Raw genomic sequence first — 70202 nt, 5'->3', positions numbered from 1 at the left:
TGAGGCCAAGAATTTTTAAGTTCTTAAATATTGTTAGAAACGGGTAAAAAGAGACGAGGAGAGATTGTGTTGTATGCGGCATCTAGTCGGTTAATCTAGTTGTAAAAATAGTACGGTCAAGCTGTCACAGAGGGTAGCCTATGCGGCGATGCAGCGGCGTCGCTGTATTCATAAAATCGCGCGCGAAAGCGGCGCGTGTGGCGTAGCGCACCAGCAACGGATCGCGTGGCGACGGTAGGATAGCGGGACTGCGCATGTGCAGGCGTACGTGTTCGTGCGTGCAGCTCACCGAGACGAACATTCGAGAACGATTAGTCGTCCTGTACGCGTCTTTAGGAAACTCGAGCCTTCCGCTATTACGAGATTGAAGAAGCGAGACGTATTTTAGTTGCGTTTCATTGTACATGGAGAAGTCTGCCTTGTCTTCCTTACGGAGAGCAACCTGTTGCAATCAGCCCGTCTACAAGGACGTTATGAGAAGACGCCAGGAGAGCAACCTACTGCAATCGACCCATCTGCAAGGACGTTGTGAGAAGACGCTACGGATAATTGCATGGCTCAATCGCCATTATCGCCGAGAAGGACGACATAGCCACTTGGTTACAATCGAAATGCCCGATTAATGGGCTTAGTCCTCACGACTATCATTAGAAAGACCATCGGTCGGAAAAATGGAAAGCCTCAACAACAAGGTAATTTCCTATGCACTCTGCCATTCATTGATCGTAGATACAATAGCTAACGTACGGTTTAGCATCGGATGGTGAACTAATGTTCCTCGTCTGACGATCTTTGATTGCAGAATTGTCGAACGGACAAAGTGAGGAATACTTCCTTCACGTGTGCACGAACGGATTGTTAATACAAGCCGTTTTGATATTGAACTGAGCTCAGTATAATTAGATTCTCTTGAGTAATGATATCGTGGTTGCAACCATCGTACCGTGAGTTAACGATTTACTTCGCATAACTTTAAAACGTTGCCATTAATAATGTCGAGCAAGGTCAGTACGATTTACATTAACGTGGTCTTAATTTACATATTACAGATGACCAGTAAATTCTATTCGATTTAATGACAAATACCTTGCGTGTATTATTCAATTACTTGCGTGTATTATTCAATCACTTGCGTGTATTATTCAATACCTTGCGTGTATTATTTAATTACTTACGTGTATTATTCAATCACTTGCGTGTATTATTCAATCACTTGCGTGTATTATTCAATTACTTGCGTGTATTATTCAATTACTTACGTGTATTATTCAATACCTTGCGTGTATTATTCAATTACTTACGTGTATTATTCAATCACTTGCGTGTATTATTCAATCACTTGCGTGTATTATTCAATTACTTACGTGTATTATTCAATCACTTGCGTGTATTATTCAATTACTTGCGTGTATTATTCAATCACTTGCGTGTATTATTCAATACCTTGCGTGTATTATTCAATTACTTGCGTGTATTATTCAATTACTTGCGTGTATTATTCAATACCTTGCGTGTATTATTCAATTACTTGCGTGTATTATTCAATCACTTGCGTGTATTATTCAATTACTTGCGTGTATTATTCCATTACTTGCGTGTATTATTCAATTACTTGAGTGCATTATTTAATTACTTGCGTGTATTATTCAATTACTTGTGTGTTACTTTAAATTACCTTGCGTTCTCTATTTACTTACACTGCGATTTATACTTAATTATATTGCGTATTATTCCAGCATATTGATGGAATGCATGAGTCAATAGGATATTCTAGATGACCTGCCGGTCACTGGGATCCGAAACCAGCGACAGTGGAGTCTCATTATCCTTGTTCATAGCCATTTGTTATGGTTTTTTATCGGGGTGACCTTCCCCTAGGACAGCATAATTGATATGCGTTGTCCAGGCGCATAACAATGGACAGCTCTAGACGGAATACGCACCGCCCAATTGCGCATCCTATAGCTTGGTGTACAGCTATACCGTAGATAGACTTGCGCAGAAGATGAGCAATACGCAAGAAAATCAGAATTGCTCACAAGAGCCCATACATAAAGAATTACTTCTATCAAGTTATACAAATATATCCAAATCATACTCTTTCGGTATACAAATATCCCTGAGAAAAATAACTAATTTGTTCTTAGCTTATTTACAACATTGTATACAAAATAAATCATTATTCAATCTCATGAAGTTATACTCGAAAAATAAGTCATACTTTGTTTAACAAAGAACTGTCGCAAAAATCCACAATTTGGACAAGCTATAGCATAAAATATAAATAATTTCGCAAAGTTTTTGCAGAAAATTAGAAAGATCCACATTGTCCATAAAATATCTCTAATTAGTTCAAGTATATTTACACCATTTATTTTGCGCAAGCACAATTTCCCATTTAAATTCAAAATGGAAGAATAAAACTTTGTATATCTTGAGTCTAAATTGTTGAAATAAAATAAAATAAAATGATAATAAATCCCTAGATCACAAGAAGTTTACCATCTGTGTCAAGTGAGTTGGCATAGACTCAAGAATACTTATACACGCGATCTTTCTAACCTTACGCATACAGTTTAGCAATAATAATATTAAGTGATAAATAGTCACCTACCGTAATAATTGTTTATAAATGTGAGAAAGGAAAAATAGGTATATATGTGTTGTGCAAGTGAATCATCAGGACATAAAACATAGAACATAGAAACATTTAACATTTAACGGCAAGATCCAGAGTATTGTTCATAACAATAAATAATAAATAAATCGATCATCAGTTTTAATAAATGTGTTGTATATTATATTTATTTCTTCTTTTATTCATATCCAATCCTGCAACAGAGTAATTATATTCAACAATACCATTCAGCACCAACGCATGACAATATAAAAACTCATAAATAAATAAATAAATAAGTAATGATAATGGTAATAGTAATAATAAGGCTGTTCACGTATAGTTAATGCTGCAAAGTATTTGAGATCTCGCCGTGCCTAGAACGAAGCACAACATTAATACAATGTTCACTGCAAAGTATAACATAACCTCTTCAACTCAGTATAATCTGTCTAACAGCAAGCTCCAGACTTCCAAAATTAACAATATAAAATATATAGTGACATCAGACGTCGGCGCATCATAAGTGATATGCAATGTTTAGGATGTTAACATTAGTTTGTAATCTGTGTTCTATATAACAGATTTCAATTAAGCTATTTATTATATTCAATATTAATTTTATTGTTAACTATGTTATATATAATTCAAAAAGCTATTGACTATTGATAATGAGTTAAAATGTCAAAAAAGATGACTTTAAGCACATTTAATGCTTAAAGATTTGTTTAATAATGTTGTTAATATCTTCCATACGAATTTGTTAATTAATTTGTATTATCCAGAAACATCAGATAGCACATATATCACCCACCTCCAATATCAGTGCATCACCAACAAGATGCAGTATTTAGGATATTAATATTAAGTTAAGTTATAGTCCTTGTTCCAAATATAACTGTATTAATTAAGCTAGTAGTTTTATTCAAAATTAGTTTATATTGTTGAAAATGTTTATGTATAGCTCAAAAACTGTTAATAAAAGCAAAGATAAATTAAGATATCAGAAATGACATTTAACATATAACTTATTTTCTATGTTTATAAGTAACGACAAATGTTTATTAAGGACTTTTGATACTAGAAAAATTTGTTTACATTTTAGAAGTCTTCCATGTAAAATTCATAAATAATTTGAGTTATCAGATTTGACAAGCAATAAAGAAGCACACAGCAGAGGATAAACTAACCTCAAGGATTCTTGAGAGCATACACTCACCTTCAGACCAAAAAAAAAATTAAATCTCGATACATTATAATAAGAGGTTGTCAGGAAATTGTTTAATATATTTCTTTATTCAATACTAGCAATAAACATTAAACAGTATACACACCACCAAGACATAAACATCTCACAGAACATAGTAACTATTCACTTGACAATACAAGACTGAGAATTTATATTCGCAGGCCCATTTGTTAAGGACATCCTTATCGCTATAAAATTATAAGATAAAGATCATACAATTCTAAAATAATAATATAGCTATCGACATGTGACTCTATCCTTACTCATCAAAATGTTGTGATATGTATACTATCCAAGCGATATAAGTATATAAAATCAATAGGTAGATACAATTTTCATTAAAAATATACAGTCAGACATTATAATAAACGCTATGAAATACGCAAAGTTTGTCCAGCCGAAGAACGTACGAGGAAGAATATGTTCCGTACGAGGAGCACTCCCGGAATAATACGCCCGGGTGAACAGTATCTCGGATACTGGCTTGAAAATATTCAAGCCAGCGACCCGGTAATATAATAAATTCTTGAATTCTTGACATTATCCATACACTCCCGATCCCGTGGGGCAAGACACGACGAAAACAGCCCATGACAATACGTCCAAGACATCGGCCCGACGGCACCGATCTCCACGCACGTCCAATCCAGGCAATAAGTCCGGAAAAACATCGGCCCGGCGGTGCCGAGCCCGACATTGTGTTAACACGAGAACGATCGGGGCACTCAGAGCACGAAGGTCGGCCATTTTAACGGGCAAATTCAATAAGGCACATGGCCACATATGTCTCAACGGGCATCCCGGCCGCGATCATCCCGAAAGACGGCCATTACGATGAATTTCATTCTCACATGCCACGATCCCTCCAAAATGGCCGTTCAACGGCACGTATAAGGGACATTAAAATTGAACGTATATTTCCACATAAAAAACACTCAGGACTCACCACATAGCCCTAAAAAATTATATGACCATCCTTCTTACACATCATAAGGGCTTTTAGATTTATGTATGGTCCTTCGTCTGGCCAAAATTACTTCAGAAAATTTGACGAATTTCGTGCATAGTAACACGTGGCATATGCAGATACTCCACATATATCAATAATTTCAGCACCATAGACAGCAAAAAATAGGATAATATATGTCTTTTATAAGTCACAGACACCTCAGAAGGTGATATATAACAAAAGTTAATGATATATCATACGGATCGCTGGAATATCCGTCTATCTCTAAGCCACGTATAACGATTTCGCGCATGGGCATGTCCACGTAAAATATTAAATTGTCAAAAATAATCGCAATCCTTAAAATATCCGTATAAATTTATACATTTATCGACACAGAAACACGGCACGAATCACCACATACTAAAATTTATCCAAAAATATAAAGTTTAAATAACACTTATAGTATCTTATACGGAGCGGCCGAGAGACACGTCCGTCTCGCTCGGCGCCCAGGCCAGACCCCCCACCCTTCTCTATCTGCTCTCTCCCCATCCCTTCTTCAGATATCCCGGAATACCCTCTCCTTTTATTACCTTGTACCACCTATTATATTCCGATTTCTCGATCTTCTCCCATTTCTCTTTCCTTTGCGTCTCCTTATCTCCTCCAAATAGCTTGTGGTGCCATTCGTCTCCGTCTTCTCTCAGCCTTTCCAGCTCTTTTAACCCCACTCCTCTGTCTTCGAAGAACCTTCCTCTCTCTCGTTCCCAGCTTGATCCTGCTCTCCCTTCCTTCTCCCTTCCCTTCAACTCTTCCCAACATAGCCTCGCCAGCTCACTTCCTTTTCCCTCCTCTAGCTTCTTCTCGAATCTCCATGCGCTCATCCCCGCCCTCCCTCTTAGCTTCTCCCTTTGCAGCTCCTCCCTAACTAGGTACCACGGCGTTCTTCTATCTACTCCGAAAACCCATCTGATATACCTTTCCTCCAATCTTTCCATTCCTTCCCTTTCTCTCTATCCCCATATTTCTGCTCCATATCCCATAACCGTCCACACCAGTCTATCAAACAGCCACAATCTTTTTCCCCAGTCTTTCCCAAATCTTCTCTTCCCTATCCCCCAGATTTTCCCCATCACCGCGGCCGCCTTCTTGATCCTTTCCCTTACCTGTGCTTTCTGTCCTCCGTTCCTTTGAAACACATAACCTAAATACCGAAATTCCTTTACCTCTCCTATTTCTTTTCCTTTCCATCTCCATCTTCTCTTACAGTCCCTCCCTCTGCCTTTCTTAAACCTCATTATTTTTGTTTCCTCCACATTCAGCTCCAATCTCTTCCTACCTAGGTAACTTTCCAATCTTTCTAGCATGCTCCTCATTTGATCCTCGTCCTCTGCAATTAGCACTACGTCATCGGCATACGCCAACGTATATACCCTCTTACCTCCTAGCATTATCCCTCCCCATTTAACTCTGCCCATTTCCTCCTCCATATTCGCTAACATCACGTTGAACAGTAACGGGCTCAACGGGCACCCCTGCCTTACCCCCCTCCCCGTCCAGAACACTTCCCCTATTTCGTTTCCCACCCTTACCCTACTTCTCGTCTCCCTCAGAATCTCCTCCGTCCTTCTCACCAGCCCTTCCCTTATTCCTCTTTCTCTCATTACTTTTATTAATACCCCTCTATCTACCGAGTCGAACGCCGCCTTAAGGTCCACAAAACATGCTATCAGTTTTCCCCCTTTCTTCTCCAACCTTCTATTCACCAAGTAATTCAACACATAAATGTTATCTATAGTTCCCATTCCCCTTCTGAATTTTGTCTGGTTTTGCGGTACTATTCTCTTCCCCTCTAGCTCCTCTCTTAGCCTCTCTGCCAGAATTGCCGTGTACACCTTATATAGCGACGGCATTATTGTCACCCCTCTATACTCCTCCGCCCTTTTTCCTTCCCCTTTTTTTTACGATTGGCGCGATTATTCCTTCCTTCCATTTTTCCGGCCATCCTCTTCCCTTCCAAATCCTGTTGATAAACCTCCATGCCCAATTCTCCAACTCCTTCCCTTCGCGCTCCCATGCCTCACTTGGTATCCCATCCCGTCCCATTGCCTTCCCGTCCTTTAACTTCCTTATTACCCTCCTCATTTCTTCTAAGGTTATCTCATCTTCCTCCTCTCCTTCCTTTTCCTCCCTCCCACCTTCCTTCCCAATCTTCACTCTCCCCTCTACTCCTAACAACTTCATAAAGTGCTCTTTCCATTCTTCCTCTTCTATCCCTTCCTCAATTCTCCTCCTTTTTCTCCTCTCCCTATTTACTATCTCACATACCTCCGATTCCCTCCTTGCTTTCTCCGCTTTTCTCTCCCATCTCAAATTTTCTTCTTCCTTCTTCCTCTTACATAGCTCCTTAAACTCCTTCCTTTTTTTCTTGTATGCACTGCCCTCTCCTCTTTCCTTCCGACATTCCCTCAATTTTCTTCTCGCCTCTTTCTTCGCTTCTCCACAATCCTTATCCCACCACCCCACCTTCTCCTTCTTGCTTCCCTTCAACTTCTCTTCTACCCCTTTTATCGCCTCTACTATTCTTGTTTCCATTTCTTCCCATTCCTTATTTAACTCTTCCACCCTTTCCTCAACTTCCTCTATTTTTTTTATGAACATCTTTACTCCTTCCTCGTTCCAAACCCCCCCTGTTTCTTTTCTTCCACCCTCTTCCTCTGCCTTCCTCCTCGCTCCCTCTTCTTAATACCACTTTCAAAGGATGGTGGTCCGAGTCCACTCTATCCCCCACCGTCATGCTCTCGATCTTCTCTCTTACTTCTCCTTCCCCTATTACATAGTCAATCACCGTATCCCCTCTTCCTCCTGTGAAAGTGAATTCCCCCTCCTCGTCTCCTCTCACATTCCCATTGAATATTTCCCATCCTCTTTCCTCTAAGCTATTTATCAGCAACCTCCCCTCTCTATTCATCTTCTTATCCTTCGATTTTCTTCCCCCCTCCATCTGCCCTCCCCCATCCTCTTCTTCTATACTCCCATCTTCTTTTCCTGTCCTCGCATTAAAATCTCCCCCAATTATCGTAAATCTTCCTTCCTCTTTTCTTTCCATTATTTGTCCCAACTCCTGTATGGTCTCCTCCATTCCCTCCTTCTTTGCATATACCCCTACAATACTCAAGTTCTCACCACCTATCCTAACCTTTCCCGCTATCAACCCCTCCCTATCAATTTCTATTTCCGTTCCCTTCTCCTTTATCCCTTTTCTCATTCCCATTACCATCCCTCCTATCGCTCTCCCTTTTTTATTCTTCCTCTTCGCCCATTGCACTCCCCATTCGTACCCTTTTGGCAGTCTTCCCCTTATTCTTTCCCAACCCTTTTCTCCTATCCATGTCTCTACCAAGACTATCACATCTTCCTTCTTCAGCCCCTCCCAAAATTCCTTATCTTTATTTTCCAATCCTGCTACATTCCAGAACACTATCCTCCAATTCGTCCTACTCCCCCTATCCTCGTCTCTTCTGACTTCCGTCTTGCTACTCTCTATCTCCTCCCCTATATCCTCTTCCCCTCTTATTCCCCTCCCTCCAACATCACCCTTCCCCTCTTCCTTCTTTCCCCCACTCTCCCTTCTTCTATTTCCCTTTTCATCCTTTAATACTCCCTCTTCCACATTCCATCTCCACCATATGTTTTCTAATCTTATTCTCCCTGTTTTAATCCACGCCCTCCTTCCCTCTCTTTCCTCCCTTCTCGCTATCTCTCTCAGTTTCCAATTCACCCTTCTTTCCTCCCATGTCAAATCCTCCGTAATTCTCTCCTTTCTACCCTTCAAACTCTTCTTTTTCTCCATCACCTCCCACTTTTGTTCCTCGTTCTCCAATTTCAGCAACACCATTTCCCTTCCTTTTTCTGCATCCCCCCCTATTCTCTTCAACTCTATTGCCTTCACTTTAACCCCTATTCCTTCCAATAACTTTTCTGCCTCTTCCCTCCTCCCACCTTCTCTTACCTCCAACCCCCTTATCACTATATTTCTTCTTCTTTCCTTCTTCTCCTTCCTTTCCAACTTTCTCTCCACCTCTCTCATTCTCTCCTCCACCTCCTCTCTTCTGTTTCTTACCTCCCCCTTTTTCTCCTCCTTTTTCCCTTCTATTTTCTCCTCCAATCTTTTTAACCTTTCCTCCACTTTCTCCTTCTCCTTTTTTGTCTCTTCCCTCTCCTCTCTCCATCTCTTCTCCTGATCCCTGAATTCTCTTCTCAGTTCCTCTATCTCATCTCTCATCCTTCTTCCCTGCTCTTTGAAGCCCTCCCTTAGCTCTTCCCTCATGTTCCTGAAGTCCTCTCTCATTTCGCTAATTATCTCCCTCAGCTCCCTCTCACCTATCTCCGATTCCGATTTAGGAGACCTTGCCGTCTTCTTGCTTCTCCTGAATATTTCTTCCCCCGCGCTCTTATCTAACTTCTCTCTCTTCCTTTTCCATAAATCATCTAAACTTTCACTTCTACCTCTTTCCTTTACTCTATTTACAATTCCTTTCTTTCCCTCCATCCCGCTTTCTTTCACTTTTGCTCACTTGTGTCTTTCGGAGACATTGTTAGTTCTACGTACTTGTTGGAAAACAGAGAAGGAATCGGGCTTAAAACCATTTATCCATGTCTGTTTATAATAATGAAAAAATGACTGCAAATACGTGCAATCGTTGAAGATAATTTTAGATATCAATTCGAAGCCTTCTTCTATTAATGTGTGTGGTAAAAAAGCCAAAGATATTAGTAATTTCGTTGCACCCCAACCCAATTCATTATCGTTACCTTTTAGTATGCCATATTTGTCAGCATTATGTACTAACGCCTGTAATGAGAAATTAACACGATTAAAATTGACGTGCATTTCATGCTAATTAAGTGTATTGTTATTTTTTATTACCTGACTGTAATGGAAGAAGCAGCCAAGAATTGCAGCGCTGGGAAAAACTGTGTGTAAAGTTTTTCGTTCGGCTTTTTCAAAGTCAGATATTACTGTGTCAGGTATTATTTTCAGAACATTCGTGACTTTCCTTAACACATCTACGTAATTTTGTGCAGTGCGTCCTTCCATTATGGCATACACAATTGAAAATGTCTGAAAAATTTAAAAGCAATTATATTTAATGATATATTTACATACAATACAGAGTGCCTATTGCGATTAAAGGAACTAATTACTTAAAGGCTAAACTAATGAACTAATTGTTTTGCTTACTCTATTATCGTGTCTAATGACAATTGTCCACAATTGACAATTAGTATTTTTTAGTTGGGGCACAGTGGCAAACGTCCCATCAACAAAAACGGTTAATTTTTTATTAATAACATTTGTAATTGAATCTGACAAAGTTTTGTCAATAAAAATAACTGCTTTTGTTGCATTACTTTTAATGACAAACTGTACAAGGAATGAATCTTGTCTGAAGCGAGTTAGTTAGTTCGAACGGCGCGCGCGATTTAGTCCCTAGATCCGGGTCGGTGCGGTGGCGCAATAGAGTAAGGGTGCAGTCCCATTACGCACGGATCGGAATGACGGATCGGATTTTTCACTAGAATTGAGCGGTCCGTTCCTGTTCCGTTGCGTAATAATTTCCTCTACCAGTCCCCTGTAGCAAAAACGGATCGGAATTTCGCTTCGGTCGCAGGTAAATGTGCTTGATTCTTCGATATTTCGTTATTTTGATGCGACTGAAGCAATAACATACATAATTTGTGCTATTATCTTGCCGATAACCTTATTGCGAGTACTCTGAAATACTGAATTGTAAGAGTAAAATATATTTTGTAACCAGATTCCGTTCCGTTTTTGCTACATGGGACTGGTAGAGAAACTTTTTACGGAACGGAACGGACATGCGTGATTGAGTTGAGAGAGAAAATGTCAAAGAAATGTAAACAATACTTTGTAATATTAGACAGTTTTAACTTACGTTGGAGTGCACACATGCTCTCTGGACCCGAGTTTGTTATTTTAACTACGTTTTTTTGGCGAAGTCGTATTGTTTGGACAATCTTTTCATTTCTACATCTATTATATATCTAGACATCGTTCCATATCTGGATTTTGGCTTGCTGGAGGCACTACTCATTGAAAAGGCCCACAGCTAGATTGAAAAAGAAGAACTTTATAACGTGGCTGTGTGTGAAAATAACATCTTGAAACACATAACCACAGTATATAATTTATACTGTGACATAACGATGGATGAAAAAACAGTCTTATTAGTTATGTTAAAAATACTGCGAACGGCGAACAATTTACCAACTTGGCATGCTGTACCGGTGTTTAATAGAGTGCGAAAGCTATATTTAGGTTACATCGTTTTATTGCAAAAGCTGGAAAATATGAGAAAGAAACGGAAATTCTGGGTACGACCAATGTTTACGCACGAAATGAGGCATTTACAAGGTGCAAGTGACAATTTAGTCGTTGAAATGCAAATAACCGATCGTGAAAAGTTCTTCAATTACTTCAGAATGACTCCGGAAGTATTTGAAGAACTGCTAACGTTAGTTGGACCACGGATTTAGAAAGAAAAAGTTTGCCGAATCCCAATTTCAGCTCGTACAAGATTGCAGCTGATTTTGCGCTGGTTAGCATCCGGTGACAGTTTAGCATCTCATTCGTATGCATTTCGTATTGCATGCAATACAGCATCCAAAATCGTAAGGGAGACTTGCACTGCATTGTCGGAGGTTTTGAAGGATAAAAAGGATAAAGTTTTTCTGCAACCCACCGCTGACAATTGGCAACAGGTTGCTGACGAATTTCAGGAAATCTGTCAATTTCCAAACTGCATTGGATCTATAGATGGGAAGCACATTATCATTCAGGTATGTATCTGATACAACCATTTTGCGTACATTTTTTAATAAATCTGACATTATTGTATTCTTGTTAATTGTAGGCACCACCGAATAGTGGCTCGTCCTGCTATAATTACAAAGGTAACCACAGCATCAACCTACTTGCTGTGAGTGATGCAAATTTTTGCTTCAGCATTGTGGACATCGGAGCGGAAGGAAGGCGTAGCGATGCGGGTGTGTTTGCTAGCAGTGACCTTGCTCGCCTATTGGATACGAAATCACTTCAACTGCCTCCGGACAGGCATTTGGATAATAGCAGATTCAAATTTCCATACGTCCTAGTAGGAGACGAAGCATTTCCGCTAACATCTTATATGATGCGGCCATACTCTCGAAGTAGGAACTTAACTGTTACGAAGAAAATCTTTAATTATAGATTAAGTTGGGCGCGAAGAACTGTAGAATGTTCATTTGGGATACTAGCGGCAAGGTGGCGAATTTTTCGTCGGCCAATTATCGCTCATGTTTCAACGGCCAAATTAGCCGTTCAAGCTGTGTGCAACGGCTGTACATAATTTTTTAATAAAACACGAACTTCAATTAGAGCCAACGGAAAGAACTTATTCTGTTTTAAGTGGCAATGATCGAAATGTAACGTCAACCGGAATTGAAAATGAACGTAATTGCAGTGCGCGAAGGAACGTTGATGCTATACGAATTAGAGACTCTTTTGCTACGTATTTTGAAACTTCGAACCCACATGATTGGCAATGGAGAAAAGCTCTAAACAATGAGTATTAAATTTCTATCATGTATTATGTAAAAAGTGATCCTTAATGGAAAAACGCCCGTTGATCGTCGCGAAAATGCGTCGGATTAGTTACTGCGAAATTTTGCGATTAATTCCTAATTATTATAAGACAGAAACCCTACTTTTTTTCTAAGAATTATAAATAAATATAAAATCGTACATCTCAATGTTTTGAACTTTACATACACATGTATGTAATGTAACAACAAAGCATTCATTTCTTTTAGACCCAAATATTAACTACTTATCAGGTTTTATTAAAATATAAATAAATGTTTTATTTATTTATTATGTAATGTATAATGTATTGGTAGAAAGATAAAGGTAACGATAATAGTACAAAATATAATAGAATAATAATACAAAAAATTTATCGCCTTTGAAGTTCCGCCTCCGCTAATTCTTCGTCTTCTGCCCCGTGAACGAGACGCAGCAGCTCTACTTGCATTTGCCTTCTTCGAAGATAGCTCAACCTACGCAGGATATCTCCCATCTGCTCCAGGAAATTGTCCACTGCATCCTTCTTTGGCGCATTTTCGCGAAGTAACTGCTGCAATATGTTGTTATGCAATGCCTGCACATCGGGGTCGTACTGTCTTCCTGTAACACAAAAATTCCATTTAATGCATTCAAAGTAATGAATTTTCCTACATTTTCATACATTGTTAAACAAAGCTGATTGTCCATGAAAAAAGTAACACAATTATAATAAAAACATAAATAAAATATTTAAAAAGAGTATAAAATATATAAGAAAATGCACAATAAAAAGATCAATTTCAGACTATTACAATACTGCAACAAATTTCTATGAGAAATCAGCACAATATAACAATTTATTAAGAGTTATGAAAAGTATGAAGATGTATCAATTAATTATGAAAATCTATGAGACGTGTATCGATTATCAATTATTCAAAATTAGCTCACTTTTTTTTCTCGTGGTCTACAATCAGCTGAACTTCCTGCTCTTTCAGGATTGTCTGGCGTGCTACAAGTTCTTGGAGAAGACACATTACATTCCTCGAATTGCGAATCGTTCAGGATCCGTGCACTATCTTCGTCACGACATATGTTCTGTGGTAGAGAGCTTGTTGTACTAAAATTGAACAGCAAAGATATGTAAAAAATGTACATTTTTATATGTATATTAAAGCCTATATATGGAGGGGTAAAAACCATAGTGCAAGTGGTGTAAATCAAAATTTTAAAATATTGACTTGTGTGCATAGATGCAATCTGTACAATATATAAATTGCATCTATGCACACAAAGTCAATATTTTAAAAATTTTAATTTACACCACTATAGCTTTTACCCCTCCATATAAGACAAGTTATTATACGTACGGGGTTTCTTGTGCAGCCTCGTCTAGAAATTGCATCCTTGAATAGAAGCGGAATGTACTTTTCTGCGGATGTCCCGCTTCCGCACCCGATCCGCTGCGTACGTAACCTTTCATTTTTTTACGAGCTTTTGAATAGCAGTCCCTCAGGTGCTTCCATCGAGATTTCATCCACGCTACATCCTTAAAACCTGAAAATCCCTAGTTCAAATGATGAATTCAGAGGTGGGATTCTGTTTTCGATATCATTGCCGCAGTTTTTTATCATATACATATAATACCTGCGCATATATAATACTAAAACTGTCTGAGTTATAGAATCCCGCTACAGCTCGCTTACACGAATACAAACATACATTAGCCCATTTGCGAGTGCAGATTAAATATACATTCATGAGTACATAAAACAAAGTAAAATGATTATATATTACCAAGATTATTAAAGACTTCATCCCACAATTCTCTTCGTACACAGGAGCTTCGCTTTTGAACTGGCAACTTTTGATTCCATAGACCTGGTCTCTGCTCTACGGCATCGATGAGCATCTCATCCATGATGTCTGCCGAGTATGGAGTAGACTCATTGCTACTCTCTGAAGGTGGTGCGTCTCTCTGCGTACTTTCTCCTACTTCCTTCAATCCTGTTTATACATAAATGATATACTTATTGAATATATTTAATATTTGCAAACAAATGTTGAAAGATATTTGCTTGCAAATAAAATTACTCATTGTAGCACGCCCCTTCTCGTCGACAACGAGGACATGGATACATTCATCATAGCTTTTGAAGCAGTTATGGGCTTCAATCTCCGCACAGGATCCGTACATTATCCGCCCACAGTAACCGCATTTTACAGCCTGCAAATATGAACACATGTAACATGAATCGCATAATATTTGATATGTTGTTTGTATTGAAAAAATCTATGTGCTGAAAATCATGCGGTGAAAACCATATGGAAATGTGGTTTCACCACATCGTGAAAAAAAACCACATATATGCGTTCAAATAATGTTCAATAATATAAAAAAAGTATTGCTACCATGTGCTTTGTCGACGTTTCCACATAGATTTTGTCAATAGATGAGGTGTCAATTTCAGGTTTTCTTTGGTAAACAAACAAAATTATAATCATATAACCTATATTTAAAATTATTATTACCGGCCCTTTTCCATGATTGTTGGTACTCATCTTGTAGAATTTTAGCTTGTTGTTACGTACGAGATTCTTATTAAAATGCACAGCACGCACACCACGTGGATTGGGACAATTCAGAATAAAAGCACACACTCTGATGATATTTTTCCAATACAACGGCGTTTTAAAACTTGCGCGGGCAGAAACACCCGCCCGATCCATCCAGAATTGAGGAAATATACGCGTTCCGATCGGAAGGAATAGCGGAATCAAGAATTCACTAGAATTTCCTAGCAGAATCCGATCCGTCATTCCGATCCGTGCTTAATGGGACTGCACCCTAAGGATGCGTCCCCATGGAGAAAGAAATAGCGGAACGGAACAGTAACGGAAAAGCTATGGTGGGGGGTTAGCCAATGAGAGTAATTCCGTCTTAATTCCGTTCCGCTATTTCGTGGCCGGGATCCCCATGGCAAAAATTTTCCGGAACGGAACAGTAACGGAACACAATTCACGCAATTCTACGCCATTGTCGCAAACCGGCAAACATAGTCGCATAACCTGTACGCAACGTGTATTTTGTTATAATCGCTGGTAATTGTGCTTTAAAGACACTGAGAACTGCTGAGAACAGGCTCGCTAAATGTTTAATAAAAAATTCGCCTACAAAAGTATTATAATATTCTAAATCTAAAGTATATCAATTAATTCACACGACATGGTAAAGTATTCATTATATATGTATTTTATCTACCAACAAGGTGTATGTATAACAACTAATATATTTATATATTTTAATTTTTTAGGAACAATATAAGTGTGGGTATTGCAGTTGGATATTAAAACATGACCAACTTGAACAGCATTCTTGCTTTGCGAACAATCTACATTCATTAGTGATGGATAATGAAAGAAGACTTTTCATAACAGGTAATAAAAATTTCTAAAATTATATTGTTAATAAATTGTTTAAATTACTTTACTAATAAATTGTTATTGCAGGAAACGAGACTAACGAAACCAACGAAGATAATGTGCAAGATGAATATTGGCTGGATGAGACATTTATCTACACTTTGGAATTTCTTCCTTTCTGTTAACAAAGCAAAACATATTAATTAGTATTTCAATATTTATTTAAATTTAATTCATGTAAATAAAATAACAAACAGAAATTATACTTTTTGATGTTGCGGATATTGAAGAAGAGCCTGGAGTTGATTGCACATCATCCAAATCATTTATATTTGCATTTGGTGTAGATGTTTGTTCATTATTAATTGCTGCTTTTAAAGAAGTTACAGTTCTGAAATAAATATTAAGAAATTATTATAACATATGTATCTCCAATATAACCATGGTAATCAACAATTGTTAACTGATCAATTATTATTTTACTTACTGCCGATGTTCCAAGGTATCATTTAAAAATGTCATTTCACTATAATGACGAAAGGACGGCATTATTGTTTCGGATTTTGGTATCCCGGTTGCGCCACTTCTTTGCAGCATAGCTTGTCGTTTCTTGAATACATTTTTTGCTTTTCTATAACAATCTCGTAGGTAATTCCACCTCTTTTCCGCTTCACTTGGTGTATATAAGCCTACAACATAAAATTTGTAACCATAATAATGTGCTATAAAAGTGCTTATAGATAAAATGCAAAGATACACAAAATAATTTTACCCTTTAAATGTACACTGACTTCGTTCCACAAGCGATCTTTTTGTTTTCTTCCTCTTTGTTTCACCGGCAAACTACTATCGTACAACGCGGGTCTGTTTTTTTACAGCTGAGATAAGTTCCTCATCCAGCCTATCTTTATCTTGCACATTATCTTCGTTAGTTTCGTTAAGATCCTCATCCAGCCTATCTTTATCTTGCACATTGTCTTCGTTAGTTTCGTTAAGGTCCTCATCCAGCCTATCTTTATCTTGCACATTGTCTTCGTTAGTTCCGTTGAAGTTCTCATCCAGCCAATATTCATCTTGCACATTATCTTCGTTGGTTTCGTTAGTCTCGTTTCCTGCAATAACAATTTATTAGTAAAGTAATTTAAACAATTTATTAACAATATAATTTTAGAAATTTTTATTACCTGTTATGAAAAGTCTTCTTTCATTATCCATTATTAATGAATGTAGATTGTTCGCAAAGCAAGAATGCTGTTCAAGTTGGTCATGTTTTAATATCCAACTGCAATACCCACACTTATATTGTTCCTAAAAAATTAAAATATATAAATATATTAGTTGTTATACATACACCTTGTTGGTAGATAAAATACATATATAATGAATACTTTACCATGTCGTGTGAATTAATTGATATACTTTAGATTTAGAATATTATAATACTTTTGTAGGCGAATTTTTTATTAAACATTTAGCGAGCCTGTTCTCAGCAGTTCTCAGTGTCTTTAAAGCACAATTACCAGCGATTATAACAAAATACACGTTGCGTACAGGTTATGCGACTATGTTTGCCGGTTTGCGACAATGGCGTAGAATTGCGTCGAATTGTGTTCCGTTACTGTTCCGTTCCGGAAAATTTTTGCCATGGGGATCCCGGCCACGAAATAGCGGAACGGAATTAAGACGGAATTACTCTCATTGGCTAACCCCCCACCATAGCTTTTCCGTTACTGTTCCGTTCCGCTATTTCTTTCTCCATGGGGACGCACCCTAAGGGTGAAATTACACGATACGGGAATCAGGGGCCCTATTCTCGAGTCACTCGCAAACTTGCGCATACGCACGATTCGAGCGGTCGACGATGCGAATACGTTCAACAACTGCTATTCTCGAATGAAAGATTCGAGTGCTCGGAACTAGATGGAAATCGTGCGCATACGAACACGAATTACATCTGGCAACAGTGTAAATATTAACCTAACTGACATTGATATTTGTAAGTATAACCTCTTTGCTCTGCTCACTACTCTGCACGTGTCGATACAAAGGACGTATTTTAGACATCAAGGTAGGAATTCGATAGACAATTATATTCTATATACAAGCTAAATATAACTTATATTAAGACTTAGTGATTTAGACGTGCAATTTTGTGGAAAACTAATCCAACAAATAAGACAGTGTGATTTAGACATGCAATTTTATTGGAAAATTAATCCAAAAACTGCCTTTTTGCAGACTGGCGAATTGATAAAGAGGTCGGCGCAAATTCCGATTCAGTGTATGGATCAAGCATCGGGAATAATCTTTATTAAATCTGGACATATCTCGCGTTTTCAAATCAAGGTAATTAATATTTTTTATTTAAGCTATATTGATGTACATACGTGGCTTAGGGAATATGTTATTGAGTATAGAGGTTGTAAATAATGAGGTACATATTCAGTATGCAAATTTCTATTTTTTTAACTATTTTTTAACAGCACCATTTTTTTATTTTTTACAGCACTATGGATAAAAAGAAAAGAACCGGTAATATAACAGAAGAACAAAGATGTTTGCTCATCGAATTTATGAAAGTTCATCCAGAATTAGTATCGGGAAAGTTTTCTAAAACTTTTATGTACGATCATGCAGCAAAGTTATGGCAAGAAGTGACCGACATTTTGAATGCTTGCAACGGTGCCGAGAAAAATTGGAAATCATGGCGCAAGGTAATTACAATAATTATAAACTAATTTTTATAATTATATATTTTTTCATAATTATATTTACAGGATATTTACCAATCTACTAAATATACCAAATATTTAATTCCAAGGCAGCGATCATGTTACTTTTCCCGTAGGGCGGAAACGTGAAAAGTGAAAAGTTTCACGTGGCTATTGGTGTTGAATAGAAAGAAATAACTTTTCACTTTTCACGTATCCGCCCTTTGGCAAAAGATACATGATCGATCTCCAGAAATTAATAACAAAACAATTTATTTCTAGTGTTGGCAAGATTATCGCTCTCGCAGTAAAACGAAGCAAGCAGGGATAAACATGGAACGACGTAAAACGGGAGGTGGGGCACAGTGCAGTGCAGTTCTTACACCAGATGAACGAGAAGTATTGGATTTAATTCCAGCATCATTAACTAAGGGTCATGCAGATATTTCGGAATCATGTATGGACATTACTTTGGGCGAAGAGGTTTGTAATTAAAATAATTTTAATGCTATTTGCTTAGTTTAATAAATAATTAGAATTATTAATTGCTACTTATATCTGTAGGATGACTTGACAGTAGAAGCAGAAAATATAGAATTTCTTGATGATGACTATTATAATGTCATTAAAGCTTCAGTAGCTACTTCCGCTATACAGGCAAGTGAGGCAACCATCGAAACATCAAATATTAATAACAACAACGAAAATACTGAAAATTACGATCCATCTACGTTGACAAAGTCGAAACGGACATCCTCAAGGCAAAAAGTAAATGAAGTAAAAGATTCTACGCGTATTTTAGCCGATGTTGCAGAAAAGACATATACTCTGAAGAAGAAATTCTGCGACAACCTCATACTATATAAGAAAAGAACGGCCAAAGCTCAGGAGCGCATGGCAAGAGCTGCGAAGAAATGTGCAAAAAATAATTGCAACACGATGTGATTATACTCGTATGTTATTATAATCTTCAGTTTTTCATTTCAACTACGGTTTTTGCTTTAAGAATATTATATTACCTCTAAGAAAATGTTTTTTTTTACATTCCATTTTATGTTCATTCGTAATTTTATATGTAATGTGTGTGACGGTAATTCGTAAGTTTACATGTAATGTGTGTGACATACTAATTTCATTTTTATTTACGTAATTAATTTTAATTTACAAAATTGTCACTAGCAATTATGGCACTAGTCGGTATTTTTATTTGTCAAGGTACACATTCTTATTGTGATATTTGCATACTACAGAAATGTATTACGAACATTTACCAATATATTTACCAAAAACTAGAAATACTTAGGTGTTAAATAAATACTAAAACAAAAAAGTTTATGTTATAATGTAAGAGAGAGTTACTTTTACTTAGATTATACTTAAAACATACATATACGCAGTGATACAAACGAATTTTAAATAATATATAAATTAAAGTTGATTAATAATAAATAAACGATTGTTAAGAAATGAATTTTCTGTCTTTTATTTTATATATTTATCTAATAATTACAAAGAGTATATATTGTGTGTAATTCAAGTAAAATAGTTTCTAACTATTTGATTTTGGACTAATCGGCCTGCTGCTAAATCTGGATTGACCCTACGTGCATTTCTTATTTCTGGAATAATATCGCAGTCATCAACATACATTCCAAAATCTAATAGATCATCCCCTTCTTCCGGTAACGGATCTGGTACATTATGTGCTATGCACATATTATGGAGAACAACACAGGTATTGATTATTTTAGAAGCTATAACTGGAGAATAGTGTAATACTCGATGCTTTAGGCAACAACGAAACCTCATTTTTAAAAGGCCATTACACCTTTCAATCAACGAACGGCACGACATTTGTCGTTCATTATATCGACCTTCTGGGGTCATCGGCTGTGCGTTAGCAATAGGCGTTAGCAACCATGGTCGTAAAGGGTATCCTGAATCACCTGCAAATTGAAGCAATTATTATATGAGTGTTTAAAGCATACATATGAAAACACGTATGAACGAAATAAAAAGTTGTATAAATATATTGTACATACCGAGCAAACAGAAAGTATTTCTTCCATATCTTGCATATATTTGTTCCGCTAGTTGTCTAGCATTCGAATTAGTCCAGATATATACATCATGTGAGCTTCCCGGAAATCGTACATTTACATTTATAATTCTTAATCGAAAATCACATATCTAAAAAGGAAAATGGAGTTATATATATACATATATATATATGAATAAATATATATTATTTACTGCTGTAAAAAATATACTTACTAATTGAACATTTATTGAGTGGTATCACTCAATCATTTACGATTAACATATGCATGCTCCGGATAAACCTCATCATTAATTTTGGGAGGGAATATTGCAACATGTGTGCAATCAATACACCCATAAACACCTGGGAATCTGTGGTTCCGGTAAAATCTGTATATGTATAATACAAAATATTTATATGTCTCTCTGTTACTTGTATGTATATAATATATTTATATATGATATTTCACACATTACATTCATAAGAACGTGAATTACCCATTACGCAGATAATTAAGTTCTGCTCTAGTACGAGGAAATCGTATCCACTTTTTCATTACGTTAGGTTGATTAGCGGCATTAATTACTTCGTGAATACTTCTTGATATCGAAGACTGACTAACGGCAATGTCCACATTGTTACCTATATCCATTTGATAACTACCGCTTGCAAAAAAACGTAATGCAGAGAATATCTACTAGGCAAACAATATAAATAAATTATTAAAATAAGTTAAATTATGTATAATATGCAGTTATGAAAATAAATTTTTGATACCTTCCTTTGTATGCTTAAAGCAGATTTCCTCGATGGTTGCTGCATAAAAGGTTAAACATCTTCAATGAACTCATTAACTACATTTTTTGATAGCCTAAATATCTTGATAAACCTATTATCACTTAATTCAAACGGATCACGTTCATCAAAAATTCGACGAGGATTCCGTTCTGCAGCAATTTCGGCAGCTTCTAATTCATTTAATCCAATAGCTTGATTTATCAACTCCATTATTTTGCCAAATATGTGTCTCTTTTTTAACGGAACGTATGCGCAATTAGAGATGCGAGTGCTTGTTACCCACTCGTTGCATTGCGAGTGAAAATTTGCGAATGCGCTACCGTCCGCGCACGCATTTTTGGTTCGAGAATACACTTTTGAATTTGAGCGCTCGCAAATCAGTACTTGCGCATACGCATTATTTCGAGAATAGCCCCCCAGCATGCGGGACAGAGGATGCGTGATTCGAACAGCCAATCAGCGCTCTTCCGCATTTTTCTGTACCTTTCCCGTTACGGGAATCCCATATGCGTTTGCGTTACTACTTGTGACTAGGGTTGTGTGGGGTGATGTGCAACACGTTCACTCGTTGCTCGGAAAACATATCCAAAAATCAAATTCTTGAATATAACATGGCTGTATAATGTAAAGGAAGGAAAATACTACAATTCTGCGTGATTAGATTTTCAAAATTTTAAATTTTTCCTAAAAATTTTCCGAGTTTTCAAAAACGTCTGTTTTAGCATTTTCAAATTTTCTTGGGGTGATGTGCAACACAGGTAAAATTAAGGTAAAAAATGCATGAATATCGACATCAATCGACTTAAATGTTAAATTTGGGCTTCTTAAATACAAATTAATCGAATAATAAAAGGAAAAATGCAAAAAACTTTATTTTTCATCATCTGAATCGCAGGTGTCACAAGTAAAATAGTTGCGACCTTGCATGTCGACACATTTCAAATGATAAGGAATGTCGCAAGTGTTACAGTAAATTGAATTGTTGCGATTCAATTTTTTTGGCAAAACTCGTTCACATGCCGGGCACAAGTCTTCAACTTCTTCATCGGATGAAGTAGATTTGCGATAACGTTTTTTCGGAGGTTGGCCTTGACCTTCTTTCGCGACGATGGTGTTAACTTCTTGGCCTTCTTGGCCCGGTCGTCGGCTTTCTTCTGCAATTCAGAGACATTATGTGGCAATGTCAAAATGCTGCTTTTCAACGATTTTCGCTGCACGCTGGTCGATTGTGGCTTCCGCAACGATATATTGGGATGGCGGCCCATGAAACCGTAGTACCAATCCCTGGTGGCTTGGCCGTTTTGCGTCCACCGTTCCGGCATCGCAAATCTAATTTTTTTCCCATATTCGTAAGCCAAGCTACGAATATCATTTATGGATAGACCATAATTCATGTTCGCACATTTCATAATGTACGACATCAATGCATTTTCCTGAGTCGAATCAAACATCTAAAACGAAAAAAATGGGAAATTAAAAACCATAAATTTAAATTTAAGTTCAAAATTTAATTTAGATTTTAATTAAAAAAATTACCGGCTTTCCTCCAAAAATGTTAGTTGATTTCAAAAAACTGAGCGCTTCGTCATCGGTGATGCTGGCAAAACTACGCTCATCTGGTGGAAACTGCGCGTCAAATCTGTTGATATGCCGGGATAAAGTCGATGGGACCAGCTCGAAAATATCAGCAGCTGAACGGAGTGACAGCGGTTGATCACCTTTCACCAATTGTATTGCTGCCCAAATTAGCTCGCAATTGACCGGAACAGCGATACCCTTAGTTTTATACTTTCGTGGCATAATGACTAAACACATTGAAAAATGCATTAAGGGGTTACACTGCAACCGCTCTCTCCCAGGGCGATCGCGCGCCAGCAAGGCTCGCCTCGCGTAGTAATTGAGCGTTCGGTGATACCCCCGAGTGTCGCAAGCGAAAGCGATACTCAGTTCGCGTGGGAAGGGGAGCAGCCACAGGTCATCCCCGCGAGCCCACCGGCGAGCTCAATCCATGGCGAGCATAGCGAGGCCTCGACCAGCAGCCAGGCGATCCCGGTTCAGCCAAAAATCGTCTGGGTGCCTGTGCCCGTAGGGGAGGTCGATCAACCCTCTGACGATTTCCTCTCACCGTCGGGCGAAGAGGAGGAGGACGAGGCGACGGAACGCGCCTAGGCGACAGATGGCGGGCAGCCAGCCCGGTTACCCACAAGTGCCGTGTATTTTCCATTTAATTTGCGGTTATGATTTTTTGTTTGGCACATCTCAGTTTATTTTACATTCGCTCGCGTTCTGACATTCGGGAGGATAACGATCTCCTGAATTAGGTGATAAGTTAGTCTATAAGTCGCGTATGCCCATATGGCAAAGATATATTTCAGCCCGTAGGGCAAAAGATAGGCTAAGTTTCCAATAACAGGCAGCTGGCCGGTAAATATCCTTTTATTTTGCGTTTTAAGACGGTTCACCATATGGTTAATATTAACTTCGTGCGCGCTGAGGCCAGCGCGACTGTCAGCGCTCAGGACCAGTGGGCCGCAACAATCTCCAGGAATAAAGGTACGTTTCCGCATCACGGGGACCTAGGACACCCGCCTATGGGGTCGGCGTCAAGGGCCGGCCATCGAAAGGAAACCTGGGCAACTTCCCCAGGAAGTCGCTCCATAAAATGGTTCGGGAGCACCTTAAAGTAGGTGCGCACAGGTCGGCGTCAACGGCCGACGGACGGAACCCTGTCCACGCAACTTCCCCAGGAAGTCGCTCCATAAAATTGTTTGGGAGCACCTTAAAGTAGGTGCGCACAGGTCGGCGTCAACGGCCGACGGACGGAACCCCGTCCACGCAACTTCCCCAGGAAGTCAATCCAGAAACTCGTTCGGGGGCATCTCCAAGGAGGTGCGCACAGGTCGGGGTCAACGGCCGATCACCTAAAACGCACCAAGACATCTTCCTCAGGGAATTGGTCGGGAATCGCCATCGGGGACATCTCCGAGACGGTGCGCACGGGTCGGCGTCAACGGCCGACAACCGGAATCGTATCCGAACGACTTCTCCAGGAAGTCGGTCTGGAATCGCCATCGGGGACATCTCCAAGACGATGCGCACGGGTCGGCGTCAACGGCAGGCCGGTAACTAAAAAGGTGAAAACCTGGTGTAGCGGTATCGACGAGGAAGGACCTCCGCGTGGTACTGCGCGTGGAAATTTCCACCCGCGAGCGGCCAAAACGAGGGCACGGGGGTCAAGCATGAGAACCACGAGCGGCGGCATGATCTTGCGTGCGAATAACAAGAGAAAGTTGTGACGTCACGGCGAACGGCGAAAACAACTCGAGAGTAGGGATGGCTCGTCATGGTGGGGAGCCAACGAGAGACAGACAAATCGAGGCAGTCTCTCGAGTACCGTCTTAGCGAACGGACGTGTCGCGCGATAGTAGCGTATACCGCGAGCGTAGTACATCGCGATAGTTAACGACGGTGCACAACAATCGGGAACTCCCGCGTAATTGCGCGTTAAACTACTCGCTCAACAATAGCGAGGGATAATTCGTTATCAACAATTAAGTGACAGTGCGATTTTACGTTGACGACTCTTAGTGCGTATCAAGTATATTACAACCTCGGACATTGGGTCTCGCGGCTACGAGATATTGTACGAACAGCGTCATTGTTAATAAATATTCCACTGGGATCGAATAAATCGGCGATTACAAGATTTGTTACAAATAAAGCGGCGTTCACACCGATGTGTGACTACACCATTGTGAAGCACCTTTACTATTGTGAAACGATCTGTACAGCTGAAATAAGGATCGGAGATTAAAGAATTATTAATTCTAACCTACAGTTTCTCGTTTAATTAAACAATTAGTGATACTTACCTTCTACTTACCTTGTCCTCTGGCGGTGATCCATCGTTGTCCAAGCGGCCATCTGGTATGCGGTGAAGCGAGGATCCGGGGAAGCAGAGCAGCGGCGATGATCCATCCTGGGCAGGAACTGAAACATGGAAGAGAATTAGTACACGATTAAAATAATTAACGGGACTTACCTTTATCTGGTATGCGAATAGGCGCGAGGATCCAGAGACGGGGAACGGCAATGATGATCCAGTAGAGACATCAGCCTGAGAAAAACAAACAACATTAGCGTCGAATCGAATATCGAGGCGTTAGTGCGTATTTACCTTCTCGGTACTTCAAGGTTAAACCGAGTGGCGACCGTTAGATGGGAAGATAACCGCGTGTATCGGGTCTACCTTGTGCCGTCCGGTCACAACACCACTGTAGAATTTTCAAAAAAACGAAAAATTTTTTTTTTGCTTAAAAGGTGTTTTAGGGTCTTAAAAATGATATACTAAAAGATAAAGGGCCGCAAAAATGTCTAAATGTCAAAATTTTCAATTCTGCCGCAACGCTTTCAGGTATGCCCCGAGCGCCTTTTGTGATCACTGCGCGCGCTGTAATTTTGGAGTACGGAAGCAGGTATAATGGCAGTCGATAGAGAAGGGACTGTCCCCCGAATAGTCTAGAATGTTAAGAATTCACCTGGATGACTATAGGGGTCAGCATTAGTAATGTACATGTGAAGAACGTCTGTGTAGCGTTAGTAAAGCGAAGACCGTTGAAAAGGACGCTTTGCTTTCGTGTATAAGTTTTGTAATATTCGAATAATAGTTCATATAATACAGTGATAATTGCAATTGATTTTCACCATGAGTGACGATAAAGCGGGTCGTTATAGAAAAGGATCAAAAACTGACAGTGCATTCAGCAAGAAACCGCAAGCGTCACGCAAACGACCGTTGAATCGACATGAAATGGAAGCTCCCGAGGATTTAAATGTCAGCACATCGGCAAAGAAATTGAAGCAGCGTGATCTTTACGATATTGAAGTGGACTCTACTTTTAGCTATCGTCTCTTAAATTTTGTAGCAGTTTTTGCCGCCATTTCGGACGTCGTTGTTTGTAAAGTGTGCCATTCGAAAGTGAAGTTCACTGAAACTAGCAAACGAGGTTTGGGATTTAAAATAGTTGTGTTCTGTGATAATTGTGAAAAAACAGAAATACCAAGTTGCCCATATGTTAAGAATGCCTACGAAATTAACCGCAGAATTGTGCTTGCCATGCGATTGCTTGGAGTTGGTTTACGCGGAATAACAAAATTTTGTGCGTTTATGGAACTGCCCCGCCCAATCTTTCAATCGTTTTATGACAAGGTCGTTAAAAACATTGCTAGTGCAACAGAAGTTGTTTGTAAGAAGAGTATTTCGAATGCAGCGACAGAAGAAAAAACAATTTCTGCTGAGAAAGGAAACAAAAATGGGATCACGGTATCGGGCGACGGATCTTGGCGAAAACGTGGATTTTCATCTTTGTATGGCTTGGTTTCTCTTATTGGTTGGTACACTGGCAAAGTTATAGATGTCATCGTAAAATCAAAATATTGTAAATCGTGTGAACATTGGAAGAAAAAAGAAGAAACAGAAGAATATGCGGAATGGTCAGAAAATCATGCGAGCGAATGCCAAGCAAACCACGAGGGATCGGCTGGAAAAATGGAAATCGACGCAGTTGTTGAAATGTTTCGGCGCTCTGAAACCTTACATAACGTGAAGTACGCAAGTTATATCGGCGACGGCGATTCCAAGACCTTTAAAGGTATTACAGATGCTACGCCTTACGAAAATATTATAGTACAGAAAAAAGAATGCATAGATCATGTTCAGAAACGAATGGGCACCCGTCTCCGTAATTTGAAAAAAGCTAAAAAAGGACTTGGAGGAAAAGGAAAATTGACAGGCAAGCTTATCGACGAACTTTCTATATATTACGGATTAGCTATTCGTAGAAATTGCGATTCGATTGAAAAGATGAAGAACGCTATATGGGCTACATTGTATCATAAATTATCTACAGATAATAATCCGCAACACGACAAGTGCCCAATTGGAGAAGATTCATGGTGCACTTGGCAAAAAGCGAAAGCGACAAACAGTTTGGGCGATTATCAACACAAACAACCTATGCACAAAGAAGTTTTCGAAGCTATAAAGCCAGTGTACGAAGAATTGAGTAAGGACGATCTTCTCACTCGTTGCATCGGCGGATTTACTCAGAACAGCAACGAGAGTTTCAACTCGACCGTATGGGCGATGGCTCCAAAATCAATATCTAGTGGAAAATTAGTATTAGATATTGCCACAAATATTGCTACTTGTGTGTTCAATGACGGATTTACCTCAATTTTGCACGTAATCGACACTATGGGCATGACAATTGGCCCAAACAGCTACAATCTATGCATGGAGGTGGACGCGGAGCGCATCAAGAAAGCGGAAGAATCGTTGAGTGAAGGTGCAAGAAAGGCTCGAATCGACTTGAAAGCCTTAAGAAAGGAAAAAGAGGAGGAGGATGTCAATCTAGAAGGCCAATTGTATGGTGCAGGCATTGCAGATTAAAGGTATAGAAGAATATAATATGATTTTACAGTACTTAAAACTTTAAACGCGTTTTTCTCGAAACTACTTTTTTTGAACTGGCCGGAAACATAACTCGAACAAATCTTCACCGATCGATCTGAAAATTTAACAGTATATTCAAAATTGCTTTCTCCAGCGACGTACGTAGGATTTTTTTTTATATTGCATATTTTTTTTTTATAAACAATTTTGTGACGATTTTTTTCATGAATTTTTAAACTTTTTTTTTTAAAGTGCACCATTTCGCGAAAAATCAATATATCGAAAAAATCCTACGTACGTCTCTTGCTGTTGTTCTATAGAATCGAAAAAACTTTGGTTTTTTGTTCCAGGTCAAAAATTGCGGGAGTTAGGTTTCCGGCCGTGGACCCCTTAAAAAAAAAGGCACCGACGGAGATATGCTGCGCAGCCGCCATTTTGTCATGAACGAAGTTGAAAAAAATATATTTTGTACTTTATTACTAGCATTATAAATCCCATTTTGCAGAATTTCGATTCATCTCTTTATTGCGCCAAAAAAAATTCCCGAAATATGCCTATTTTTTTCATGCTCTACAGTGGTGTAACCCCTTAAAACACTTCATATACACATGTTCAATCGTAAAATAGCGATAAACTAGCGAAAAATGAGTGTTGCACATGACCCCAAAAAAAGTGTTGCACATAACCCCAAACACGCTATTTTGCGCGGACTGGCGTGACACCAACACAACGTAAGAAAATCACAAAATCGCTTTGGATTATCAAAAGTACTTGAAAAACTAACAATATAAAAATATTTACCTATAAGATGACTAAAACCAATTCACGAAATCACTATGAATGTGAAAAGCGAAAATTACATTGAGCTCGAGAAATTTAACTCGCTTTTCGTACAGCAAACCAGGGTGCGTGCCATCTCGCGAGTTATTTATCTAAAACAAGGTACTATTGACACAAATAGATGGCAGTATGCGGTTCTGTCAAATGTCGACATGCAGACCAGGAATCGGAAACGTTGCACATCACCCCATGTTGCACATCACCCCACACAACCCTACTTGTTTAACCTACAAAATTTTAATTGAAAAAGTATTTGGAGATAAATGTACGGCAGGAGTGCTACATGCTCACCCGAGCCATAGCACGTTAAACCGCATAAAAAAATTAAAAAAGTATCGGTAAATAGTTAAAACTCGGTAAATAGATAAACATTGTGGAGATGGAGGTTAGGGTGTGACCGGAACAACGAATGAGATAATATAAAATATGTATTATAGCCACTTACTACTTGGGCTGAAATTACGGTCGCCACTGTATTTTCAGGCTTAAATACAGAAACCTGAGACAACTGCGTTGCCCCATCCTTCCTCTCAGCAAGATGGCTGCCGTCCTCTACGTCGCGGACGTGTTCAAGGCCGTCGGCCACGCCCTTGTTAAGCGTAATTTACGGAATCTGGGATAGGATATTCACCGGGGTCGCGAATCAACTCTCGTTTCGTTATTATAAACAAATAACAATTTATTATTATTAATAGTACAGCATCTCCGTGTCGCGGACGCGTTCGCTCGATCGCGTGGAATTGCGTCGAGGGTTCTCGAATCGTCGCTACCGCTGTGTGCATAAATCGAAATTACCGAATAGCGCAAGGATTATTTCCCGTATCGCGCACTCACTGTCTCTAATGATTGACAAATATTCACGCTACTGACGCTAGCGGATAACGGGATAAGCCGGCCGTGTTCGAATGTATCTGCGTAACAAGTCTTTCGCAAGAACGTGTTGACGCCTCGAAATCTCACGACGAACTGTCCGGGAGGAACGGGTCGAGTTCTCCCACCTCAGACTCACGCATGCGCTGAGCCTGCATTTCAGGCGCGAAGCCATCGCATTGGCCGATCGGTTGACGGCACGACTTCTTCTGCACTCAAGGTGCACTGGAATACGCCGAGTCGCTGATGGAGACTCGGCACCTACACTCAGTGAGATGCTGCACTCGAGTGCAACGGCGCGAAATGGCTATCGCTTACGCATGAACCACTCGCGTCGCTGCACCGATAAAAATCGCGCAAGCGAACGAGGAGTCACTCGATTTGCACCGAGTGACCCTTAAAAGTCACAATGACGAATCCAATGAAACCAGGTAAGTACACGGGTAATTTACCCATTTCTAATCTTTTTCTCTTTTAGGTACCCAGGATCATCCAAGGAATCGTCTCGTTTCAACACCGGGCTCCGGTAAGTATTAAAGGTAAGTATAAAGCGAACTAATATTGTCGCACGCATGTATCGCTAATTCTTAATCTTATAATCGACAGGGAATATTATAAAAACATCAAAATTATTAATATTAAATCAAATCGGCTACATTCCGCCGTAGAGTGTAGAAAGTACATCAAAGTGTAACAAAGTGTAGTTGTAATTAGCAAAATTAATGTAAAGTGTCATATAAATAATATCGTTGCCTGGAATTCCTCCATTTGGCTATTTTCTTTGACTGTGAAGCATAATTAATAAAATAAACTGAAAATCAATGAAATTGAATGAATCTGCACCTAAAGTGCTCAAAGTGTATCAAAAGTGTAGAGCCTACGCTCGGCTCGTCTCGCACGCTTATGCTGGGTCTACAATGCAAGTCGCAAAGTCGTGAGTCGCAAGAATTGACCAATCACAGTTGATTGTTCTCCTCAAATTCGACTGTGATTGGTCAATTCTTGCGATTCACGACTTTGCGACTCGCATTGTAGACCTAGCATTAATCTAACAATAAAAGTGTAGAAAGTGTAAATAGTGTTGCACCTTTTCGGTGATCGGTTCGTATGCGTGTTTCCAACAAGTGGGTGTAGAAAGTGTAAAGAGTGTAATCAAAGTGTAGATGTTCGAAATGTCTCTAAATGTTAGAAATTAATGTATTTGACTCTTAATTGACCAAATGGGTCGTTTTCTGTAATGAACTCTACGAATTATTAGGTTTGTTTGTTTTCGAAGAACTTTCTGAACTAGTGCACACTAGTGCAAGGAGTGTACACTAAAGCGTTCTTTTTATCCGAAATGACGTCAGAAGGCGCTGTTCGTTTTCGAAGTGTAACAGGGCGTAGTGCAATAGTTCACCGCACTGTCTGCCCTAGGTCTCGAGGTAGGGCAGCGGTGTAGTTCAATATGGCAGCTTACAACGTGACATTTTAACCTCAAGGAAAGGAAAGGAAAGAAATACGTTAAATATTTCCCCCTCATCCGAGGGACTTAAAAAAAGGAAAGGAATATAACTAAAAGGTAGCGGAAATGTTCACTTCTGTAAGCCTATTCTGTAACTCTTAACGACAATTTCGTTATATTGTTGTTAATAGGTATATTATGGTAAATAAGCTGCGCAACAACAAATAACGATAACGAAACTATCGTTAAAAGAAAAAGAACGGATATAATGTAACTGTATTACAAGTGGAAAACAAATTTAAATCACTTGAAAGGTCCTATAAGAATATGATATCAAATAATAAAAAAACAGGTAGAGGTCGTATGACATGTTCATTTGAAACGTAAGTGTACATAATATATATGTATATTGATTCTGAAATGTGTAAAAGCTAATGTATGGAGTAAACTTGTTTGTAATTATTATAGAGAATTGTCAGAATTGTTAGGATCGAAACACAATATTGAGCCATTGGCTGTATGTGGTAGCAAAGGCTTAATTGTGAGGGAAGTCATAAGAACAAATACACCTTTGTAAGTACCTACATAACATAAATATTTATTAGTTTATTTATTTAGTGTTATAAATTTAAATATAATATAAATTAATAGTTTATTATATTAATAATATATTGTATAGTAAATAATATTTTTAATTAGTGTTTATAATAATATAATAAGTGGAAATTTTTATTTATACAAGATTAAAAAAAGAAGTAAGGTAACTTTCCTTCGCCAGTGAATAATTAACTCCGTAGATAAATTGTAAAAACAACCAACTGGCAACAGTTTATTAAAAACGACACTAAGTGTCGTTTTTAATAAACTGTTGCCAGTTGGTCGTTTTTACAATTTATCTACGGAGTTATACAAGATTGTTATTTTATCCATTTATTATTTCCTACAGACCTATGGATGATATAAATATGTCCAATGTAAATCCACAAGAAGTAGAAAATATTTTAATAGAGAATAATTCAACGGAAGCCACAAATAATAATTTAAAGCAAGTAAGTACAATGAAAAAATTTCCTATTCTGTGGTGTATAATTAGACAATATTGTTGCGTTCGCGGGCTGACTCTGCGATATTTCGTTCGCACGCTGCGTCTCACACACACCCTACACGCGCCCGAAATAAACAACAGGAGGGTTAACAACAACACTCCTGACGACGATTAAGGGATGAAAATCCAGGGACGCAACAATATATTACGTAAATGGTGTTAGTATAATTAGAAACATTATATTATACAGACATTAAAGAAGAATGAAAGGAAGAATTTAGGCGCTACAGCTCGAATGTTAGAAAGTTGCCAAAAAACAATTGAACAATTTGCAACCAGTGTGCAAGGCGATAGTAATAACAAATATGATGTGCAAAAAGAAATGCTAGAAGAATATAAAAAATAAGGGTAGCATATGAAGAATGTGTAAAACAATTTACAAGAGCAAATGATTTAAAAGAAGAAAAAAATCTTTTGCTAAAGGAAATCTTTTTGGATATAAGATAAAAACAAATATTATAATACTTTTTTTAAGATTAAAACATTGTCGTTTCATTATTATTAAAGTTTATTATTTTTAGTTTCAGAAATGTGATATTTCTTAGTATTAATATGAAAAGTTTATTGTATTTGTTTGTTTTCTTTTTTAGTTCCAGAAATGTGATATTTCTTAGTATTAATATGAAAAGTTTATTGTATTTGTTTGTTTTCTTTTTTAGTTCCAGAAATGTGATATTTCTTAGTATTAATATGAAAAGTTTATTGTATTTGTTTGTTTTCTTTTTTAGTTCCAGAAATGTGATATTTCTTAGTATTAATATGAAAAGTTTATTGTATTTGTTTGTTTTCATTTTTAGTTCCAGAAATGTGATATTTCTTAGTATTAATATAAACAGTTTGTTTGGTTTTATTCTGAAGAAATAAAATAAAATATTAATAAGAAAAATGTTAGTTCAATTTTATACGATTAATAAGGCATAATAAAATTAATTTGATGTTTGCAATATAATTATTTATTATCACTGACTCAATTTTCTTATACATGTTATAATGTAAGTAATCGTTCATGTTATAATGTAAGTAATCGTTCATGTTATTATGTAAGTAATCGACATAATTCGTCACGTCTTTGCATTCCATTTTCCAACTCTCTTGGCACGTCATTATCGATTTCAATATGTATATTTTGTGCTTCAATATCAGGATATTCAGGATTTATTGGCGGTTCAAAAAATTGTAATTCCTGTACATTTGCCATATTGTGCAACACACAGCAGGCATATATTACCTGTACCATTCTTATTATATCTCTTAATTTAAAGTGATATAACTGTCTGAATCGTTGTTTAAGACATCCGAATGCGTTTTCAATTATTACTCGACACGAACTTAATTTGCGATTAAAAATTCTTTGGGCACGTGTCAAGTGACCATTGTCTCTGTACGGTACTATTAACTCTTTCAGACAAGGATATGCACTATCACCCAGTAAGAAATAATTATCTGCAAAAAATTTTTTTCATAATGGAATATTAATTATTGCTATTAATCAAGAGATCTGTTGCGAGTATTCAGAAGCCTTAAATACGTCTTTTATTATATTGTGTTTCTTACTTCCACAAAGTTCATGTAGGTCGTCACGTATTGATGAATTTCGAAACACTCTTGCGTCGTGCACGGAACCAGGATATCCCACAAAAACATTTATAAATTTCATTTCATGATTTACAGTTCCTTGAATGTTTAACGAAAAATATTGTTTTCGATTTATATACGAATCAGGATCTTCTACTGGTTTGTCAATCCTGACATGAGAGCCATCAATAGCACCTAGAGATAAAATGTCATATAAGTAACGTGTTGCCATGTAATACAAAATTTTAAGATATATAAATGTTAATCTATTACCAATTATATTAGGAAATCTTTTTGTTTCTTCATAAAAAGTAGCAGTTTCTCTTTTCTCAGCTGCAGTGGGATATTTGATAACATTAGGCGCAAGAGACACAAGAAATTCAGAGACTCTACTAATAATTTGAAATATAGTAAAGTGCTAATTGTAATTCCAAATCTGTCTGCTACGTCTCTGTATGACGCACTTTGATGACCTACGAACCACAAGAAACATAAGATATGTTTCTCGGCCGTTATTTTTAAACGTCCTGTAAGATCTGAAATATAATACATACGAAGTGTTATGGATATTTTATATAACATTAAATTTTAAAATTAAAAACATTTTATTATGAAAGTAAAATTTTTCTTTCTACTTTTTTTATGTTTTACAGAATAAAATTTCTACATTTTTTACAAACAAAAGTTAAAAATAATATAAATTGTTATAATAATACATACTTTCCATGGAAGTAAAAATATCCGATATACTGAATTGATCTATCAGACCATATGCTACCTGTCTTGAAAGACGAAAATGCATTATAAAGTCAATATTGTTATAATTATTAACAATATTTTTTATATAATTATATATTTTAATATGGTGTATTTTCTGGATCATCCCCAGAATTGGATGTAATAATTGTAACATATTTTGATCTACAAACAGATAATACAGGTTACAGTTAGATTGTCCTGAGATTTATGTAATAATATAAATTAATAACAATAAATTTTGTATATTTAGTCATATATTACAATCATCGTCTGCATCTATAATCGGTTGTAACGGTGGCATTATAATAAAATCTTCTTCGTCTTCCGAGGAATCCGATAATGCTAAGTTACGCGCCATGTTGTTTACTGCACTCTGGCGTTTTTTTATTCTTTATTGTACTTTTGCACTGATGTGAACTAGTACTGTACTAGCCCTATCCAGTTCAGTTCAGTTCAGTTCCGTTCAGTTTTAGTGCAGTTCTCGTGCAGCGAAAACGAACAAACCTATTGACGTGAAATGTAATAGGTGCTGAAAGTGTGCACCATGCGCATCAAATCGGCTGAAGGCCCCGTATCTTTTATGTAATGCCGTAAATCTTAACAAAGCGTCATGAAATGACTGAATATAAGTTAAATGAGAATTGTTTCCCGGGTGAAAATTATCTCTATGTGTTTCAATCGGCTTAAGGCCTGTGTAAGTGTAGCTAGTGCTGTAAAGTGTAAGGAAGGTGTAATCGGTAATAATGCTTTTTAAAATACGTGTTATTGCTGTAAATACTCAGGAATTCATCCTGTTCGTTGTCAATGCAAGTAGTGTAATTAAAATAAACGCATAATATAAAATATGTCGAATTATCGACGCTGGCTGGAATTATTCGCAATTATATTAACTTAAATCTAAAGATGAATAGTAAATATTATTTGACTCGACTGTCACTCGCGGATCAATCGCGGATCGACTCCTGTGCTTATGATTAATATATAAATTGTAAATAAAGTGTAAAATGTAAGGACTATGTCCGTGTTAGGAAAACATGTAAGTATAGGGAAAAATATGATAACTGAAATTATTATAAACTCTGTGAACTTCATGGTAAATGATTTTAAGGTAGATAATAAGGTTCTGGCTTTACTTTATGTGAATATGTCAATAAGAGAATGCAAACTACCGCAGTGGCAAATATGATAAATAAAAATGATAAAATTATTATTCGAAATTTATCTGGGTCCATTTCATATGAATTTATCTTTGTTCTAGGAATAGGATTTAATTGTAGAGGTAAATATCGCAATGTGTGTTCGTTTTATGTATGACAATGTCAATCTTTATTTAGTGTAACGTTTGTACTCTGTAGTGTAAAGGGTGTAATAGAGGTGTATATCTCTTTCATGGTAACCTTAATACTAACGTGTTGGCTCGTTGCCTTGTAACGAAAATAAAATAATAAAACCTTCGCCCTTCACTTGGCCAAATATTAATATCGTGTTTTAAACTTAAAAATGACTAGAATCTATCTCGTGATAATAAAATAAAATAAACGCTCATAAAATAAATCAATCAAGTACATGGAGTAAAAGGGAATTATAAATTAGTGTACACCTGCGTGTGTATCACTACTCCTGCTTGGCCTGACTGGTCGTCATCCTCGGGTTGCGGCTCCTGCTGCACTGTTTCTGGCGTAGCAAATATTTGAGACCCGGGCGACGTCGTCTCCACGATTCTCGCCACTCCCGCTGTCATCAGCCTCTGCACCTCCTCATCCGGAAGTTCTTCGTACCGCACTGTCTCGGTGGCACTCTGGTGTGTCGTCGGGCCTCCCTGAGTCTCGGCTGGCTGCTCTCTCGTCTCTTGGTGCACCTCAACCGGCTGCACCTTCTGCACCTCATGCTCCCCTCGTACCTGGCTGGCGTTCTCGGGGTCGTGGGATATGCTAGGCGTCTCCACGGATGGTTCCCGGCTTAAATGGGAAACGGGTGCTTTAGCATGCGGTTCCAAGGGAAGATTCAATACGTCGTAATGTAAGTATAAAAAAAAGTTTAATTTCTTAGTGTTAAAATAAACAATAAGAAATATATAAATTACTTTTTTCAAGTATTACCAGTGCAAACATTGCAACTTTTTGTTGCCACAAAAAAATTTTAATTTAACGGAACACTCATGCTTTGCCGACATTGATTTTGCAAAAGAAGATATTTATGTGGACGACGCAAATGTTATATTTATAGGTTTGCTTACATTCTTAACAACATTTATCATTTCCTATATTTATAATTCTTCATATAATTTATATCAAAAATGCATAATAAATATAATTATCATTGTATCAATACAGCTTCAGTAGAAAGTAATAAAGAAGATGGTACAACAAAAAAAACATCTGTTAAACATAAAAATAAAGAGGACAAACTGTGGGGTTTATACGATGAGATACTCATCGAAGGTTTACGAACCAGGCCATGTTTATGGAATCATAGAATCCCTGTTGAGGAAAGAAGTCCCTTATCTGTGAAAGAAGCGTGGTTGGAAATAAGCAAGGAACTGGAAGGTAAATATTTTATGTAACCATAATTTTTATATCACTTACAATTTTTTTAAATAAAACTTTTGTTATTAAATTTTTAATAATGAGTTATTTTTATGAGACTCTTCGAGAGTGTAAATTCTTGTACATTAATACTATTTAAATGAGTATGTGTTGTATCGATGAACCAAAAGCCTATGATATTAAATTGACATTTCAATGAGCTTCTATAAAAAATTCTTTCAAAATATTTATTCATTAATCTATTGTAGATAAGTTCGATGTAAATAGTATTAAAAAGCGCTGGAGAAATCTCCGTGATTGCTATATGAAAGCAAGAAAGAAAGTGACTGCATACAAACCAAGTGGTTCAGCAGCATCAACTTCAGATAAAAAGAAAGATGCAGGTTTTCGCTTTTTTGACCAAATGCAATTTTTAAATGATTCCATAATTTCAAGGCCGTAAGTAGTATTCCATCAATAATAATGCACATTTTATACAACTTTTAAGATAATTATGTCTTTAAAAACTTTACAGTTCTGTAAGTAATGTTTCAAAAGAACCTGAACTGGTGAATGATGCCCTAGACACCGACGATTACTCCAATACAATGCAAGAACATGATGATACAATGCAAGAACATGATGAGAACAGTATTGCAGATAGCCAAATGATCGAAGAGAATAATACAAATGACAGTACTTTTGGAGTAGGAAAAAGTGTGTCTCGTACAAGTAGTATCTCTTTGCATCATGAAAAACGTAAGTTTGTTATGCCCTAAATAACGCAAACAATTTAAATAAATAATCCATGGAATATGATAATAGAATGAATCAAAATAGATTTATATGGTCATAAATACAACTGTATTGTTTTCGACATTTGAATTGTATATTATTATGCATATTATATTGTAAATAAATGTAAATAATTATTTGTTTTAGGGCGAAGAACACAATCAGGTGATCCAGAATTCAAAAAAGATTTGATGAAAATTTTTAGTCAAACCACACCTGCTGATTGTATTGAAGGGTTTCTGATCCAGTTAGGAGATATTTTAAGAAGATTACCCTACAAGGATTCTAGATTATTACAAATGAAAATTATGAATAATGCGTTAGAAGCTGAAGAAAAAGCAGGTCTCTTAAATGATTAGTTCTTTAATATGTAATCTGTTTATGCTTTTTATATTTATATTTGTAATAATTATTAAGTACAATACAATAGAAATAGTGTGTATAAAAAAGAAATTTAACTGCGTTAATTTTATAATACTTTAATATAATTTTATAATACAATAAAAAGCTTTATTACAATACAAAAAAAATAAAAGCTAAAAGTCGTTATTTTCAGCTTTCTCCCATTGCCATTCTACTGCACCTTTATTGAAAAAATAATTAGCGAATCTTTCCCTGTAAATCGTTGGCAAATTACGTGAAGTTAGACCTTGGTTAATTCTGTTTGGCAAAGTTGTTAAGCATGATGTTTGCTGCTTGTCGTAATCATTGTAACACAAATATTGTCTTTCTTGAGGACGCTTTTTCATTTCGTTAGTAATAACGAAATTATGTAAACATATTGTAGCTAATATAATCTTGTTTGCTCTGGAAATGGAGGTATTTATAGGCCTACGAAAGATTCTCCATCTTGCTACCAAAATGCCAAAGGCATTTTCAATGATACGCTTTGCTCTGCTGAGACGATAATTGTACACCTTTTTTCTTAAGTCAAGGTTTGATCTTCTTGGATAAGATTGCATCAAGTACGGTGCTAAAGGATATGCTTCGTCGCCAACCAAAACATATGGCAGCTCCCTTTCACCAACTGGAGCAGGCGAAGGTACATTTAAAGTGTTTGAATGTAATCCCGATTGTATACTGATATCAGCAAACACTCCACCATCGCTGCGACGACCTTCTGCTCCAACATCAATCAAAATGAATCGATAGTGTGCATCGGAAACACCGGTAAAATTAATGCTGAAATTTTTTTTATAATTGAAGTAAGTGGAACCACTATGTGGAGGAGCCTGAAATGTAATTAAGCATTTATAACATATTTGTATCAATATACCTTAAATAAAGAAAAAGCTAAAATTAATTATTACCTCTATTACCATGTGCCTTCCATCGATCGCTCCAATACAATAAGGAAAATTCCACAGTTCTTCAAAATTTTCCGCTATCTTTTTCCATTCTTGTGTACTTGGTACAGGCATAACTATATCTTTTAATGTTTTCCAAATTTCATTACAAGTTTCATGCACAATTTTAGAAACTGTGTTTGGAGCAACTCTAAAGACATATCCTACAGACTTCATGCTATCACCACTAGCTAAATACCTAATACAAATTTCAAGCCTTGTTCGAGAAAGAATTGGTTCCCTTATAACACATTCTTTTTCAATTTTAGGACCCACTAACAAGGGAACTACCACAACTGTCCGGCTCCGATTTGAATTTCCTTTAAGTATGTTGTTAAACACAAAAATCCAACAGACACGTATTTCTTTATAGGGGCCCTAATTCATCTTTAGGGGGTGAAACACCCCTTCGAAAAAATCGGTTTTTCTCTTTCGGGCCGAATATCTCCGAAACTATACGAGATAGAAAACTTCAAAAATGAAAATTAAATGGCTTTAAAAGTACTTTGAAATAATGACAAAATAATTTTTTTATTTCTTTTATTTTTAAATATACCCCCGCCACCAATACATTTTTTTCAAAACTTTAAAAATTTTTTATTACCAAATAAGAGGTTATTTTTTTACGAATTCAACCATATATGATAAAGTTATGTTACGATAAACCATTTTCAAGAATTAATTACAAACGCCTCCGTATATACGCTATCCATGCTCATCCGTACTATGTGCGTAAGTAATTATTGTCGAAGCAATAAGATATATAAAAAATGTTGTAAGTAAAATTTTTATAGTTTTCTATATGCTTTATAATTGTATATATGTATATAATATATATTTAGGTTTTCTAAAAATGTAATAATTTTTAAAATACTCCCAGCCTTGTTATTATTTCTTTGACATTTACACATAACATTATTGACATAATGTTATTGACATTATTTCTTTGACATTTGCACACATAATATTATTGCGCACATAAAATAAGAAAATCATTTTAACACATTGTACACAACGTTATTGCGCACATACATTTTGCACACATAATATTATTGCGCACATAAAATAAGAAAATCATATTAGCACATTGCACACATAACGTATTACATACATACACTTTGCACACATGACATTATTGCGCACATACACATTGCACACATAATATTATTGCGCACATAAAATAAGAAAATCATATTAGCACATTGCACACATAACGTATTACACACATACACTTTGCACACATGACATTATTGCGCACATACACATTGCACACATAATATTATTGCGCACATAAAATAAGAAAATCATTTTAACACATTGTACACATAACGTTATTGCACACATACACTTTGCACACATGACATTATTGCGCACATACACATTGCACACATGACATTATTGCGCACATACACATTGCACACATAATATTATTGCGCACATAAAATAAGAAAATCATTTTAACACATTGTACACATAACGTTATTGCACACATACACTTTGCACACATGACATTATTGCGCACATACACATTGCACACATAACGTATTACACACATACTATAAAAATTTTACTTACAACATTTTTTATATATCTTATTGTTTCGACAATAATTACTTACGCACATAGTACGGATGAGCATGGATAGCGTATATACGGATTTGTTTGTAATTAATTCTTGAAAATAGTTTATCGTAACATAACTTTATCATATATGGTTGAATTCGTAATAAAATAACCTCTTATTTGGTGATAAAAAATTTTTAAAATTTTGAAAAAAATGTATTGGTGGCGGGGGTATATTTAAAAATAAAAGAAATAAAAAAATTATTTTGTCATTATTTCAAAGTACTTTTGATGGCCATTTAATTTCCATTTTTGAAAAGTTTTCTATCTCGTATCGGTTTCGGAGATATTCGGCCCGAAAGAGAAAAACCGATTTTTTCGAAGGGGTGTTTCACCCCCTAAAGATGAATTAGGGCCCCTATAAAAAAATACGTGTCTGTTGGATTTTTGTGTTTAACAACATACTTAAAGGAAATTCAAATCGAAGCAGGACAGTTGTGGTAGTTCCCTTGTAAGACAAACAGTTTATCAAAAATATCCACCTGCATTCTGAAATAATTAAAATACAAGGATGGATCTGTTGTTCTTAACATTGTAACTAAATTGTCACGTTCTCCTTGAAGAAACCGTTGTTTCACAGTATAAATTGGCCTAACCCATACACTTCTTTCAACTTTCTTTTTCGACATTGTTTCGTACAATATAAAAAGTTTGGTTAACGTTGATCTCATTTTCTCCTTTCGATAAGGTAACATTGGAGTTTTCACATAAAATTTCATAAAAATTTTAATAGCTTCTTGTAACATAAACAATTTATTATCCATTTTTAATCTTTGCTCCAGAATTCTAGACACAGATCAACAATGACGCATAGGGGAGACCGGGGCCTAACCGTCGCCGGGGTTGAACCGTCAAATCAAATATCTCGGAACCTGTATATTGTGCGAACTCGCTATTAACATTGTAAACGCTGCTTATGGTACCCATGTGACCAACGGAGTTTCGGCAGGTTACCTGCCGTGTTATGATTTTTACGAGGGCAAACGTGTTTTCGGAAGGTGAAAGTTACATTTTCTGCGCGTGGAAATTTTGTAATATCTGCAATAACATTTGCTCTCCAAATCTCGAGGTACGTGATTATAAAGAGTAATGCATGCTGAACACGAATCCAGTGTAGTTTTTTCATTATCGTTGATGTCTAATATTTCGTGGGCGATCAAACCTGAAACTTGTGTTTGGGGTTAATCCGTCAGTAAGCAGTCCGGGTGCATTTCCAAGGCATTTCCAGGCTCACTGCATATGGAATATGGATGAGACGGGAATTACAACCGTTCAGACACCGAATAGAGTCATCGGACGTCGAGGAGTGAAACAAGTCGGGCGAGTGACTTTTGCGGAAAGAGGAACCCTCGTAACTATTTTTTAATAATGTTTCGCATAAAAATTTTAAATAAATTTTTATATTTTTTTCTTAAAAAACAATTATTAAGATGTATCTTATCATTTTTCAGGATTAGATGTACGTATATGTATTGAAAATGCAGTGTGACGGTTAAACCCCGGCATTTTTGAGATTTCAATTTTTCCACCGTTGTCGTTTTTGCTCTATACCGGTTAAACAAAGCGACGTAGATAAAAATTTCCTATATAAATTTTGTAGCTAAAGGTTTACTCTTTACAGTGGTACACCACATTTAACTAAAATTATTTATTTTCTTGTTAAAAATCGGCACCGAAAAAAAACTGACGGTTAGGCCCCGGTCTCCCCTACGCAAGATTTTAGTGTGCCCTGTGCACACGATACGGGAAAATGACCAAAAATGCGTTATAGAATTCAAAAATAATTTTTGTAATAATATAATTCTAAATAAAATTTATTCAATACTATCGCAGTAATGCTTATTTCAATATTTGAAATAGTATACTTGAATAAAATTAACAAATATTACTGTTTTGGTTAAATAATTATGTCTTAAATTATATATTTATTTCCCGGAACGCGTCATTTTCGGGTCTTTCACGCACTATGTGCACAGGGCACGAAATACATGCGGGATAGAAAAATGCGGAAGAGCGCTGATTGGCTGTTCGAATCACGCATCCTCTGTTCCGCATGCTGATTCCCGTATCGTGTGATTTCACCCTAAGCGGTGGCGAGACCGATAGAGTGAGCGTGGTTGCAGGTGGCGCTACTCGCGTCTGGTAACGCGCTGCAACGCGAGAGTATTATTCTGTAATTCCATTTTATAATAAATAGTGTGTTATTTTGAAACGGTCCTATCTCTAGACGTACACCCAACATTGGTCCTTCGAGCCGGATTGCGAAATTCGAGACAACGGTAGTGAATACAGTCCACACAAAGCGACGTGCAAGAAAGTGAGGTTTATTCTAGAAACCATGGCCGAGACAACGAAGCTTCGCAAGCAACGAGGAACGATTAAGGCTAAGTTGACGAGGCTCAAGAGCAAGGTTGAGCAAGTTCAAGAAGAGCTAGTGACTCGAGAGGAAATCGAGACATACCTTGCGAGGCTAGAAAAGATTCACCGTGATTTCGAGAACGTGCAGCGTGAAATCAACAATAGCACGGAGGGCGAGTCCACCGAGGGAAACGCAGCGGAAGAAGCGGAATACGAGAAAAGGTATTTCGAAATAAAGATCAAGCTCAAGCGATGGCTATGCGCCGAGAACGCGCGGAAAATCGAGTCACGTACGTCCACGAGCGAAGAAGTGCTATCGAGCGTGTTACAGCAACAAGGTGAGCTCATAAGACTAATGAGCATACGAAATGACGGTTTGCAGGCGTCGGGTAGCAACGGTGACGCGATCACAAGACTTTTCGAGGAACAAACGCAGTTTCTTCGTACTATCTCGAACGCGAGTGTCGCAACCAATCCGGAATCGCGAGTTAAGTTACCGGTAGTGAAACTTCCGACGTTTGACGGCCGGATGGAGGAATGGAAGCGTTTCGCGCGGAGACTTTCCAATCGTTGATACACTCGAACGAGAACATTCCAAACATTCAGAAATTCCAGTATTTGGTTACATCGTTGAGTGGCAGTGCAGCCAAGATCATCGAATCCATCGAATTAACCGACGCGAATTACACGATTGCATGGGATCTGCTGAAACGGCGGTTCGGCGATCCGAGAGCGATAAAGAAAAAGCATATTCAGTGCCTTTTCAAGATGCCGAAGGTAGAGAAGGAATCTGCCGCTGCAATTCGAGGCTTGGTGGATTACACATTAAAACATCTGCGAGTGCTGAAGTCATTGAATCTGCCGACGGATGCGTGGAGCTGATACACATGATCGAGTCGAAACTTGATGCGACAACTCTACGTGGCTGGGAGCAGAACGCGAATACGGTTGATGCAACTCTAACTGATTTCTTGGAGAAGAGATGCCAGACGCTTGAGAGAATCGAAGTAATGTCGAAGGACAAGGAGGTTACACGACGGGCCGAATCTGACAAGCAGAAGACAAAGGCTCACGGTCACGAAAAAACCACGGCAGCTCTGGCCAATACTACGGAGGCTGGAAAATGTTATTTGTGTCACGGCGATCACCTCATGTATCGTTGTGAGAAATTTCTAGCGTTATCGGTCGACGATCGGCTCAACGAGATCCGCCGACTGAAACTCTGCACCAATTGCCTGCGCAACGATCACTTCGTAAGAACGTGCAAGATGGGATCGTGCCGGGAGTGTTCGAGGAGACACAATACATTGTGTCATCGTCCGGCAGCAGACCAGGTTCCTCAAGGCGAGAAGAACAAGAACGAGCAGACGATCCAGGCGTCAGACGACAAGGACAAGATGAGCAGCAATGTCGTTGTTCACCACGTGATGAACGGCCCAGCGGGGAAACACGTGCTCATGGCTACCGTGTTGATCAACGCAGCCCATCCAAACGGGTCCATTGTGCCATTACGTATCCTTCTAGATAGCGCAAGCGAGGCGCACTTTATCACACATTCGGCGTGTAATCGGCTAGGCATGAAACGCGACCGAACTTCGGAGATAATTACGGGATTAAGCGGGACCGAGAGCGTCGTGAGTCAATGTTGCGAGGTTATCATACGGTCGAGATATTCTAACGTTACCGCAAATGTCCGCAGTTTTATCGTGCCGAAAATTACTAAAATGTTACCGTCAGTGGATATAGATTATAAAGAGTTCAAGATTCCGTCGAACATCAAGCTCGCGGATCCAGAGTTCCACAAACAAGGTTCGATTGATATGCTCATCGGAGCAGAGTTCTTTTTTGATTGGCTAGAAACGGGGAAAATCGAGCTCGGTAGTAATTATCCGGTATTACAAAACACGAGATTTGGATGGATAGTTGCCGGGACATTTCCACGCGCACCAATCGCGTCGCTAACATGCCATCGCGATGCAATTACTACGTTAACTTGTTCGTTGGAACACTGCGAGACACTAAATCAAAACATGAGTAGATTTTGGGAACTCGAGAATTACGGCTCTAATGCGATTTCACTTAGATCGGGGGAAGCTCGAGAGAGTGATGAGTTTTTCGATAAAACAACCACACGCACCGACGAGGGACGATTTATAGTACGACTTCCGTTTGTCGAGAATCCGAAAACGCTAGGCGAATCTAGAGAGATAGCGTACAAACGTTTAATGCAATTAGAGCGGCGTTTCAAGAATGACGAGATATTGCATGATAGATATGTAGAGTTTATGCGTGACTATCTTGCGACCGGACATATGTCACCGGTAACCGAATCGAATCAAGACTACGAGCTTCGGGTAGTTTATTTACCGCATCATGGCGTGATCAAAGAGGAGAGCACAAGTACGAAACTGCGTGTCGTATTCGATGCGTCAAACAAGACAAGTTCTGGGAAATCGCTCAATGATATTCTCCGTGTAGGACCTACGAAACAATGTAGTTTAGTTGTAATTGTTAGTCGATTTCGGTTTTTCCTAGTCGCAATAACCGGAGATATTCGACAAATGTACCGACAGATGCTCGTGCACCCGGACGATCGAGATTGTCAGCGGATTAATATCCATAATTGGAGATTTACTCCAGATGAACCGGTTCAAGAATTTCGCCTAAATACGGTTACATATGGCAAAGCGAGTTCACCTTATTTAGCGGTAAATTGTACTTTTAAGTTAGCAGAGGAGGCCAAACGCAAGTATCCAATGGCAGCGCTAATGTTGTTCAAGCAAACATACATGGATAACACCTTGAAAGGTGCGAACAGCGTCGAGGAAGCCGCGTTGCTGCAGGAGCAGCTCACCGAGATATTGCGGTCCGGAGGATTTGAAACCCATAAATGGTGCTCCAGCCGCGCAGAAGCTCTAGAGAAGGTGCCTCCACATTTGAGAGAGGATACCCACAATGTTAATATCGACGCTAACGACACGATAAATATGCTTGGGATCAAATGAAACCCCAACAACGACCAAATTCAATTCTTCGTGCACGAGATGGAATCAGCGAGGACTAAGAGATTTTGTCAGCAATCAGCAAGTTGTTTGACCCACTCGGTCTCATAGGACCTGTATTAACGTCAGCGAAGCTTATCATGCAGAAGACTTGGCGAGTTAAATGCAACTGGGACGAACCTCTGCCAGATCCGCTAGCGGAGAGGTGGGAACAGTTTCGAAGAGATCTAAATGCAGCCGAGGCACTCAGCATCCCGAGAAGAGTTATTCCAAGCGAAACAACAGCAAAAATATATTTACAAGGATTCTGCGATGCATCCGAGGGGGCGTATGGAGCGTGCATATATGTCCCAGCCGTAAATAAAAACGATGTAATTACTTCTAGATTGTTGTGCTCCAAGTCGCGAGTGGCACCAATTAAGCCAATGTCTATAGCCAGAATGGAGCTGTGCGGTGCAGTCTTGCTAGCTCGTTTGATGATTGACACTCAAGAGAATTTGAGAGTGCCCATTGACGGTATGTACGCATGGTCGGATTCTAAGGTAGTATTATGGTGGATTCGAGGTGACGTAACGCGATGGAAACCCTTCGTGGCAAATAGAGTAAATGATATAGTCGAGTTATTGCCAGCCAAACATTGGAACTACGTTAAGGGGACAGAAAATCCCGCTGATATAATCTCACGAGGTGCTACTCTTCGTCAACTCAGGGACTCCGAGCTGTGGTGGTCCGGTCCGAAGTGGTTGCGAGAAGATCTGTCATCGACGTGCGGAGGTCTTCCAGATTTCGATCCGCCAGAGATTGCTGAGGAAATACGAGTAGAAGAGCGAAAGAATGCAAATGTCTGTGCTATGACTAGTAGCGAAGATTCGATAATTCAAGGGTTGATCGACAAACTCTCATCATTAACTATGATCGAACGCGTGTTGGCGTACTGTTTGCGCTACATATTTAATCTCCAAAAGAAACCGGGCGAACGAGATTTGTCAAGATTGTCGGTTTCCGAGTTGCAGACGGAACATTATGGTCTCGTTCGGCACGTGCAAGCTACCAAGTTCGCCGACGAGATCACGGATATAAAGAAGAATCGTGAATTGCGAGCAAGCAGCAAGATTCTACAGTTACTACCATTCCTGGACGAGAAGGGAGTTCTCAGGGCGGTCGACTCCAGTATTCGTCATGGCCGTTCAATCGAAGGCATTCCATAATTTTGCCGTCTGGAGATCGATTCTCAAAATTATTGTTCGAGAGAGAGCATCGTCGTTTGTTACACGCTGGTCAACAACTCTTGTTGTCTTCTATAAAGGAGCGATATTGGCCACTCAGGGGGCGCAATTTGGCGAGACAAGTTTGCCACGAGTGCATTCGTTGTGCAAGAATTAATCCACGAAGGATATCTCAAGTAATGGGACCCTTGCCGAGCGAGCGAGTACGTCCCAGCCGAGCATTCACAGTCACCGGCGTCGATTTCGCCGGCCCCATAACAACGCTTGTCAACAAGGGTCGAGGATGGAAGACAAACAAATCCTACATTGCTCTGTTCATTTGCTTCGCGACGAAGGCAATTCACTTGGAGGTTACGAGCAAGCTTACAACCGCGGCATTTCTAGCAACACTCCGTCGGTTTATTGGTAGGAGAGGACGTCCACAGAAACTCTACAGCGATAACGCAACGAATTTTGTTGGCACCAATCGAGAGTTGAAGGAGGTATACCAGTTTGCTCAGGTTCAAGCTGAGGGAATTGGTGAGGTTGTGACCGGACGGAAGGTCGGTAATGCCACGACTTGATATTTTAACGAATTATTCACGGTCGCCGCTCGGTTTTCTCTGTGCCCACCGAGAAAGATATTAATAAGCATGCCACTGACCCTTTCGATGCCCTTGCTATTCCCCTTTCTGTTTCAGGTTCTCTTGATGGATCGCTGCTGGACTGCCGCTGGACCGTCGCACAGTGGGGCGACCGGCCCGAATCTCGGACAACGCATTGTACCGACTAGAAGCGCTGAGCTAAAAAAAGACTGTATACTGATTTAAATCATTTTAAATGTTGCAACATAAGTTAATGTAATACAAAAGTAATTCACGGGTATAATTAATATTTTTAGTATGTTTAAAAAAAATATGTTGTACATTAACAATAAAATATATTAGATTTACGTTAGACTCATATTAGATTCGGTAATTATGTTGAGTTTATATAATTATTATTAATTTTATATCAGAATAATAGCTACTTATTACTTTTTAGAACAGAACGATTTGATATAATAAAATTAATTGGAATATGCATTTAAAAATATTTTATTTGAATTTTGCGTTAATTTACATCGTTTTGCGCGTACACTTGGCGCGAGACACTACATACCGTGTTTCTTGATTCGAAAAATTAGTTTGTTGAAATATTAAAATAAGTCACTATATTATTCATTTTCTTCTGTTATATCGCAGCTAAGTAAGTTCTTCACTTCCTCTGATAGTTTTTTTTTATTCTTTACTTTCATAAATCCTTGTAGACTTGATATTAGAGGATCGGAAGCGATTAATAAAGTGTTTAATATATCTTTATTAGTGAGTAGACGAGACATTTTTCTTGAATGTCGTTCTCGATACATCTTAAATTTTTTATTATTCGCCTCTTGGGCTTCTTCGGATAATTGACCGATCGGGAGAATGGCATACCTACCTAATAAATTCAGCACCATGAATCAAAATTTTATGCACCGTAATTGGCATATAGTACCAATTATATAGGTGTACATACAGCTCCGCAGTTTCTTTGGCATAAGCCGAAAAATTTATTATATTTATTTTTTCCCCGGATGCGATTGCCTGTAATATCACTGCAAAGCGGCGAATTAAATTTTCGTCTAATCCAGTTATCTCTGCGGTTAGAGCTGGATTGTCAAAAAATCTCCTGGCAGTATTGCCATCATTGGTAGTTCCCGTTCCCTGTTTTACTAGATCAATTATTAGTCCTAATTTTATTTTAAATTTATTTTGTATTAAAAACTTGTTATTCTTTTTAAACTGAATCTGCTCCTGGGTTACTGTTTTCCATTTCTTAAAAGGGAGATTATAACTAATATGTAATAAACATTCCATGCACCGTATTCGCGCATGAAGTGGCGATATACCAAACTTTAAATTTTCGTTCTTTGTGGAAATGGAATAAACTTTTTGCAGATTATTAGTGTCTTTCGATGTAATTTTGCAAATATAACATCGCATTGCTGATGTAGTATCCGTCACTGCATTGCAGACTTTTCCGTCTACCATTGTCATAACCATTGTGTGGTTGACTGTTATTCCGTTATCACATTTCGAAGGAATAATAGATCTTATTTGTGACTCTATTTCTTCCACTTCTTCTTTAATAACTTCTGTCGTTTCCCGTTTAAATTCAAATTTAATTGGTCTACAGAATCGGGTTGAAGATGACCGTTCATTGTGCCATATAACTATATCTGAATCAACGACTCGTAATTCAATCGGCACAAGATTTGACATAAAAATGCTAGAGTCATTATTTGAATCGTCCAAACTTTCATACCTCTGCTTATATGTAGATTGGCCGGAAGCTCCATCCAAGCCCCATTTGCAGAACAAATCATAATGATTGTATTCAGATGTACGATTGCCCAACATCAAAATTAATCTTTTTGCTGTGTGATTTAGTAAACTTTGTAGCTGAATTTTTGCACCTTTCTCTGTAATTGTTATAGCATGTGGATCATCATTTGGGTAACAATCTTTCTTAGCTTTTTGAATTTGAAAGTAACTCGGAAAGCGATCTATTGCCGTCGCTCGAATCTGATTATACTGATGCCTGGTTAAGTGACTCGATATGAAAAGATTTAAAGCCTTTTCTTTAGATAAAAGTTTACTCGATTCACAAAAATTGGCGCAAAAATTTTTAATTTTTTCAATGTTTTGTCTATTATGCATCATATACTCTATTATTGCCTTTGTGTCAGTAGATTGTAACATTTTTTCAATAGCGAACAAAAGTACGTTGGGTGAAGCACGGAGTTCTTGTGTCTTCCTCCTTTTATGCCGATCTGAATATTCGTCAAATGATTTGCTTTGTCTTTTAATTGGAGCAAGCGTACATGTAACGGATGAGGATGAGAGAATTTCATTCAATATAGCTTGTGGATATTGAAATTCTTTTTGTAACCAAGCACTATTTCTGCTAAGAAACACCTGCTCGGTATAATTAGCAGCTATTCGTTTTGATTTCAAATGGTAACAAAACTTTCTTAAACTTTCAGCTAACTGAATTTTCGCAGCATCCGAAAACGATATTTTAAGATTATCCAATATCTTCTCGGTAAGGAATTTACAATCAAATATTTTGGCAGAACACATTATTGCATATAGATCGCCGTTTTTCTTTATATTATCCATAATGAAAAAAAAATAAGTAAAGATTTCCAATAATGCAATAAAATTTGGTGAAAAAGAACTGTTGATAGTTCTGAAAAAAACTTTTCATAGCACTGAAAAGTGCTGTTGATAGCTTGGAATGTACACAAAGTCAACTGAACGCGCACAGTTATAAAAAACAATGGTAGGCGAGCGTTGTGGGAGAGAGGCCAAATTCCGCTCGCTATCGCCTCGCTTTCTTTATATAGCTTACAGTGTAGTCGAGAGTGGGGATGAGATCGTCGCGCGTCGCTCTGTTCTTGCCTGGAGCGCATATTGCACACTAGCAGCATTATTAGAAAAATGACAATAAAAATAGTTCTGGGTCAAACTGGGTCGAGATTTTTTCAGGACTGTATAGTACAATAGTCAACCTTCATTTTGGCGTTAAACATTTTTCGGGCATTTTTGGGCAAAAAACTTTACACTAGTTTTAAGATGAGCTATATGTAAAACGAACAGCTTATGCTTTAAACACACGTCAATTAATACAGATGATAAATTTTGATATTTTAACATGAGTATCATTAATTAAGACCTTCTAAACAATAATAAATACGCAAAAAAAAATTAAAGGCATAGATTAATAAATAATAATGCGCGGAAACCGGTAAAAAAAACAGTGCTATTACACAGATACTCAAAAGTTCTAACTTTGGACGCAGCTTACAGATAATTATTATTCATTTTAAAAAAATGAAAAACGCCATAACACGCGAAATATATTCAAAAATAATATTTCATGGCTTTGAAGCTAATTTCCAAATTTCGCATTTTTACCCAAATGTCCGAGATCCGGGCCGGTCGCCCCACTGTGCGTCGTGGGACTGCCGCTGTGCACCGCGGGACTGCCTCTGGACTTTAGCTGGACCGCCACCGGATCACCGTTTGAACGCCGACAGGTAAGATGGGTAGATATTTCGGGATCAGGATCGTCGTGCCGGAACTCTCAATAACTATGCACTCGAGTCGTTTCGGGTAAAATAAGATTTATTTTCCTCTATCTCTCGATACAAGTTAATTTCCGCACGCGTAACCGCACTAGGCGAATAACACTGCTTCTACGTTCGCGATAATACTTAATACTACGCGTTGTCTCAACGTATTCAATTGTATAGCGGATTCGCTCCGTACGCGGGATTCTCGTTTGTTCGCAGACCGGCCGATACACGCGTCCGCACTGTACCATGTCTGGCGAGAGACTCCTCGATTGCTCGCCCTTCCTCGCGGTCGTTCTCGCTCGCTATCACGCATTCGCCATGTGTTATCACATGTTCCTATTGTGCGCGCTTTGTGTTCGCGGGCATGTTCGCTCGCCGTTCGTCGCAAACAAGTTTTTGCCTAACTTTCTCTTTCTTCTGAAAAGTTTCCATATATACTGGGTGTCCCGGTCGCTATCGCTGTTGTCTTACGGGTATACGTATTCGTTAGCATTAATTTTACGCTCGCGTTAACTAACTCTAACAATTTATTGCAACGTGGCGTCTTCCAAGCATCGCTAGCTTAGAAGGCCTCACGTTATTGCGGGGTTTTCCCCGCTGCCGCAGTGCCACACGCTCGTGCTGTACCCTCTCACCTTTTGGAAAATTAGATAGCATAAATATGCCGTTTTTACATTACGGGTGTGACGGGCGTGTGCCGCTGTGCTTACATTTCAATTTTCGTGTCGATCGGATGGATCGTTCGCTAAGTAGCTTCGCGTGGCTTGGAGGATGCTTTTAACCTTGGATTCGCTCTCCCCTGGTCTCGTGTATCTCAATTGTGTTTTCACTTTCGCGATACGCTTACTACCTCGCTAGTTCGCGGGGCGTTAGCCTGGCGTCGTAGCTGATCTGTTGGCAGTGTTCATTTTGTTCCCCTGAACGGTGAATTTACCTTTGTGCATCGTCTACCTTACACGGTTCGCTACTTATCGGGGCGTTGGTCGTACGTCGACGCCGACCTTATAGGGTTGTTCGCTGTGACCCGGTACACCCATTTCTGGAGTTCGTTCCAGGGGAAGGCCTCCGGTTTCTTACTTTCTGGGGCGTTGGTCGTACGACGTCGACCTTGATATCTTTGTGTTCCCCCGGTGACATCGAACGTGCCTACAGTCTTTGCGTTCGCATATCCCGCACCACTCGCTATTTCCGTGGGCAATGACTCTACGTGAGCGGCGCCTCGGTATTCGTGTCCTATGGACTCGCCCGAAGCCGATAATGCCCTCGGTTGTCGCGTGGGATTTCCCGTTCTCTAGTTCGCGGGGCAATGGTCCGCCGTTGACGGGAATGTGCGCGTTAACTTCGGCGTGACTTCTCGAAGCCATTGGTACCGTTTGTCCTCGTAGGAGATGCTGGGTTCGCTACTTCGTAAACCTGGTGCTCTATCGATATGGGGATTTCGCTAACCTGTGTACCAGGTTTCCCGGAGTCGATTCGCGTCGAGTACCCTTTACTTTCGCGTTTATCTCCATGGTTAAGTCGTGCTTCCGTAGCACCACTGTTGGCACCCCCTTCTCCATCCGCGCCATCTTGGACAAGATAGCCACCGGTATCGGCAATGGCGGCTCAATGCCGGTGATGACTGGGCCCCGCCCAGCCATCGGCTGCAAGGTGCTGTCCAACGAGAACATCGAATGGAAGTTTATACCCCCCTCTTCGCCACACATGGGAGGACTTTGGGAAGCAGGGGTGAAAGCTTGCAAACACCACTTGAAACGAGTTATGGGAAGCGCTCTATTCACCTTCGAGGAGCTTTCAACTATACTGATTCAGATCAAAGCCTGTTTAAATTCGAGGCCGTTATCCCCGTTATCGTCGGATCCGACTGACCTGCAGCCTCTCACACCTGCACATTTTCTGGTGAGAGACTCGATGACTGGGCTTCCGGATACGGACGTGACGGATATTCAAATCAATAGATTAGACCGTTGGCATCTAGTACAGCGAGTTCAGCAGGATTTCTGGAAACGGTGGGCGACGGAGTACGTCGCTGATCTGCAAGTTCGACCTAAATGGAAGAGGGAGCAGGCAAACCTCAAGGTAGGAGATTTAGTAGTTCTTCGCGACGAGAACTTTCTTCCGTTGAAATGGAAACTCGGCCGCGTTATAGAGTTGCACCCGGGCTACGATGGTTTAGTGCGGGTGGTCACAATCCGAACTGAGAATGGACATTTCAAGCGTGCGATAGCTAAGGTGTGCAAATTGCCTGTATCTTCAAATAGCGATGAAGAAATTAGCGTGCCTAATTTGGTGGGCGACATGTCTGAAGCGAGTTAGTTAGTTTGAACGGCGCGCGCGATTTAGTCCCTAGATCCGGGTCGATGCGGTGGCGCAATAGAGTAAGCGGTGGCGAGACCGATAGAGTGAGCGTGGTTGCAGGTGGTGCTACTCGCGTCTGGTAACGCGCTGCAACGCGCGCGATATTGGCCCGGTTTCACCAACGTGATTTAATCTAATCGGTCGATTAACTGTCAGAGTTGCCAACTGCTGAACATAATAAAACTGATTTTTGGTATTTATTTAGAATACGGGCCTGAACGCAAATATAGATAAAATTATGTTCAATCGACGCGTTTTTGCACGAAATGAAAGAATCTTGTAGATAAACGCGGCGGTCTGCCTCGCGAAGCGAGATATTAATCGTTAAAGTTGACGACTATTCGGGTTAGAAAATCTGACATATCGAAGAAATGCAGCGATACGAGCATCCGCTTTGGCCACTTGCGCATGCGCTGTGGCCACAATCACGTAATTTTAAAGAAATGAAGCGCGCCAATGTATCCTATTACGTACTCATAGCTGTCAGATTTGACAAAAATTATTTAACATGTTATTGTTTGATTTTATCCAACTAATGGCAAAGAAAGAAGATTTAGTGGATTACCTGATCCAACACGGTGTGTTGCCATCGGAAATTAATTGTGAGAAGTGTGGTGAAAAATTAATCATCAACAAAGAGACATTGCTGTTTTGATGTCGAAAAACGGTTCCCATAGCATCGTCACAAAAAAAGAAACGTGTCTCCAAACAATGCGATTACAAAAAAAGTGCCAAAGTAGGCACTTGGTTTGAAAATAGCAATTTGGAACTCGCTACAATCTGCAAAATTATAGCGAGTTTCCTTATGCTACGCCCTCCTCGACAGGAAGACCTCGAAGAAGAGCTTGGGATTTCTTCCAGCACGGTTGTCGACTGGTTCAGTTTTTGCCGTGAGGTAATATTTTAATATTGTGCACTAACTATATATATATATATAACGAAAATCACAACTTCTATAAAGCAGGGCATACACACGTGTGTGTGCCCTGCTTTAACGAAAATCACAACTTCTATAAAGCAGGGCACACACACGTGTATGTGCCCTGCTTTAACGAAAATCACAACTTCTATTTCGCTGCGCGTGCGGCCACGGAGCATGTGCATGTGGCCGCGGGGCATGTTCAGTGTATACATATATCAATATATTATTTTTTTTTAATATTTACAGGTCTGTGCATACTGGGCCGATAAGTGTAGTGCGAAACTTGGAGGTCCAGGACGCACTGTTGAAATCGACGAGGCAGAAATTGGCCATCGGAAATACAACCGTGGTCGTCTCTTGAAAGGCAATTGGATATTTGGAGGATACGAGCGAGAGTCGAAAAAGATATTTATTGTGCCAGTAGAAGATCGAACGGAGGAAACACTCCTGGCATGCATTAAGGAGTGGATCATGCCAGGAACGACAAATCTTTCAGATTGTTGGAAGTCCTATAATTGTCTTAACAGTGAGGGCTTCCAACATCTGACAGTCAATCATACGTACAACTTCGTCGATCCAGATACTGGTAAATAACGCTACGTAATTATAGTTACAATAAAAAAAATGCAAAAAAGAGTCTAGACGTACGCTTTTATATATTTTTTTACAGGCGCCCATACTCAGCACATTGAGCGTGTTTGGAGAGAAGTTCGAGCAAATATTCCAAAATATGGAACTCGATCGTACCATGTCGAGGGATATTTATTCAAATTTCTATTCAAACACGCTCATCCTAGGGCTGAGAGGCTAGACAACTTTTTTGACGTCATCGCTCAGATGTATCCTCCATTGTCCACTGTCGAGGCCGAGCAATCCCAATAAACGACATTTGGAGACACGTTTCAATATCGAAACAAGACTTTGTCCACACTTCTCACAATTATATATTAATTAAAATACACCGCGTTATAGATAACAAAAGCCTAATATATTTTTATATTTATTGAATTAATAGCATGTGTTTTGCATATATATTATACATTCTATATATTTGTTATTATAATAAATAATGTATTTCACGTTAATTATTTTGTAGTACTTTAAGAAAAGACGGACCCACAACCTCATTGATAAAATTATTTGAATAAAGGAAAGCGCAGTGACGCGCTTTAAACAGTTAAATACTTTTAAAGCGCGTCATCTAACCTATGTAGGTTAGTGACGCGCTTTAAAAGTATTTAAGTGTTTAAAGCGCCTCACTAACTTACATAGGTTAGATGACGCGCTTTAAAAGTATTTAACTGTTTAAAGCGCGTCACTAACCTACATAGGTTAGATGACGCGCTGTAAAAGTATTTAACTGTTTAAAGAGCATCACTAACCTATGTAGGTTATTGACGCGCTTTAAATAGTTAAATACAAAATATCTGCTTTAATGAAAATCACAACTTCAAAATAATACATTCAATTTTAATTATTTATTGGATTCATATTAATCTAACATTTCTCTATGGAAAACGCTGTAACTGTACACATGGCTGCGTCGGATTTGTCCCATATGCTACAAAGAATAAAAGAAGTAAAACGTGTGCAAGTAGAAACTTGCACATTGCTTCCTCATAGTTTTAAAGTGTGCAAGTGGAAACTTGTCTTCGCTCACAAAGCTCCTCTATGAGGAAGCTTGTATTTTATTCAATGTATAATTATTAGTATTTATTTGTTTTGGCTTCCTCATAGAGGAAGCTTTGTGAGCGAACTTGACTGTTTTTTTAACAGAAATTTTAAAGAATTATTGATTAATTAACCAAATTTTTTTAAAAATGTCCGTGGTTGCTCTAACTTCTGCAAATATTGAGATATCGGGTTGTTTTTTTTTTTAATCGATAAAGTATCGTTTAAAGAAGGTTGGTATTGAATTTGGCAATAATCGGTAAAAAGGTTTTTTTAAAAAGTTTTTGAATTTTTTTAAAAATGTCCGTGGTTGCTCTAACTTTTTTAGGAAATTTTGAGATTGCTCGCTCGCATCTTTGTACAGCGACCGTTCAAGAAAAACAACTCGAAAAAGAGATTGAATTTTGAATGTGAGAAGCCGATTAGCTTGAAATTTGGTTTGGGCTCAGAGTTCGAGCCGAACATATAGGGGAGACCGGGGCCTAACCGTCGCCGGGGTTGAACCGTCAAATCAAATATCTCGGAACCTGTATATTGTGCGAACTCGCTATTAACATTGTAAACGCTGCTTATGGTACCCATGTGACCAACGGAGTTTCGGCAGGTTACCTGCCGTGTTATGATTTTTACGAGGGCAAATGTGTTTTCGGAAGGTGAAAGTTACATTTTCTACGCGTGGAAATTTTGTAATATCTGCAATAATATTTGCTCTCCAAATCTCGAAGTACGTAATTATAAAGAGTAATGCATGCTGAACACGAATCCAGTGTAGTTTTTTCATTATCGTTGATGTCTAATATTTCGTGGGCGATCAAACCTGAAACTTGTGTTTGGGGTTAATCCGTTAGTAAGCAGTCCGGGTGCATTTCCAAGGCATTTCCGGGCATTTCCAGGCTCACTGCATATGGAATATGGATGAGACGGGAATTACAACCGTTCAGACACCGAATAGAGTCATCGGATGTCGAGGAGTGAAACAAGTCGGGCGAGTGACTTCTGCGGAAAGAGGAACCCTCGTAACTATTTTTTAATAATGTTTCGCATAAAAATTTTAAATAAATTTTTATATTTTTCTTTTAAAAAACAATTATTAAGATGTATCCTATCATTTTTCAGGATTAGATGTACGTATATGTATTGAAAATGCAGTGTGACGGTTAAACCCCGGCACTTTTGAGATTTCAATTTTTCCACCGTTGTCGTTTTTGCTCTATACCGGTTAAACAAAGCGACGTAGATAAAAATTTCCTATATAAATTTTGTAGCTAAAGGTTCACTCTTTACAGTGGTATACCTCATTTAACTAAAATTATTTATTTTCTTATTAAAAATCGGCACCGAAAAAAAACTGACGGTTAGGCCCCGGTCTCCCCTACTCATAAATGTCACCAAGTTTCAAGCTAATCGGCTTCTCACTTTCAAAATTCAATCTCTTTTTCGAGTTGTTTTTCTTGTAAGGCGTCAGATTCTAGGGCGGCGCGAGCTGCCCTAGATATAGAGGTCGATGTTGAATCTTAATAATACGAAAATATACCGACGATGCGCCGCGTAGCGGACGCGAGTCGAACCCTCTCGCAGAGCGAGCCCGCGTTGCCGCTCGCGCCGCACAATCGTGGACGACGGAAGACCCGAGAATAATTATTATTATTCTGGGGTAAATATTAAATTTTTTTTAATTTTTTTTCCTGGAATAAATTTTGTACATCCTGTTGAATTTGGCAATGATTGGTGAATGGATTTTGTAAATTTTAATTATTATATACTTTTCTGAAAATTTAATTGTTTCAAACTCTTAATTAAATTATAATTTTTTAAAATACTGCTGTTTGTATGTTTTTATGTTTTTAAACAATATTTAAACAATATTTAAACAATATTGAAATTATATAATTAGTTTTACGGAGTGTGTACTAAGACTGTCCACTCCAACCCTCCTCCTTTCTCAGGCCGGGCTTGGGACCGTCCAAGGCGGAGTTAAAAAAAATATAAAAAAATATAAACCAAAAATTATAAATAGAAAATTTAAAACTATAATTTGAAAGTATCGCAGTTTTAGCTGATTTCCTAAATTTTTGAAATTTCTGCATTAATTTTTGAAAAATATTTCTGAAAATTTAATCTAATACTTTAATAACAATATTTTAAAAAATATGTTGCAATAGAATTATCTGTATGTTTTTTTTATTAAAAATATTAAACTCTACTGTACTTTCCTTTCTTCTGTGACGGCCACAATGCCTGCTCGAAAAATTCACATGGTCACCCATCCATAGTAATCCATAGTAATCATCCTTAGGTTTGCTTTACCTCGTTCAAACTGTGCTTTTGTTATTTGATTTTCTAGGCGAACTGGTCAATGTAGAATCTCCAAATTGTTTAATATTTCAATGCTTATCTTTTAATTTTTCCTTTTATACTGATTTATTTATTTTTATATACTTATTTGCGTTTTTGTTATTTGATTTTTTATGCGAACTAAATGTAGGTTCTCTAAATTGTTCAATATTTTAATGTTTATCTTACAATATTTCTTTTTATACTTATTTACCTATTTTTATACTTATTTAATTTTTTACTTATTTATATATTTCTAAACTTATTAATTTAGGCAACATTTTTATAATTTTACGCAATGTTTAGTATATATCACATCGTTATAATTTTTAATTATTATTCTTCCGGAAATGGCAATAATTCTTTTTCTTCAATAATTCTCAGACAATGTCTACGCATCTCTTGCATATTTATTGAATATTTTTAGTAGATGGATTTTCTCCTCTTGCTATTGTTATAGCAAATGCTGCTGCAAATATGCCACACGATGCTAAGTCTGGTTGCTTTGTAACTTTTTCGAATATGACATTGTTTGGACTTAAATTAGGATATCGCTTTTTTATGTATTTTTGTTCACATAATGACAGATTATTATAAGAGTGTGTTGCAAAGTACAAACTATCATATATATGAAGTTTGTCTCCATCATAATAAATACAGTGCCAATGGTTGCCAGCTTGATTACCTCCAACAATCTGAACATCCGGCATAAAGATCGAATCAACCCAATGTAAACTATTAATAAAGAGTACATCTACACGCTGAAATTGAGTTTTATTCTCTATTATCTTCATAATTTCGTTTAAAGGTCTATCATCTAGCCACGAATTTTCTTCTAATATGTTCTCTTCTAGAGTTTGTGGTGGTTGGTAAATCTCTATACATTCTTTGTTATTGTTTGTAAATGTATCATTAGTATGACCAGACGTTATGTTATTTAGGTATTTCTCTGAATTATTTTTGTTCTTGTTATTAAAAATATCTTCTCTGAATACTTCAAATACGTTTGATTTTGATATTTTGTTCTGCTTATTTAATCCAATAAAAATAGGTTTATGATCTGAGAAATAAGTTTCGTATACTCCAACACTATAATTTAATATTCCCTCTGATATAAATATTACATCTATCTGCGTATTGAAGTTTGTAGTTGATACTTGTGTGCCAATTGCACGTTTAAAGTGTAATTTATTTAAATGTTTTTCCAAAAATCCTCCTTCATTATATGAGTCATAATTGAAGTCACCTATTATAATTCTTTCATTACTTACTGACTTGCTTAAAATATTATTTAGTTCATGCACAAACATAGTTCTAGGTGCTGATGGAGACTTATAACCAATAATGATTTCCACCTCATTTATGGTTATACGTATCAAGTCTATATGACGGTATTGTCCATTTATAATTTCATCTTTTTGTATGTGATCATCTATAAATGCGTTCAATTCTTTTCTGATAAAACATATTATTCCTTTTGGTAAACGTTTATCATAATTATCTGTTCGGAATAAAATATTAAATCCTTCAAATGTCAAATCATCTGTTGTGATTGTTTGTGATTCTGCAAAAACTAATAAATCGGCTTGTTTATACCATTTATCACAAGATATATTCATTAGATTTTTATTTAGAGATCGTACGTTCTAGTATATAATTTTCATTCGATTTCCTTCTATTACTTTTGAATATGATAATTTAAGATACTTCTCTTCTCTTAGTCGTTTTATTTCTAACTCCAAAGAATTATTTGTGGATGTTTTTTTTAGAGGTGTGAAACTTCCAAGAATGTATAAATCCGATAATTTTGTCACTCTACTCAATGCTACGTATAGCATTGGCCTTGTCATACGACAATTATTTCGTAAATCTATACATACTTTTTCGTAAGTTTGACCTTGGCTTTTATGTATTGTCAAAGCTTCGGCGGGCGTGATGGGAAATTGTTGTCTTACGATTTGATACCCCTTTCTTTCATTAATGTTTAATACGACAGAATGTGATGATATAGGAACCAAACACTTTTCCATAGAATTTTCATTAATATACTTTACGTATGGTCTCCGCTGTTCCATACAAATTCTATTATTATTGAAATCTAGCCATATTTTAATTGGTTCTTCTGTACCTTGTTTAAACGTTATGTTTTTCAATATGCCACAAGCTCCGTTAACTAGGCCATCTTCAACATCTATATTAGTAACTATCATGTATTTAATACCTACTTTTAATACTACTTTGTAAGCTAAGCCACCACATTCTGTTCTTTTTTTTTTTTAACGACGTTAGTAATTTATTTCTCAATTTACTGCTAACTTTTCCTAAAACTGTGTCTTTGGCTATACATTCATAAGCTGTACCATCTTTTAAATTAATTTTTAATTGATTAAAACTATCTACTGAACGATTATCAGCATATAATCTGATTGCATCTTTTGGAACATTTTTCTCTGACGTTTCTCTGGATTTAATTAGCGCAATATTATTTTCAGACATTGTTCCTCTCGCAAGATTGTTAAGAGTTTCAATAAATGTTTTATCTTCTTTTTGTCTCATTATTTCTGTCAACTCAAAATAATCAAATTCATTCCATAGAACATTTCCTGAAAATAAGCTTAACATGCACGATTTTGGGCATAAATATATTGAAGTATCCATAACCGGTGGTAATTGGTAAAGATCACCGACCATTAGGACAGAAACTCCACCAAAACTTGTATTACGACCCATTATTTGTCTTAATCTTGTATCGATCCGACTAAACATCGTACTACCCACCATCGATATTTCATCTATAATTAATAATTTTAATTCCAATAGGTTTTCTCGAATAGTATTTGCCACGTCTGCTGACAGTTCTGGCATTTGTCCTCCATACTGTGCAATTGGTAATACCAAACCAGTGTGTAACGTTACGCCACCTATTAGAAATGCTGCTTTTCCTGATGGTGCGCATAATAATATTTTTAATGAATTGTTCTTTTCACCAGGTATATCCTCAAAATAATTCAATAATAGTTGATAAATCGCATTGATGACTGTGCTTTTTCCAACACCCGCCGATCCGCTAATGTATAGTTTAATTGGTAAATTATTAGTTTTGAAACAATGTAAAATATGGATTGCAATTTCTCTTTGTTTATCATTTAATTTTTGAAGTATATTCATCATTTCTTCTTTTGTGGCTTTAGGAGGACTACTTATTTTTCTTCTACTTTCCTTTGAACAATCCGCTACACCTGTTTGACCAAATATATCTATCTCTTGTTCTTTTGAGATTTTTGTTTTCATAAAAGATTCTTCCTCCTCATCTTCTATTTCTTGTTGATCTCTTTGTGCTTGAGTCAGTGCATTGTCAATTTCTGCATCACCTATCACTGAAAAATTTTTTCTATTTTTTTCAATTAAATGAATATTTTCTATATAAATTTTTTCACAATCTTTTGTCTCTACATCATCTATTTCGTTTTTCCAAGGCAAGAACAATAAAACCTGTTCTCTGAAATAATTATATCGATCTTCTTGCAATTTGTAACGACGAAATCTAATAATTTTATGTTCTTTCCGTTCTCTAATTTCTTTGTCTTCATCATAATCAGCATCGCTATCACTTTTGTGTGTAATCTTTTTTTCTTTACAATTAGATGCGTATTCGGCCAGACAAACATCTGAAAATTTATGAAAATTCCTATTCTCGTACTTTTCAATTATATTTTTGTAGTATATATCTGTTGAATCGTCACTTAGTTTTCTTAAATGTTTCTCATTTTTCAACATACGGACACGCTCTTTTTGTGGTACAGTATTAATATAAACCAAAGCTCTACTGCATAATGAAAGTGGTAGGCCAAGGACATGGTAAACGGCTTCTTGTGCAGACATAGTATTACCATTTATGAAAACGTTAGCGATCTTTCTAAACTTTTGTCTAATATTCAAATTTCCATTTTCCAAATCTTTTGCTGCTTCTCTTAGTAATCGTGACAGACCAGCATCGACTTTTGTAACGTAATTAATCATGTATGAAGCACAACTATATGGATCTAAAACAAATTGAATATCCATATTTGATTCAAGAAGAGTCAATATGGTTGTATTGTATGCATTTATCGCTACTTCGTTGCTTCGTCTTTTCAAGAATATCTTAATTCTTGTTAACGTGCTTCTAATTGTTTGAATATAATCCTTTTCCGTCATTTCTAATTGTTTTAACATGTCTTCAAAAGATACGATTATATTTTTTTCGAAAAATACTTTCATCAAATCTCTAATTTTTTTTCTATTGGTTTTATCGTTTTTATTCTCTTCATTTTCGGCTAATGGTTTGAGTATCATAGTTTCTTTCATAACAAATATTGGAATATCAAGAGACACGGTAGTGTCTCGCGCCAAGTACACGCGGAGCGAGACCGACCGTGACTCTTTTACGCGACGCGACGAGTTGCGAGTACTCGAGATGTTGAGATCTCGATAACGAGTGAACGGATCAAGTTCTAAGTAGGTTTGATCGATAGCTTGGGGTCGAATTAGGGGGGGGTGGTTTCTCTTATAATATTTCCGCTACGTGCCCTACGAGCGGAGATATTGCGACGCAAAGTCGAAATGTGAAAATTTATTTTTAAGATACGGAGATACGTCGTCGTCTCTCAATCAATATAACATATATATATCAGAAAATGTCACTTTCACTTTTTCGACACTGGCGGCTAGCGGCGTTAGTATCGCAGTGCAGTGCAGTGCAGACAGTGCGTTTAGCGCGCTGTCATCAGTCAGTTCATCAGTTAACCTATTCTCGAGAGACACGGTAGTACGCGCGGAGCGAGACCGACCGTGACTCTTTACGCGACGCGACGATTAATTCAAGGTAATTGTTTCATGTAATTATCCTATAATTATCTTATTCTATATATTACTGTTACTTATTTTACTGTTTATACTACTACGTTTACGTGAGTGTTTACATAGGTTAATAACCTATTATATTCATTTATATATTGACAGCAGAGAGCTGATACTGAGATCAAGGAGTCAAGGAGCCTGTTCACACGAGGCGTTTCTGCCGCGCGATTGTGGCCGCGCGTTAACGTTTGCACGAGCCGCACGCTGTCGCGAGGTAAGGTGCGACAACGCGCGTACGCGAAACGGCAGTAACACCGTAATCGTGCCGGCGATATACTCATGAAAATTGAATTGTTTCGTGCTTATCTGGAGATTTCGTATCCCTACATCGTATTACCACCGCTGCCGGAAAAGAAGGTTCTTTACGCTTGGCAGAAAGTGACGACTGACACGTTCGATCCCGACTTCGTTGATCGCAGAAGAGCTGGAGGAGGACTCGAGGTACGTTTCCGATTTGCAATTATAAAAGTATCGTGCGATGAATGTTGTACCCAATTATAACCTCAAATGAAGTTGTGCACGTTGCTAGTAACGCTGTCTGTAAAAATTTGCGTGAAAGATTATTGATGTAATATAAAAATAAATTACACAATATGTATGTTTATTGTATTAAATTTACATTGAATACGCGGCTTTTTTCAGCAATACGATCAGAAAAATATTAGAAGACGCGTATACGATGCTCTAAACGTGTTAATGGCGATGAATATCATTTCGAAAGAGAAAAAGGAAATCAGGTGGCTCGGTCTGCCCACTAATTCATTACAGGAATGTGTAGCATTAGAAAAAGATAAGAAGAAGAAGATTGAGAGAATCAAAGCTAAAACGCAGCAGTTGCATCAGCTAATCCTCTCTCACATTTTTTTCAAGAACTTGGTTGAACGTAATCGTTTAAATGAGAGTCTTCGCGGGCCACCGAAACTCAATTCTGCCATACAGCTGCCATTCCTCATTTTGTGAATACCAGTAAAAAGACTCATGGATTGCAGCATTTCAAATGACAAGTATGTCAAACAGAAAAAAAGATGAAAACAATAATCGATAAATATCACATGTAAATTTAAAGGAGTTATTAATCCGATTTTTTTGTTACAGATATATATATATATATATATATATATATGTATATGGATATTTAAATTTGAGTCCACTTGTTTCAAAGGATCGATCGTTGCAGTTAGCATCAGGCGATTTAGAGAAATTTATTCTAGTAACTATTCCTGGTCCAAGTACATCGATCGAGGATTTAGATATGAAATTGGAAGGTTTTCTTTATCGCCACCGTCTCAGTACTATTCGGAGGGAGAAGACGACGAGGAAGAAAGTGACCAAGATGATCAGGCTGATAGTGATCTTGACGCTAACTAGCATTCCGAATAACTTCAAAGGCCAGACTCAGGGTCGCATGTTTACTCTCCCTCCCCTCCCACCCCCTCTGGAGCTCCGCCCACCACCTCTTCCCTCTCATTGATTTATTATATATACATATAAAAACGTGCCTCATACTGTACAATATTTAACTGCAGTAATTTTACAATATTATTTCAATATATATTAATGATATTAATACACTTTAATAATAAGCATATTCAAAACTTGAGAATATCAATCCGCGATGTTAAGATACAGTTAAAGGACTTTGCTTCTAAATTTTTGGATACTCGCCACTATCATCAGCGATATGCCATTAATAATATCGTCGTTGTTGCCAACAATATCTTCGTCTTCACCCCGGTCGCCAGTTTTTAACATTATATCGAACAAGGATAAGAATTGATAATTATGATCAAGTAATAAAATGGTTTGATGCACTCGTGCGCGCGCGCATGCGAAATGATCGAAATAAATGAATGACTGAATGGGGTGCTATATTTTAGTTGTGCGTCATCATACAAGTTTATATGACTAGCGTCTATGTATTATAAATTATAATCTTACAATATATCATAATATTGTGCGTACGAAACATATTGACCAGTACTCATTTTCTTATGGCACGTTTATAATACCAATTGTCTGTAGTAAGCAGTAAAATGACGTACGTCGATAGATGCAGGCGCACATTTGACTCGAATTAAAAATACAAATAAATTGTAATAATGTTATAATATGAAGTTTGTAGTTTGTGGTTAATCTTTTGAAAGAGAGGAGAGGATGTGTATTATTATTGAATAACGATACTATGTAAGGGTTTGCAGTAATTTTTTTACATCTATTATATGTATAAACATGCTACATTTTTAATGGCTGCGTTTAACAGAAATAAATTATTTTAAAACTATTGCGTAACTAATTGATTATTGATTATCCTTGGTGTTTGTAAACAATCAAAAGTAATAGTATAATTGTGTCGATTATGGTAGGCATTATACCGAAATAAGATTTTGTCATATAAATATTTTAACTTGATATTGTTTTTCTGCTAAACGCACCTGATGACATACATGATGTCCGTTGATTATACATTGTACTCATGTTTCGCATGGGTTTACAAGAAGAAAATTTCTGCTTCGATGCTAAGTTAATTGCAATCTGTACAAAAGCACTGTGTAGTTAAACTTGTTAGTGCTGCTTTACTCCAAATCATCATCAAACTCTGAAAAGAAGCAATTATTTCAATAAACTAATCGTATATTCTGTTAACTTGGATTATTGTTTATGCAAAGTTATATACACGCAATATAGTTACGGAGTAGCGTTCACATTTATCGTACAGATAGACAATATTAACCTGGATGTATTTCAAATTGCATACTCTGCTAAACAATTCCTATATTTATCCTAACCGCTATTATCCTAACCGCTAGAAGGTTAACTAAAAATCTTAATTGTAATTTTGTACTTCTTACCATTTCATCTTACTTTGTTTGCTCGTTAACTTACTTATTTACTTAAAAAGTACTTAAAATTAATTTCTAGTAGGCGTAGATATATTTATGCATTAAACTCTTAAACACATGTTCGCTTTCGTACACCAATCAACGTCATCGTAGAAAAAAAAGTAGTAGTATTAATAGTAAATTACAGGCGAAAGAATCCATACTAATCGATTAAAAATTGGTTTATGGGCCTACACTCGACGAGCGATAATATATAGACGCGTGTAAACGAAAAAAAAATAAAGGAAAAACAAAACGTTTGCAGCCCTTTTTTCCCTGCCGGTCGATCGATTGTTCAACCATTTCCGAAAAGGCGATCGCTCCTCTCTTCGAAAAGGCACGAGAACTGACCGATCGCGAGGTTGGGTTGTAACGGTTGCGTCCAGTTCTTTGTTTTTGCTGTAACAGACAGAAATTTATTTTATATAATTACAAATTTATAAAAATTTTATGAACGGTGTTAGTATCAGTGTGGTGTGTGTGTGTGTGTGTGTGTGTGTGTTGTGTGTATGAGAGAGAGAGAGAGAGAGGAGAGAGAGAGAGAGAGAGAGAGGAGGAGAGAGAGAGAGAGAGAGAGAGAGGAGAGAGAGAGAGAGAGAGAGGAGAGAGAGAGAGAGAGAGAGAGAATCAGAATCAGAATCAGAATCATTATTTATTAGACGCTCTGGGACTACGTCCCCTAAAGCGTCAAAACTAAATTACAAAAAGAGTAACAAAATTAAATATAAGACATTCATGCATTCATACATAAGAACTACAAATGAAAATATAAGTATAGAAAGTACATAAAATATAAGTAAAGAAAGTACAGATATTATAAATGAGACGTGTTACCGAAGAACTTAGCGCATACAACTAAAAAGAAATAGCCATAACTGAAGGATGAATTACGAAAACTACAAGATAAAGGGTGGTTTACATAAGAATCTCAAGGAACGCTCAGATCTACCGACAGAAGTCTCAATCACCTAAAGATGAAAACAGGAATTCATATAGTTTGGTCTTGAATGAGCCGATACATGTCGCGTTGCGAATGTCAGAAGGGAGAGAATTCCACAGCTCGGCAGCGGAGAAACTGAAAGATCGCTTATAGAATTCAGTACGGCAGAGCGGAAGGTTTAGGGCATCATTCGGAGCTCTAGTATTGCGCTGCATGCTTTCATGCCTAAAAGTGAAATTGCTGTAGATAACTTCCGGTTTTTTCTTCTTGAGTACCGAGAATGTCAAGTTGCCCACGAAATACGACCGCCTAAGATCGATCTTGAGCCAGCCCAATCTGACAAAGTACGGAGTGATGTGTTCATCACGCTTTAAGCTGAAGATGAAGCGGACACTTCTGTTCAGAGCTCTCTGCAGACGCAGGTTATGCTGCCCTGTAATGTTAGTGAGAACCGTACAGCAGTAGTCAAATTGAGGAAGCATTAAGGCAGAGACAAGCTTCACCCGAAGTGGGACTGGGAGGAGTTGCCTGCAAAGTTTAAGCTGATAGAGAGCCGAATTCACTTTGGAGATCGTTTTAGTCGCCTGTCTTTCCCATGAGAGAGCGCTGTTGATTGTGACACCCAAGTACTCCACCGAATCCGAGAAAGGGATCGCGGATTCTCCAACACGAACCTGAGGCACAGAGTCCAGATCGATGCTCCTTACAAAGCGCAGAGAGAGAGAGAGAGAGAGGAGAGAGAGAGAGAGAGAGAGAGGAGAGCGAGAGGAGAGAGAGGAGAGAGAGAGGAGAGAGAGAGAGAGAGGGAGAGAGAGATGAGAGAGAGAGAGAGAGAAAGGGGAGAGGGGGGAGAGAAAGAGAGACAGAAAAAAAGGATCAGTTGTATTTTTGTATAAACGTTGCAATCGTTATCAAAAGCGTGTTATCGATTACAAGAATCATTTTCTCGAAATTTAGGTCTTATCGCGACTTGTGTGCCTTTCCCAAATTCTATTCGTCCAATATTCGGATCGAATCTGATATCGATGCTCGTGCGCGATCGATCGATCGATATCTCGGACACGCACGAAAACAGCCGAGGCGCGTTTAAATCACGCTTCGATCCGCTGCATTCCATCACTCCCGCCCGTGGTGCTCGTTTTCTAATCTCGCCGAAAGCGCGGCGATTGAAAGACGGCGAACCGCACAGATAGGGTGGAGACGCGGTCGTGCCGCGGGTAACGCGCGTGATATTTCCGAAATAGCCGTGGACGGCGGCCGCCACGCCGCGCCGCGCCGCGCCGGTGAGAGAGCGACGCGAAGGGAAGGCACAAACCCCCTGGTGGCGTGTGCGGTTGTGACGTGTTGCGAGCGCGCCGGGTTGTGCGTGTTCGCGCCTGACTTCAGGCGGAACGGCGCGCATCGGCAGGCGCGGTGACTCGCGGCGTCACGTCGACGGTTTCCGGTCCTAACGGTGTTCGAGACCTTCACATCGATCTACATCGGTCTTGACAGTTGACAGTTGATGGTGCAGCGGGGTAAGCGGCGGGGCCGATCCCGACCTTGACATGGAGGGCCGCGACATCCAGGAACTGGTGGCCACCAAGGACAGCGTGATCGTCAGGGGCGGACATCCGCAGCTCTGCTCCTCTTCGAACGGTGGTGAGTACTTCTACTTCCACGAATGATCTACGTGACAAAGCGATCGATTATTGACGAGTGATCTATGCGATTTTTGCGACTCTATAGATATGTCTAAGACTTTTCGAATAGCGTATTTTATTTATCTCTGAACTTATCACCTAGAACTTATCATTTAAATTAAAAATTTTGCTTTGAAATTGATAACATTTACAGCGTATATAATGACTGTAAGTTTTCTTATTAAATACTTGTAATTTTATTTTATCTACGCGTTCCGCGCGTTTAGTCGTCGAAACGAGACGAGAACCGGCCGTATTTTGCGCTGGGTACGCGCCCAAAATACAAACCTTTTCGATCAGTTTCAAAGCGAGTACTCCCGCGAGTTTGCGGCAACGATTTGGCAAACTCTCTGTATATCGCCTCGTTACATTGCCGCAAATAGCTCATTGCGAAGGACGATCGCGCGGAGGGAAAAAAGGGGTCGGCATGCGCGCGCGCGCGCGCGCGCAAAAATCGGCCGAAGCCGAGGAGGAGCACGTGTTTATTATGCAATCGGTTGCAGACACGCACATTCTGTGCCGGCGACTGTGCACAAAAATTCACGCGGGATGAGCAAGACGCGCTTGAGATAAGGTCGCGACGGCCATGCCGCGGCCGCAGAAACCCAGGGACCCGGCTGCGCAGTACTAAAATGGCGGCCGGTTCTCGTAATCGATTTGCGATGCATGAGTCGTCGGCACCTTAAAAACCAATCTTAATGATCTGTTGACACAAGTCTATGAAAAGTTAAATAAAATAATCGGAGAATCAGAATTTATGATTAATGATGAAGACCTGTACCTCAAAATGGCGGCCGGCTAGTCCAGTAATCGATTATACTGTTCGTATGTAAGCATTAATTGTCAGCATCTTAAAAATAAAAAATCTTAATGATCTGTTTACAATCTCGGAAATGTGACGCTGAATGAAGCGAGTGAAGATTCAGAATTCATCATTAATAATGAAGATGTGTTTCAAATAATGTTTGGATAATCGATTGCATCCGCGTAAATTGCTGCTATTTTAAAAAAGAAAGATTAATTAGTCGGTTGATCA

The 70202-nt window shown here is 38.0% G+C and overlaps 10 protein-coding genes, 3 long non-coding RNA genes and 3 pseudogenes across 13 annotated transcripts; 11 read left to right on the top strand and 5 right to left on the bottom strand.

Moving 5' to 3' along the window:
* Positions 1-5831: 5831 nt before the first annotated feature.
* Positions 5832-6308, bottom strand: LOC139783548 (uncharacterized). Its single transcript, XM_071722717.1, has one exon. It carries the CDS (start codon positions 6306-6308, stop codon positions 5832-5834), a length of 477 nt encoding a protein of 158 aa, XP_071578818.1.
* A 3083-nt stretch (positions 6309-9391) lies between these two features.
* Positions 9392-10703, bottom strand: LOC139783547 (uncharacterized). The gene is made up of 4 exons (XM_071722716.1): positions 10638-10703; positions 10064-10246; positions 9749-9943; positions 9392-9673 (listed from the first exon to the last, which is right to left on the bottom strand). Exons 1-4 carry the CDS (start codon positions 10701-10703, stop codon positions 9392-9394), a joined length of 726 nt encoding a protein of 241 aa, XP_071578817.1.
* A 517-nt stretch (positions 10704-11220) lies between these two features.
* On the top strand, positions 11221-12456 carry LOC139783538 (uncharacterized; annotated as a pseudogene).
* Positions 12457-14246: 1790 nt separating this feature from the next.
* LOC139783537 (uncharacterized) lies at positions 14247-15067 on the bottom strand. The gene is made up of 3 exons (XR_011721310.1): positions 14978-15067; positions 14540-14672; positions 14247-14452 (listed from the first exon to the last, which is right to left on the bottom strand). It is a non-coding gene; the product is annotated as an uncharacterized lncRNA (long non-coding RNA).
* Positions 15068-15378: 311 nt separating this feature from the next.
* Positions 15379-15980, top strand: LOC139783553 (uncharacterized). The gene is made up of 3 exons (XR_011721312.1): positions 15379-15674; positions 15760-15883; positions 15956-15980. It is a non-coding gene; the product is annotated as an uncharacterized lncRNA (long non-coding RNA).
* Positions 15981-18297: 2317 nt separating this feature from the next.
* LOC139783546 (uncharacterized) lies at positions 18298-19957 on the top strand. The gene is made up of 4 exons (XM_071722715.1): positions 18298-18302; positions 18375-18582; positions 18862-19062; positions 19144-19957. Exons 1-4 carry the CDS (start codon positions 18298-18300, stop codon positions 19522-19524), a joined length of 795 nt encoding a protein of 264 aa, XP_071578816.1. The 3' UTR covers positions 19525-19957.
* Positions 19869-21628, bottom strand: LOC139783545 (putative nuclease HARBI1; annotated as a pseudogene).
* A 4495-nt stretch (positions 21629-26123) lies between these two features.
* Positions 26124-28216, top strand: LOC139783544 (uncharacterized). The gene is made up of 2 exons (XM_071722714.1): positions 26124-27069; positions 27250-28216. Exons 1-2 carry the CDS (start codon positions 26124-26126, stop codon positions 27867-27869), a joined length of 1566 nt encoding a protein of 521 aa, XP_071578815.1. The 3' UTR covers positions 27870-28216.
* A 3048-nt stretch (positions 28217-31264) lies between these two features.
* On the top strand, positions 31265-32553 carry LOC139783555 (uncharacterized). Its single transcript, XM_071722722.1, has 4 exons — positions 31265-31409; positions 31495-31599; positions 31973-32075; positions 32322-32553. The coding sequence occupies exons 1-4, from the start codon at positions 31354-31356 to the stop codon at positions 32475-32477; spliced, it is 420 nt and encodes a 139-aa protein (XP_071578823.1). The 5' UTR covers positions 31265-31353; the 3' UTR covers positions 32478-32553.
* Positions 32554-33072: 519 nt separating this feature from the next.
* LOC139783554 (uncharacterized) lies at positions 33073-34508 on the bottom strand (annotated as a pseudogene).
* Positions 34509-35480: 972 nt separating this feature from the next.
* LOC139783543 (uncharacterized) lies at positions 35481-38144 on the top strand. The gene is made up of 6 exons (XM_071722713.1): positions 35481-35501; positions 36559-36691; positions 36799-37011; positions 37260-37449; positions 37526-37749; positions 37933-38144. Exons 1-6 carry the CDS (start codon positions 35481-35483, stop codon positions 38142-38144), a joined length of 993 nt encoding a protein of 330 aa, XP_071578814.1.
* A 5855-nt stretch (positions 38145-43999) lies between these two features.
* Positions 44000-46117, top strand: LOC139783542 (uncharacterized). Its single transcript, XM_071722711.1, has one exon. It carries the CDS (start codon positions 44000-44002, stop codon positions 46115-46117), a length of 2118 nt encoding a protein of 705 aa, XP_071578812.1.
* Positions 46118-46254: 137 nt separating this feature from the next.
* Positions 46255-47322, top strand: LOC139783541 (uncharacterized). The gene has a single exon (XM_071722710.1). It carries the CDS (start codon positions 46255-46257, stop codon positions 47320-47322), a length of 1068 nt encoding a protein of 355 aa, XP_071578811.1.
* A 5668-nt stretch (positions 47323-52990) lies between these two features.
* On the top strand, positions 52991-53797 carry LOC139783540 (uncharacterized). Its single transcript, XM_071722709.1, has one exon. It carries the CDS (start codon positions 52991-52993, stop codon positions 53795-53797), a length of 807 nt encoding a protein of 268 aa, XP_071578810.1.
* Positions 53798-54374: 577 nt separating this feature from the next.
* Positions 54375-55643, top strand: LOC139783557 (uncharacterized). The gene is made up of 4 exons (XM_071722723.1): positions 54375-54417; positions 54517-54734; positions 55008-55347; positions 55432-55643. Exons 1-4 carry the CDS (start codon positions 54375-54377, stop codon positions 55641-55643), a joined length of 813 nt encoding a protein of 270 aa, XP_071578824.1.
* A 7715-nt stretch (positions 55644-63358) lies between these two features.
* Positions 63359-64651, top strand: LOC139783552 (uncharacterized). The gene is made up of 4 exons (XR_011721311.1): positions 63359-63630; positions 63768-63879; positions 63978-64106; positions 64308-64651. It is a non-coding gene; the product is annotated as an uncharacterized lncRNA (long non-coding RNA).
* Positions 64652-70202: the final 5551 nt, after the last annotated feature.

This window comes from Temnothorax nylanderi, unplaced genomic scaffold (assembly GCF_030848795.1).
Source record: "Temnothorax nylanderi isolate EJ_2023f unplaced genomic scaffold, tnyl_v1.0 TNYL_tig0513_pilon, whole genome shotgun sequence".
NCBI classification, from domain to species: domain Eukaryota; kingdom Metazoa; phylum Arthropoda; class Insecta; order Hymenoptera; family Formicidae; genus Temnothorax; species Temnothorax nylanderi.
Note: the sequence above shows the minus strand (reverse complement) of the source record. Positions and strands in the feature narration are given on the sequence as shown.

What these genes read in the sequence shown, in the direction of transcription:
- LOC139783542 (XM_071722711.1), top strand. Translation starts at nt 44,000, where the DNA reads ATGATCGAGTCGAAACTTGATGCGACAACTCTACGTGGCTGGGAGCAG.
- LOC139783543 (XM_071722713.1), top strand. Translation starts at nt 35,481, where the DNA reads ATGTCCGTGTTAGGAAAACAT. An exon ending in CGCAAATGTTATATTTATAG is followed by an intron (nt 36,692 to 36,798) that starts GTTTGCTTACAT and finishes GTATCAATACAG; the next exon opens with CTTCAGTAGAAAGTAATAAA. An exon ending in CTCTTTGCATCATGAAAAAC is followed by an intron (nt 37,750 to 37,932) that starts GTAAGTTTGTTA and finishes TATTTGTTTTAG; the next exon opens with GGCGAAGAACACAATCAGGT.
- LOC139783541 (XM_071722710.1), top strand. Translation starts at nt 46,255, where the DNA reads ATGCAGAAGACTTGGCGAGTTAAATGCAACTGGGACGAACCTCTGCCA.
- LOC139783540 (XM_071722709.1), top strand. Translation starts at nt 52,991, where the DNA reads ATGGTTAAGTCGTGCTTCCGTAGCACCACTGTTGGCACCCCCTTCTCC.
- LOC139783557 (XM_071722723.1), top strand. Translation starts at nt 54,375, where the DNA reads ATGGCAAAGAAAGAAGATTTAGTGGATTACCTGATCCAACACG. An exon ending in GGATTACCTGATCCAACACG is followed by an intron (nt 54,418 to 54,516) that starts GTGTGTTGCCAT and finishes CGGTTCCCATAG; the next exon opens with CATCGTCACAAAAAAAGAAA. An exon ending in GGTTCAGTTTTTGCCGTGAG is followed by an intron (nt 54,735 to 55,007) that starts GTAATATTTTAA and finishes TAATATTTACAG; the next exon opens with GTCTGTGCATACTGGGCCGA.
- LOC139783546 (XM_071722715.1), top strand. An exon ending in ATTGGAAATCATGGCGCAAG is followed by an intron (nt 18,583 to 18,861) that starts GTAATTACAATA and finishes ATTTATTTCTAG; the next exon opens with TGTTGGCAAGATTATCGCTC. An exon ending in ACATTACTTTGGGCGAAGAG is followed by an intron (nt 19,063 to 19,143) that starts GTTTGTAATTAA and finishes TTATATCTGTAG; the next exon opens with GATGACTTGACAGTAGAAGC.
- LOC139783555 (XM_071722722.1), top strand. Translation starts at nt 31,354, where the DNA reads ATGATATCAAATAATAAAAAAACAGGTAGAGGTCGTATGACATGTTCA. An exon ending in ATAAGAACAAATACACCTTT is followed by an intron (nt 31,600 to 31,972) that starts GTAAGTACCTAC and finishes TATTTCCTACAG; the next exon opens with ACCTATGGATGATATAAATA. An exon ending in CAAATAATAATTTAAAGCAA is followed by an intron (nt 32,076 to 32,321) that starts GTAAGTACAATG and finishes TATATTATACAG; the next exon opens with ACATTAAAGAAGAATGAAAG.
- LOC139783544 (XM_071722714.1), top strand. Translation starts at nt 26,124, where the DNA reads ATGAGTGACGATAAAGCGGGTCGTTATAGAAAAGGATCAAAAACTGAC. An exon ending in CGATTCCAAGACCTTTAAAG is followed by an intron (nt 27,070 to 27,249) that starts GTATTACAGATG and finishes ATTACGGATTAG; the next exon opens with CTATTCGTAGAAATTGCGAT.
- LOC139783547 (XM_071722716.1), bottom strand. Translation starts at nt 10,703, where the DNA reads ATGTCCGTTCCGTTCCGTAAAAAGTTTCTCTACCAGTCCCATGTAGCA. An exon ending in TCATTAGACACGATAATAGA is followed by an intron (nt 9,944 to 10,063) that starts GTAAGCAAAACA and finishes TAAATTTTTCAG; the next exon opens with ACATTTTCAATTGTGTATGC. An exon ending in GCTTCTTCCATTACAGTCAG is followed by an intron (nt 9,674 to 9,748) that starts GTAATAAAAAAT and finishes TTCTCATTACAG; the next exon opens with GCGTTAGTACATAATGCTGA.
- LOC139783548 (XM_071722717.1), bottom strand. Translation starts at nt 6,308, where the DNA reads ATGGAGGAGGAAATGGGCAGAGTTAAATGGGGAGGGATAATGCTAGGA.